This window comes from Apodemus sylvaticus, chromosome 15, assembly GCF_947179515.1.
Source record: "Apodemus sylvaticus chromosome 15, mApoSyl1.1, whole genome shotgun sequence".
NCBI classification, from domain to species: domain Eukaryota; kingdom Metazoa; phylum Chordata; class Mammalia; order Rodentia; family Muridae; genus Apodemus; species Apodemus sylvaticus.
In genome coordinates, this window is record NC_067486.1 from 6,788,067 (window position 1) to 6,859,823 (window position 71,757).

The 71,757-nt window shown below is 45.6% G+C and overlaps 1 protein-coding gene, 1 non-coding gene and 1 pseudogene across 4 annotated transcripts; 1 reads left to right on the plus strand and 2 right to left on the minus strand.

The window, feature by feature from the left end:
• Nucleotides 1–219: 219 nt before the first annotated feature.
• Ifnar2 (interferon alpha and beta receptor subunit 2) lies at nucleotides 220–30,623 on the minus strand. 3 transcript variants are annotated; one of them, XM_052158990.1, is made up of 9 exons: nucleotides 30,344–30,623; nucleotides 20,594–20,684; nucleotides 19,546–19,593; nucleotides 18,477–18,600; nucleotides 16,449–16,618; nucleotides 13,608–13,765; nucleotides 11,700–11,856; nucleotides 6,252–6,379; nucleotides 220–2,126 (listed from the first exon to the last, which is right to left on the minus strand). In XM_052158990.1, the coding sequence occupies exons 2-9, from the start codon at nucleotides 20,646–20,648 to the stop codon at nucleotides 1,422–1,424; spliced, it is 1,545 nt and encodes a 514-aa protein (XP_052014950.1). In that variant the 5' UTR covers nucleotides 20,649–20,684; nucleotides 30,344–30,623; the 3' UTR covers nucleotides 220–1,421. The 3 variants fall into 3 exon arrangements, with proteins under 3 accessions (XP_052014950.1, XP_052014951.1, XP_052014952.1); XM_052158992.1 differs by lacking the exon at nucleotides 6,252–6,379 and having other exon boundaries at nucleotides 1,928–2,126; nucleotides 30,344–30,618; XM_052158991.1 differs by lacking the exons at nucleotides 6,252–6,379; nucleotides 11,700–11,856.
• A 19,710-nt stretch (nucleotides 30,624–50,333) lies between these two features.
• On the minus strand, nucleotides 50,334–71,059 carry LOC127666291 (transcription factor Sp3-like; annotated as a pseudogene).
• On the plus strand, nucleotides 63,108–63,246 carry LOC127666431 (U4 spliceosomal RNA). The gene has a single exon (XR_007973627.1). It is a non-coding gene; the product is annotated as a U4 spliceosomal RNA (small nuclear RNA).
• Nucleotides 71,060–71,757: the final 698 nt, after the last annotated feature.

Consider the following 71,757-nt stretch of genomic DNA (forward strand, 5'->3'; position numbering starts at 1 on the left):
TTAATTTCCTCTTCTTAAAAGGACCAGGTGTTGAGATGGGAAACCCCTGACTATATGTGGAGACGTATCTAACTCAGAACAAGCATGTGAGTCGGAGGGGACCATCCCTGTAGGTCACTGCAGATTTAGAGAAAACTAATACAATCTTAAAATGGCAGCAGAACCACAAATATGCTGTAGAAAGCATTCCAGAGAGAAATGACGCAAAAAGACTAGAGGTTTGTATGAAAAGTACTTTTTTTGTATTACTCTGACAATTTCAAACATCGTATAAAATTAAAAAAACAAAAAACAAAAAAACAACCAAGTGCAAGCATTAAAAAGCCAACTCCAAACAATTGTGCAAAACTTAAAAGAAAGCGCTGCTAGGGGAGAAAAAAAAGTGCTAGCTGTATTCAGAGGGCGGAGGCAAGGTTGCTGTGTATAGGGACTCCGGCCCGCGGGATTCCGATTCAACAAGGGTTTCTTTTGAATTGCTTTACAGGATCGAAGCTTTGAGCCAGGATCCCTGCACTAGTTCCTCTTTGAATAGAAGAAACTGTGAGACACTGGTTTGGGGGTGAAAGAGTAAGCTGGGAGGATCCCACACCCTTCACCCCCCACCCCCACCCTGGGCGGCTCTCCCGAGGCTCAGCACCTCCCCTTGAGTCTTGATGATGGAGATTACCTGCTCAGTCCCTTTATTTCATAAATTAAGAACCTGAAGGTTAAAGAGGTGAAGCAGAAAGACCTTAAAATATGGCCATGAGATTCCTCTCTCTGAGTCACTTGTCGGATCCTAGAGTTATTCCCAAGGCTTCTCCCCCTCCTCACTTAAACTGTGAGGGTTTTATGGGAGCCCGTGAATGAACTTTTCAGAGTAGAGGAGACAGATCTGAACATCTGGGAAGGGCCCAGATGTGGGTGGGGGGATGAGGCAGTGGGTGGGAGGGGGGCAGTTGGGTGAGAGGGTGGGGGGATGGGAGGGGTCTCAAACCTTGCTGGCTTTCCTTGTGTGCACCCCTTCTTCCTGCCCACAGCCAGCTCAGCATACCCTCCCTCCGCCCCTTTTGCCCCCTTTCAGGGTCATTCCTGGAGTCCTGCTGAATACTCCCTCTCCCCCAATTTAGTTATTTCCTAGAAAGAACACAGAGATGGGAGGCCTTGGTTGCCTCTGAAAACCACACTGAACACTGTTCCCTGGGAAATGTAGCACAAACCACCTTAGTGCATTAGTGGAAAGGGGGTGGGCGGGTCACACTTGTGACCCGTGTAAACAATCCTGATGCCCAAATTGGCGATTGGCATAGAGAAGGCCATCCAGCCAGGACTAAGAGGGCTGGACAGTTCTCTAGTAGCTCCCTCACAGACACCTGGAGACCACGAGGCATCACGGTAGGCTGTGAAGAGAACCCAGCTCCAGTCAGCGAGCTGCTTTGGAGTCATCTCATGATGTAGCCATCCCCTGCATCAACATCAGAATCTGAGCTGTCTGTTTTTTCAGATGACCCATCTTCAGTCCACAGACCCTGGGAAGAGAGGCTGGGATGGAGCGGCTGTGGCTTGTCCCCACCCGCTATCCGAAGGTCTGACTCTGTCCTGTGGGGACCCTCGTCTAGGAAGAGCGTGTCTTCTGTGAGAGATAACGTCTCTGAGGAGTCGTCATCATGGAGAACTCTCAGAAACACGGAGTTTAAGTTCACATTGAAGATAACGTTGTCCCCAGCCCCATCCATGGAGCTATTGTCCTCCCTGGGGAAGGAGTCCATGAGCACACTCTTTCTCCTCTCATAGGGGCTACTTGGGTCTTCTGAAGGCCCTGCCTCGACCTCTGTGGGGAGTTGTGGTTCAGCTCCAGCCCCGGCCCCAGCTTCCTCAGATTCCTCAGCACCTGAATCTTCTTCATCCAGAGGGTCCTCAGGGTTGGCTGAGAGGTCAGAGGTTTGTGGCAGAGGCTTGCCCATCAGTCCGTGCATGGTGTAGCCAGTGACACTTGCTTTGGGGACTTCTTCATCACTGTCACTGCTGTCCCCATAGTCATAATTCCACACTTTCTTCCTCTTGTTTGTGGGAATGACTTCCAGCCGGTCGATGGTTTCTGAAGGTGGCCACTCGGGGAATATCCAGGTTAAAAAATGACGGAAGTTCTAGAGAAAGAAGAGAGGGAGAGGGGAACATAAGGGAGAGAAAAAAATCTTTCACTTGTATTAGCTCTTCAACAACAACGACCACTTAGTAGTCACTGTGAAGTGATGTGGATACAAGTGACATCCATGTCCATGTGTAATAACATCCATATGTGATAACGCCCATGTGTAATAACATCCACATGTGATAACACCCATGTGTAATAACATCCACATGTAATAACACCCATATGTAGTAACACCACGTGTGATAACACCCATGTGTAATAACATCCACATGTGATAACACCCATGTGTAATAACATCCACATGTGATAACACCCATGTGTAATAACATCCACATGTGATAACACCCATATGTAGTAACATCCACATGTGATAACACCCATATGTAGTAACATCCACATGTGATAACACCCATATGTAGTAACATCCACATGTGATAACACCCATATGTAGTAACATCCACATGTGATAACACCCATATGTAATAACACACGTGTGTAGTAACACCCCTGTGTACTAACACTCATGTGTGATAACACCCATGTGTAATAACATCCATGTATGATAACACTCATACACAGTAATAATATCCATGTATAATACCACCCATGTGTAGTAACACCCATGTATAGTAACACCCATGTGTAGTAACACCCATGTATAGTAATACCCATGTGTAGTAATACCCGTGTGTAATAACATCATCTGTAATAACAAAAGCTGATGGTTGTCTGGCACTTGCTAGATGCTGGGCACTGCTGCATTTCATACAACAACCTCCAAATGCAAGTATGCTAGGGTCCTCCCTTGCATGCCACATCTGTACACCCCTGTACAGCTTTCAGTCACCTTCAGATTGCTTACAGTATTTATTGCGATATAACACACCACATGGCTTAGGGAATACTGCCAAGAAAATGTCCATTTAGATACTCTGTCTGTGGTTGGATGGAGTCTGTGAAAGCAAGCCATTTCCTAAGTCCCTTTGCCTTCAGAAGTACTGCATGAAGCAGGCTTGTTTTACTCTCTGCCTCTGTCCTGTGTGTGTGCATGTGTGTGTGCGTGCATGTATGTGCATGCGTGTATGTGTCTATGTGTGCTGAGGACTAAACTTGACCTCTTGCATGCTAAGCACAGCCCACACCACTGGACTCCATACCTAGCCTCTAGACTTAGTATGCATTTAACTGTGTGGTATGAGGTAGAGCGGGTTTCTGGGCTGCTCCATGGATGGGGTTTTGTTACCCTTTTCACTAAGTTTATTACATCCATTCTTTAAATTAGGAAAATAATTTGCTGTTTCTGTAATTGTACGAATATCAGGACTGTTGAAAATGATATTCTATTCCTACAAATATAAAAACCAGGAAAATAACCCATGCAACTAGTAATCTGGACTAACCATGGTGAGTACTGGTTCTTTGGAAGGTGGCAAGAGAGGATTCTGGGAGAGCTGGCTGTATTTTCTTCCTTGGTCTAGGCATATGTTAAATGGTTGTTTGGGGTTGGGCAAAATTCAGTGAGCGTTCCATAGGTGGTTTGTTTACTTTATTCCCGAGGCTGGAAATAGCATTTCCCTGATTTTGTAATTAAACATGGCAATTTAAGCATGCATGATCTTGCCAACTCTTTTTTAAAAATCTGAGATGGACTCGTTGTATAGTCTTGGCTGGCCCGGCACTCACTCCGCAGAACAGATCGCTGAAACTAAAATTTAGCTCCAGAGTAATGTGAGCTTAGTGATATTATTTATAAATTATGATTGTCTGCCCAGATCTTCAAACAGAGCCCTGTGGCAGCCTTGTTCCACACACCAAGCCATTTGGTAGAGAGTCAACAGGTATTTGTCAGATGCGAAACAGTAACCACTTAAACGTTATTAGCAAGTTCAAGTTGCTTAGCTCAATTCCCCAAAGTGGTCGACAAATGCATCTACAAGCACACTAGGCATAGAGTCTCATATTTTCCTACTTCTGGAGGATTTTCTTAAACGGAGAGTGACAATTTTTAACAGAGAATTAGTAGACAGACCCCCAAGTGACACTACAACAAAGTGACTAAAATCTACGGCTGTGGAGGGGCAGTGATTACACAGCTGCTGTGAGAACAGAGTAGGGCAGGTGAGCTGCAACAGGAGAAAGCCAGGTATTTCTATTTGAAACGTTGTTACAAACGCAACGTGGGGGTGGGGCAGTGGGAGAGAAACAAAATGACAAGCGGTTGGGGAAGGCGGCTGAGTCAACACACGGGTGGCATAGAAAGCTGTAGGATCAATAGTCTGTAAGGGCTCCTCGCTCTAAGTAGAAGCCCAGAAGAAAGATGAGCAAATGTTTCCTCATGACTAAGGAGTCACAGGGGAGAACGACTGTGATCCGCCAACATGTACGGGGCAGGGAAGAAAACATGGTCAGCTCGGTCTGACATAAGACAAACCTACGGTGTGTAAAACGAATAGATGACCTGCATAAAAACGTACTAATGCATAAAAACATGTAGTGCTCCTAATTGGAATGAGAGAAAGAGAGAAGAGAATTGTTCCGAATGCCTATAACTAGGAAAAAATAGTGTCTGGATAATAATGTGATTGCTTGAGTGTTAAACATGATAGGCGGTGGGCTGAGAAGGCTCTGCCAGGAAGGTGCCTGCAGTACCAGTGTAACAACCTGCGTTCTGATTCCCATGGATCCAGTAGCCTAAATCTGCAATCCCAGCCTGGATGGGATGGGATAGAGAGATGCATGTGGAGCCCTGAATCTCATTGGTCAGCCAGCCTGGCTGAACTCATGGCTTCCAGGTTCAGTAAGAGACCTAGTCTAAAAAGATAAAGGGGGGCCAAACCCACCCTTAAGGCTCAGAGAACATTGTAGAAGAGAATAGAAAGACTGCAAGAGCCAGAGGTTCAGGGCGTCTGTGGTGGGATTGTGTCTCCTAGGAATGTCACATGTTCACATCTGTAAGGTCTCACCAACATCAGTGCCTAAACATGAACCAGGCATAGACAACAAGGGCTATACAAACGTGGACTGGGGTCTGGGAAAGCCGGGTGGCCTCAACCCTACACAGAGAGCCACAGGCAACTAAGGAATGCTGCGAGTCGCCTTGGGAAGATCAGCCTTCCCCAGGGAGGTGCACACGGGCTGGTTATCCAATACCAAATGGTCAGCCCCGACGGCAGGAATAAGAGTAAAGCAGTAAAGATGGAATAGGTTGTACTTATTCATTTAGGAATATATATGCATGCAATAATTACTGAGAAAAGGGCCACGTGTTTGAAAGGAAGTGAGGGGCATCTGTGGGAGGGAGGGAAGGGAAGGCGGAAATGATGTCATTACATTATAATCTTGAAAAGTAAAAAGTAAATTTTTTTAAAGCAACCATTAGCTTATTTTTGAGAAAGTGTATGCAGTTGAATAGTAAAGTATCAAATAATTTTAATAAAAATAAAACATGTTTTACTCATGGTTAAAAAAAAAAAACAAGCAAATGATAGAGCAGAAAGGGGCTAGCGAGATCGCTTAGTGGGTAAAAGTGATTGACCTAAGACTGCCCACCTGGGCCCACCCCAGACCCACGGCACAGCGAGCTTTCCTTAATGCTGCCCTGATGCCATGGGGTACTCCCTCCCCAATCACAAAGAAATACGAGCAGTTAAGTTTTGTTTTGTTTTAAGAAAGAGGAAGCACATGACGTGATGCAGGGTTGGTAGTGGGGGCGGGGCAGGGCAGGGAGGGGTATGGGAGGAATGTGGATCCAGGAAAGAACATGATAAAAGATACTGTATGAAACTGTCAAAGACTGAATTTAAAAAAAATAAATAAATAAAAATTAGCTGGAGAGTTACAGGGAAAGACACCATGAGGCTTCCACATAATGAACGCATGAACAAATACCTGAGAGAGAGAGAGAGAGACAGAGAGAGAGAGAGAGAGAGAGTAGGCAGACACACAGAAACTATAAAATGCCAAATACATTTGAGACTTGCAGGGACAACAGAGAATCTAGGATGACCAGATTGACTGATGCTGTTGGGAAAATGAGATTCTTTCCTGAAAACATATTATGTCTGTAACAAAAAAATATTAAGTTAAAATAAAAAATAAAGACAGAAAAACTACATACCAAAACATTGGGCAAAGTGTCTTTTAAGCATATATAACCAATCCGTTTCAGCATTATGATGGTGATCACGAAAACCATCACTATCAAGCACACAGTAACTATTCCTACGTTGGCAGATTCTGATAATCCTGTTAATGAAAAGATAAATGACTTTATTTAAGAGAAATGCACGGTCATGGGTGGGGTACACTCACATTGGTCTTGTGACAGAAGTCGATACAGGGGGAGCAACAGTTTAGAAGAAAAAAATCGCTAAATACTAAAGAATGGAAGCTAATCAAAGTGCATCTATTTTATATAAAGTATATTTAGATTTTCAAAGTTAAGAAAAACAGTTTATGTTCTATAGGTGCAATAGAGTAGTTGCTGTCTGTCTGTGGCTCTTTAAAATTTCAATGATCAAATCGAGACAGAAGCAGAAACACCCCACTAGTGACAGCACGAATGCCTGCGGATACTCGTCGCCCAGGCGGGAACCTCAGGAGCCAGAGAACCGGGCTGGAAAACCCACTGGGCCATTCTGAGGCCCGGCCTTCCCAAACGCAGCTCTTGCCTGTGAAGAACTTCCCTTAGCCTCTTGCCCAGTTTCCTTTCCAAAGAGTTCTACCTCCGCAGTGAAAGTAGCTGTTTCTCGTAGGGACAATTGGGCTGAGAAGAAATGAGTCGCCTCTGTGAGTATGAATCCCATATCCAGTGCTTCTGGGACAGTTGTTATTGTTGTGGTTGTTGTTTCTTTCTCTTTTTAAGAAGGAGAAAGAACATGGCACAGAATACAGAGGGCAGAAGGACTAAAATGGGCGGCGTGCTTGATGTCTTTTGAAAGGGGAAGGAATACATAATTAGCTCAGTGAGGACCCAAGGATGGGTGGCTGGCACTGGGTGGCTGGCACTGGTTTCGGAAGCCAGTCTCACACCCCTGAGGAACGCATGCCGGAGGCTCCTCCTGCCTGTGAGAGGTCTGGGAGCAGGCCTGGACTCGGGCACAGCTTTCAGACGCACTAAATCTTTACACACTTCCTAAGAAGAGAAAGGTAAACCCAAGTAAGCCTGGGTGAAGCATTGGTGCGACACGGGATCCTGACTCACGCATGACTCATGGGCCTGCCCGTCTTTCTAGAGTCTACCCAGAGCAGCTCGGGGAAACCGACAGACACGCTACAGAGCACATTATGCTAATTGCAGTCAGTTTGCTACAGTGGGGCTTCTCAGATGGCAATTCTGTCATCCGTCCCGGAGACTTTATGACTTGAAGAAGTCGTGAAACTTAACATACAATCTCTCTTGGGTTCACTGTAGATCGCCTTCCTAAAGAACTCTCCTAAAAGAGGGGTTAGATCATCTCGTATTGGGAAAGGCAGACCAGCTTTGTATCTTCCCTGCGGTCAGTCCGTCCGGATGAGAAGCACTTGGATGACGGAAGTGCCAGCAGGGGTCACCTGAACCCTTCACTTTGTGGAACACCCATGCTCCTCTTAGATCCTAAGTTAGATCTGCGCAAGTGCCCCCAGCGTCCCCACCCCTCCACCTGCCTTTTAAGGTCACCTATGTCATCGAGCATCTTCCAGCCTCTCTGACCTTAATTAGAACCAGTCCTTCTTTGCTCATTTCATTCATGAAAACCACTCCAGGTCAATGCTGCCCCAGGCCCTTGGTTAGTGCTGGCTGAGCCCAGCATAAGGAATCCTCTCCCTGCTTTGTGTGCAGCACTCATTGCTTTGCTCCTCTGATGGCCTTGCCTACAGAAGCAAGGTTGCAAACCCCAGCTCAACCCAGACTGGCTTACAGCTCCGAGGTTTAGATGTCCAAAATGAGCTTCGCTGGAATGCAGCCCAGGGTGACACCAGAGATCCATTTCTATGCCATTTCTGCTTTGGAGATCCCCCTCCATGATGCTTAGAGTCAGCTGCTTAGCAACTCTCCATTTCTTGGGGTCTGAGCACTGCTTCCAAGGTCACTTTCCTCTGTCGCCTTTCCTCCTATGGTTCTCTGTGCTCCCAGGAGGTTTACATGGGTGGGCCTGGATAATCTCTGGCCACAGGAGGTAGCATGCTGACATATCTAGGGTCCTTATTCTGTCCACCGCACCTCTCCTGGGAGGTGCCCCTCCTCCTGATCCTGCTGCAGGTGTCCCTCCACTACATCCCCTTTCCTGTCAGAGAGCTGTGGGTGCTTTGGTGAATATTCTAAGTGTGAGTTGCTTCTTCAGGACTTGACCTTGGCCAAGGCAAAGTTCCTCCCACCGGAAGAGCACATCACCCAGGCTATTAACGACGTCAGCTACTGAGAAGCCCTCAGATGAACAGACTCCCCACGGGGCTCACTAGGTTCACTAAGAGCCAATGGACGCATTTGGGGATTAACTAGGGGACGCTGTCTCGCATTCTCTCTGTGGCCATCCACCAAGCTGCATGCGCATGACCTTTGCTTTTACTGGTTAAGGGCAGTTCAGATGGCAGCTGAAGAGTAATAGGAAAAGTCCTAGTGAGATACCTTCATCTGTTTGACTTCCGAGTGCCTGACCAGAAAAAACACAACCATTTAGAAAGCTGGAGTTCCCTGCCCCTAACTGTCCCCGTTAATGACAGAAGAAGGGGGGACAACGACGTGTAAAGGGACCTGTTAACACTAGATAACGGTGGGACGAACTTATAGTATGCCATGGCAAAGACCACGCCTTAACCGGTGGGGCATGGGGGTGGGGGTAGGTCAGCCTCCATAGAATGGCCAGCACTTGGTCAGCTCCTCTGGGTCACAGTAAACCTTCCTCTGTGCTCTTATTAACTTGAATTTACTTTTCATTACATTTATTCTTGTGTGCTGTGCCGCAGTATGCACAGGGAGGTTACGAGACCGCAGTATGGATTCCAGTCTCCTCTCCCGCCATGTGCGCTCCGGGGACCAGGCTTAGCAGCAAGCATCTTTACGAGCCATCTCATCAGCCCTTGAATTATTATTGCTTGTGATGGTGTTATCTGTATATAAGATCAGGATGTTTACACACATATATGTAATGGTCCCCCTCCCTCCTATTCCAGGTTCTAGGCATAGGGCTTAAATTTCATGAAATTCCCTGAGTGACAGCACAGGGAATTTTTGCCGTTTATAACCAGCGCCATTCGGACTCTGCTATGGTTGGAATATGTCTCCTGCAGTTAGTGTCCTCTGAGACGGTTCTGGGAGGTGGGCTGTTTAGGCTGGAGGTGCTGCCCTCATGCATGGAGTAGTAACGCTGTCATTACTGGGAATGGGTGAGATACTTTGAATATGACATTGGCATAAAACAGCTTGTCACCTCCCCTCCATGACCTGTGGCATCTCCTACAATGGTACAGCCAGGAAGTCTTCCCATTTTGGTCCCAGCCTCCAATACTAGGAGAAATAAATATCTCTTTATACAGTCACTCACTTGGGGTATCCCCTATAGTAGCAGAAACGGGACTGAGACTGAGCTAGCCACTGTATCTGAGTTTCTGCCAATGAAGTGGGCCCTGGGGAATAGCAGGGCAGCCTTAAGCTGAGGGCTGATCTGTAGAGAACGGAGCTGCTATGATCAGGGAGGCAGTTCCTTCTAGTCCTGCCCTCCTGACCTTAAGAGATCAAGCCTCAGGCTGTGGCCAATGACTTGGTTCGTCCCAGTGGCCGTGGGGACTTATTGCACTTCCTGTCTAGTGAACACACTGAGGTTCTTGGGAGGATGATACAGGCTAACTCCATGGATGATGCTCAGGCCCTTCTGCCCCTTGTCCCATCTACTTCTTCACCTTATCGAAATAGTCTCCTAATTCTATGCTCTCTGGAGTTCTGTGAAGCACTTCACTAAATGACTGGACCTGGGAGAAATTTGGGGTAGGTTTTGATTTTGTAGCCAAGGTGGACAGGAGTCCACCTGGTCTGAAGATGGTGAACTTGTAGCTAGCATCTGAAATAGAGGATGTCTTTTGGAAACAGACCCTTATCCTGCCAAGTCTGCTCTGATTTTGAGTCAGAAATGACCTGAAGTATTCGCTACTTGGAGGTAAGAGCTCTGGTGTCAGACATGCCAACACTGATTTGATTGGGGCGTGTGTTAACAGTTTTGTAAGAGCTATACCCTACAGAAACTGAAACACAAGTTAAGCTAAGGCTGGCCTTTGGCCTTTACTATCTGTGTATCTTTGGGGTTTGAGGAACACTAGGCCGTGAGGACACACTGCTGTCGGGGTACCCTTAGTGCCAGGCCCTATGTAGTATAGCTTGCTGCCTCCCACAATAGCTAAGTCGTTTGCAAGGTGACCGTGGTAACACTGTGTCTGACTGCCCAGCAGAAGAAATGTACGGTGACAGGATTGGCTTTGGCTCACCATTTCAGAGAGTGTCCATCCTGGCAGGAGAGGAGGGATGGAGGAGCTCACTGAGATGGCTGGGGTGTCTGGAGCTGCCCAAGTGGTGGAGGAGGGAGCAGAGGGCACACCGGACAGCAGGAACCAGGGGTGGCTGTGACCTTCAAAGGCTAGCCCTGTTCCCGGTGACCTACTTCACTCCAGCGGTTCCAGAAAGACCCATACTGGTGCCATTAGGGACCATCAAGAGCTCAAATGAAGAGCCCATCTGCGGAGGATATTTATAATTTGAATCATCTCTTCATTTCCTTGCCAATCCAAACTTAATTTTACTGTGATGAATGATGATGCTTAGGGGCTGTCTTTGGGGCTGAGGACTTTCGAGCGCCATCTTAGAGGAGGGGTCTCCAAGCTTCTCTTTCAGTGAGACTGATGAAGAGCCAGTGACTGAGAAACGGGAGGGCGCCTCCGCTCAACTGATCTCTCTTTCTTTCTCCAGGCAGGGCCTCACCATGTAACCCACGCTGGGTTGAAACTCACTACACAGCCTCAGACTTATGATGCTCCTGCCTCTCCTCCCGAGGGGCAGAGCGCAGGCGTGCATCACCACACCCCAGGGTCCCTTGTCCTGGCCAAAGGGTTTCTCAGATAAAGAAAGGGTGGGGTCACAGCATTGCTGTCCTCGTGTCTCTGTAACAGGAAGGCTTTCTGATGTCACCAGTGGCCATTTCCTCTCTGTGGACAAGGTCCCCTTCTGATACATGCAGAACAAATGCTCTTAGGACTCACACCCATGCCGTTTCCATACTTTTCCCTCTCCAGCTTGTAATGCTTTTCAAGCAACTTCTGATCTTCTAGCACTTGGCACAGGCAACAGTCAAAGGGCGCACAGTGCTGATTTTCACCCAGATTCCCTTAAGTGGAAGTGCTACAGGGGTCTGATCTTCTAAGGCAGATATTTGATTATTCTTACGTCAGGGACAAGACATTATAGACGAACCCATAGGACAGCTCAGTTATGTGCATTTATTGGAAAAAGTACATTCAGTACACTAGAACTTGAGATTTTTTTTCCTTTCAGCAAGTTTTCATCAAAACAATAGTGCAAATTTTAAAAGCCTAACCATACCTGATTCCTGGCCAGGCTGAAGGACGGTGCATTTTAAGGGAGATTTTATTGTGGAGGCATCATCAAAATAAACAGATACACAATAGTTTGTCTTTGGAAGTAAGTCTTTAAGGACATATGTGAAGTTCCCAGTGACATTATTCATTTTGGACTTGTGCTGTAAAAAAACAAAAACAAAAACAAAAAAACCACACACACACACACACACACACACACATATAAACACACAGATCAGTTAAGGCTTTGGTGAGGACTTTAGCCCTAAAGGTTCTATTTTCAAACCTTAAGCAAGTTTAAACATATAACAGGCTTAGCAAGGTTTATATCACTAGAAGCAAGCAATTTATCGACAAATCTCATGTTCCTACATATATACACATACTTTATAACCATGACATCTGGCCAATCAGATCCATTTTATGACTGAGAAGCAAGAGTCCAAAAGGGGAGTGAAGGTTTCCATGGCATCATTACCACAATGTTATCATCTTTCCGTAGCTGATAAGATGATTGGGGTGAGTTTGGGTCATCAGAGTGTAGCCCATGAATGAACCCCGGTGGCTCACAGAGAAAAATACATCCGAGCACATGCGTGCATACTCCCTGTTCTCTTCATATCAGTCTTTTCTGCCTCAGGGCTTAGTCAGTGGGAGGGCCATCTGCTGATGCCATCTCTCAGCCTCAACTCCAGAAGCCAGAGTCAAAATAACCCTCCTTCTTGATAAAGTGTGTAGCCACAGGTATTTCCTTACAGTCATAGTAAACAGACTAAGACATTCTTCTTTCTGCATCTGTGCAACATCCTCCACCCTATCTCTGTTCCCAGGCAAGGGCATCTTTCTCTATGTGCTCAAAATCCCACCAAGTCTCTAGGACACTCACCCGCTCTTCCACTAACTCTTGCCTTCCCTGGGACATTCCACATGCATGTAGACATGCTTAACATTTCTCCCCTCTTAGAAAGTCCCTCCTTCAGGCCCATCTTCTAGAGCTGCTGCTGCAGCTATATAAGAAAGACACTGGAGAGTGAGCCCTTCAATGCTTTCCTTGAGTCCGTCCAACCAGGCTTTGCCCAGGACTCACCAAAGGCACTCTTATTAAGAGACTCCAGACATGGGAGCTGAGATGCCCGCCATTGTCTCCTTCCCAACGCCACACTAGTGTCTCGCATTTAACACATCCTAGCCAAATTCACTCAGAGTCCTCATTATCTCAGTTAATGGCAACTGTAAGGTGCTATGTCCATAAGGTTTCTCTATCACATGGGAGAGTCCACATATGAAACACATGCAGCACTGGAAGGTCACAGCTCCAACAACTGGTCCAGGCCACCCCAGCTTGCTGCCTGGGTCACACCAATGGCCTCTTTTAGTTTATGATTTGACTTAAAGATCAATTTTCATTAAAAAAAAAAGATGCCTCTGCCTACAGTTTTCATCCTACAGTGTTGTTGTTATCCTAATAAACACACTGTCAGTCTAAAATGCCGTGATTCATACTTTGAACATAAAGAAGCACAGATGAAATACAACAGCAGATGAGACAACTCCTCCCCCTTTCTTCCCCTCTGTGTCTGCCTGTCTCTTTTCCCTCACTCTTCTCTCTCTCTGTCTCTCTTTCTTCTCTCTTCCTCCTCTCTCTGTATCTCTCTTCTCTCTGTGTATCTCTGTATCTCTCTCTCCCCTCTCTTTCTTTGTCTCTGTATCTCTCTGTCTCCCTCCCTCCCTTCCCTCCCTCCCTCCCTCCCTCTTCTGCAATGTTGGGTGCTGAACATTGTAGCAAGCACTCTACCACTGAGCTATGCCCTCTATGTAGCCCTTCCCTGGCCTTACACAGTTCTTGAAGGAAGTGAAATGTATTCACTGCCAACTACATATTGTTTCCATCTGAGCATGAGGGACCACTTACAATTATCTTAATGCTGTCTTCTATCTGTTCTTTGATGACAAAGGGTGTAGACCTCAGCTTTTCCTGGATTATCTTGGAAGTGACAGGTGGAAATTTCATCGTCACGTTTATGTGGTCTGTAAAGCCAACGATCTCAAATTCTGGCGGCTCAAGAGGAACTGTGGAAAACAGACACTCTTCATAAGAAAGAGAACTGAGTAACAGTTGTTCCTTATTTCAGTATGTACATTATATCCTGTTGTCAGAGACAGTGTAATTTCTTTTAAAGAAAGGCTAATTTTGCCTGAAGGGGCTTCTAATTCTAACTGTATAACATTGTTTGGCTTACGGTTGGAAAATAGAGAATGATTGGCTTCATTAGCATTCCTGTGGCACATGGTACACTGACTAGAGATGGATGTCAACAGCCTTCCCAATTCTCACGCTGTATTATAGATACAAAATTTAACATTACTTACTTTCATAATTCAACATGAATATATAATAGTAAGAAACAACTATAGAAAATACAGGCAGGGCATTTTCTTTGAGTTTAATCAACTTTTCTATGCTAATGTATATAAATATATATGTATTCATACATATTAATTGGGGTATGTAAATATTATATATGCACATGCGTGTTCATGTCCTTCTAAATCACAATGTTTCTTATAATTTCATTTAACTACTTTAAAAAATGAAACAAAACAAAACAGGTTTTCCCTATACAGCCTAGGCTGGCCTTTAACTCACAGTCTTCTACCTCTATTTCTTTATTACTGGGATTAGAAGTATGTGCCACCATGGCTGACTCACTTAACTATATGACATAGACATGTTAATACACATTTATTTACCCTGAGGGTTAGAAAACCATGTCTCATGGGTTAGATTTTGGCACAACCTACAATCTCACTTTTCTTCTTTCTTCTTTTGGATGATTTTGCTTTTTTTTTTTTTTTAAAAAAAATAAAAAGATAAATCTCAAAGTAAAACACAAAGAACAACACAGGACAGAGACTGGACGTGGCCCTCAAAGTCTAAAGTGTTTCTTCTTTGGCCTTCATGGAGTTTTACTGACTCCCAATTCACTGCATAACTTTCTATGCTGAATTTAAACCCTGTGTTCTTGTGACCCAACTATTTTGAACAGATTATTTTTAATATTTCTGAACAGATTCTATGTGTCATTCAGTGTTTCTGGAACTCAATTTCTGTATTTGTTCTTAGTCACTTCTTTCTCCTTTAAAAAAAGTGTTTTAAGAAAATTTAAATTATGTGCATCTGTTCATATGTGTGTGGGGGGAATAGGCACAAGTAGGTGCAGTTTCCTGCAGCGGCCAGAAGAGGGCAGCAGGTCCCTGTGTCTGGTGTTACAGGTGGTTGTGAGCTGCCCATTTGGATGCTGGGACCCAAACTCAGACTCTCCGGGGAACACTGTGTATTCTTAACTGCAGAGCCGTCTCTCCAGTCCTCTTGGCCATTTCTTCATAACAAGTTATTAGAGAGGAATTTTGAGTCACATGCAAAAGGTTTTAAATTTTATTCTCTCTCTATTTGATAGAATACCTCTATTTAAGGTATACAGTTAAATTTTTTTTACATTACATTTAATTTGACTTTTACATTTTTAATTTATTTTGTTTTGTGTGTGAGTATGCATATGCGTGTGGGCCACTATGTCACAGCACATGTGTGAAGGTCAGGGGATAACTCGTGGGGAATCAGTTTTCTCTCTACCTTGTGGGTTCCAGGGACTGAATTCAGGTCACCAGGCTTGGTGGCAAGTGCCTTTACCCACTGAGCCATCTTGCTGGCTTATGTTATCTTAAAACAAAACAAACTGAAACAAAACATGTTGTTGGATCCGTTCAGAAGAACTGTGTCAAAGCAGGATGTCGGTAGGGTTTTCCCTAACCTTGGAGGGTTTGTTTGTTTGTTTGTTTGTTTGGAATAGCATCTTGCTACATAGTCTTGGACGGCTTCCTACTTTCTATGTCCTCAAACCTCCTGTGTCAGGCTCATGGGTGCTGAGATTATAAGTGTGCACCACCACATCTGGTGGTCTTAGGTTTTAATATCTTTTTCATATTTAGGATTTGCATCATGAAAAATACTTATTACTTTAATATATATATCGAAGCTATGCTTCGATTTTCTTTTTCTATGAGTGCAATGCACAGATGTGAATGTTGATTCAAAGCCTGCACACCCCTGGGACGACGACCTCACAAGACTGATTCATCATCTGGTGATGGCTCAGCCAACGGTTATCATGTTCCCAAGCATGTATGAATGCACACACCTGCTGTTCCGTGACAGTGTGCTGAAACCCCCAAAAAAATGCTACCGTGGAAACCAGTTTTAAGTTTAGACACTGAAGTCCCAGTGGAGATGGAGCCACTAGCATAAGTGCTCAGGAAATGGCCTTCAGACACGGGAGGAGAGAGGGTCACCCTGTCCCTAGGTTCCGCAAGCCCTGTGAGCTGAGTGCCCTCGGTGTTCACATTATAGCCTTCTTGGCTTACAGTCTCAGATGGTGGGCAGGAAGATACTGGCCTAAAGAGATGTGACAGTGTAGAAAGAACCATGCAAAGCCTCCTTCTGCTTCCTGCCAGGCTGTAAAGTGAACAGGAAGACAGAGATAATTATCGCAGAAAACCTGCCTTATACATACATGTACCTACAAAAACCTGAGAAGTCCAGGCTATGGACCCATTTTCTAGATCAGAAAGCTGAGGCTCGGAGCAACCAAACGGCCACACGAGGTAAGGCCAGGACAGCCCAGCTCTCCAGCCAAACACCTTCCTCTTTGACAGCAAACCATGGACGAGCTGAGAGACACAGGGCCCCACTCACCATTCGCAGGCACAATGTATTCTGAACAGACGCAAACTGTCGGGTCCTCTCTGTGCACCACGACCAGGGCGAAATAGTTCTCCAAGCCGTCCAACAGCTCATCTGTCACATCACACGATGACTCCATGATGTCTGAACAGTTCTTAACCTTCACCAGGTTTTCATTTTTGCTTTGGAGGAGAAAAGATTGAAGGAGGAAAGGTGAACGCGCGTGTCTCGAGGATCCGTTTCCTGGGCCCGTGCCTCATTTCTTTCATGATGGCTAAAAGAAATGGTTCGCAGGCTTTGCCCAGACAGCCCACAGTCATTTCGTTCTAAAACTTTGCATACCATCCCCTCCCCCACCATTTCTAATCACCTCTGGATTTTTTCCCCTTAATGGTTCATCCCCAACTTCAACATTATACTTTTATTGTTTAATGGATGGAATCTACTGCATGCATGTTTGCATGCATGCATGCATGAATGAATGAATGAACGAGTGAATAAATGAACAAACCCTGGGTTTGGGCTTTCCTGGCCTAGGCCTCAGACCTCCCTCTCTAGGATAATTAGCAGTGCTTTTTTTGAGATGTGTCTCTGGCTGAAGGTCCTACAGTCTGACATCTTAAGTCAGAACAGTGTTCATTTAGGGACAACAGGGACATCTGAGTCTTTAAGCTCAGGGAAGTAATGGAGTTTGCTGTTTAGTTCCAACTGTCAACAGGAGATGGAAGAGAATCTAGGGTGGAAGAATTCTCTAGATGGAGTTCGCCTGTGGGCATGTCTGCAGGTGACTATCTCCATGGTTAACTGAGGTTCCTGGAAGGCTCACCCTGAGGGTGGCTGGCAGCATTCCACAGGTTGGGCCTTGGACTGTATGAGAATGAAGCCAGTTGGGTGATTTGCAAGGAAGGAGCCAGGCGTGTATCCTGTCTCTGCTCGGGACTGAAGCAATACCTGAAATTCCGGCCTTGAATTCCCTCAACAATGAATTGTGACCTGGAACCATAATCCAAATAAACCACCCAAATTCCTTTTGGCCGGGGGTATTTTATCACAACAGAAAGGAAATCAGAACGGCTAAGTTAAGGGTGTGTGTGATCATCAAGCAGAGGAATAGAAAGATTTGGCAGGAGAGAGGGAAAGTCACAAGACACACTTGCTCTCTCCTGGCCGGTATAACAGTTGGAGGGACAATATACAATGGACAAGCCCCTTTCCGGCCAGGGCTACAGCGTGTGCTTTATAACCACGCTCTCTGCAAAGAGCTACTGAGCAAAGCAATGACTTAGGAAAGCAGTGTTGTTTGTGGGCAGGGGAGGGCCCAGGGGTCTCCGCCAACTCCATCCTTATCCCCGTAGCCATGTTTAGGCAAAGACAAAAACTCTGGGCTAAATATTAAGCTGGTCAGTGATCTAATGGCTTTGGACCCAAGTTTGCCAAGCAGGGCTTTCTGGAGTATAACGTTTCTCCACGAGTAAAGAAATAGGGACGTAAACCATCAATATGGTCAAGAGACCTTAATCCTGATGGAAACCGGGACTTTTAAACTCTAGAGTGACCGAGGAGGAGTCACAGAGTCACTGTGCAAACTGCAAAACTGCCAGGATTTGGCTTACAAACACAAGCTTTGCTCCTGCCCCAATAGCTTTGGGCTACAGAAGAATTTAAATTAAGAAAGGATAGATGTTTTGATTCTGTTTGGCCTTTTTATGAATTAGAAAAAACAAAAACAAAAACAAAAAACCAAGACAGGGAGCTGGAAAGATGGCCGGCCAGCTAACCTAGCAAAAGTCTCAAGCCCAGTGAGAGAGACTATGTCAAAAAATAAGGCAGAGAGTGGTTGAGGAACACTCAGTGTCAGCCTCTGGCCTTTGCGCATATGCACGTGCACACACACACACACACACACACACGTCCCCAAAACATATAAATTAACCTAAAAAGTTCTGGGATCAGAAATATGTCTATTGAGGGGAGAAATCATGTAATAGGAAGAAAAGTAACATAGTAAGAGAAAGAGAAAAAAAGGCCGTGCCAACTGACCTCATGATCGTGTACCAGAGTGTGTAGTTAGCTGGTGGGCTGGGCTTGTTTTCTAACTCCCAGGATAAAATCAGCCGAAAATGGTGTATTGACAGCTTTATAGTACAAGGTTCATCTGGGTACCCTAGAAAGAACAGGAAGCAAAAAGAAGAAATGATGAGATTCCTAACTCAGGACTGCTCTCCCCTCAGGAGCTCAGGCGCACACGTCTCACAGGCGCACACGTCTCACAGGCACACATGTCTGGCACCCAAGCCCCTGTGGAAGCATTCTGGCTTCCTGAAGGTGCAGGAAGTCCACTGGAAATGGGAAGTGAAGCAATTCAGTTGATTAGTGACAACTTATAGTCAGGGCAGGAAATTAGGCACCCTGTAAACACTGGACAAAGGGCTTCTCCAATTATCGCTGACTATTATAGTGCATGGAACCAAAATAATTAAGCTCGCTCTGGACCAGGGGTACACTTCCACACTCTTGTTCCTTCCTCTTCTCTCGACTGGCCAGTAAACTGCTGTGCTACCCACCCCCTCTCCCTCTGTGTCTCTGCCTCCCCCACGCTCTCCCCTTTTCTCTCTCCTCCCTCCCTCCCGAGGTCTCTCCCCACTCTCCTTCCCTCCCTGTCCCCCGCCCCTCTCCTTCCCACCCTCAGTCTCAAATCCCCACTGCATTTTTATTCCCCCTGGTCACACAAAAGAGAACAACTTTCAGTTAAAGAAATTTACTTTCCTTTACCTGAAACCAATATGTAGAAGATCAGAAATTAAAGAGAAATCAGTCTGGACTGTGTGCTTTTCTCAGTCTTTTCTTAGTGAGATTAAAAGCTTCAGTACGCCTTTAAGAGCTCCTCCTAATGATCACTAGTGGTTGTTTTGTTTTTGTTCCCCCCCCCCCCCCATGATAGTTTAGAGCACAAATAATGAAAAACACTCTTAGCTCATCTACCTAGAAAGGATTCCAATAAACTGGTAAGGATATCTGGGGTCAGAAACCAAACTTCCCCCTTTCCTGCCTGTAAGGCAGACACTTTAACCCTTATATTAAATTTAGTCAAGCTCAGAACATTTCTTACCATCAAAAGCAGACGGTGAGGCAGTCTCTGTCTCTGGGCGCACACACACTAGGAGGAAGCACAACAGATTACAACCAGGGCTGTTGTGGGCCCAGACTGTTAACATTACTCTAAATGGTAGTCTCTTTGGCATACATGTGCTACATAAGGTTGGGATTTTATCGTGCTAACAAAATTCTTGGGAGAGTGTGGATGCTCTTGGCTAACGAGGTACGGCCGACACGTGTGCCACCTGAAGGTGGCATCGGGGCGGATGTAAAGTGAGTCCTGTGGGACTTGATGCAGATGGCAGGGTTTAGAAGGGTTGAGGAAGTGTCTGAGAAGTGTCTGTCTACATGACACATTTCTCAGAATATAAATAAGCACGCTGTTAATGAATACATTTAAAGTAAAGATGTTTAACAAGAGTGGCAGATGAAGAGAGGGTATTTGTGATTGGAAGTAGTGAGTGCTGTCCCCTTAGAGTAGGTACGGGTATTTCCTGATCTTGCAATGACTTATAGGGTGTGGGGTTCCTGGTACTTTACAGACCCTTGGGTGGGACACATAATCCGTGGATATCTACACTGAGACATCTGTCATATTCCTGGGTTCCCCTAAGGACAATGTATGGGAAAGATGACATCCTGGAATTAAAACAGTTAAGAGGAAGGAAAAGAAAGGACATGAAGAAATACAACTGTAGAAAAGATGAGGGCTAAAAGGAAAGGAAGCCTACAATCACACTTAGGGATGGATTTTCAATTTAGTTTCTATGGAAAAGGTAAAGGGATGGCCACCTTCTAAACTCCACTATGGGTGAGACTCAGGGTACGCAGAACAGCCACCCTTTGAGTTATAAACAAGGCAGCTTCCTAAACTCGTAGCTTATATTATTCTGGCTTAGGTAAAATTAAGGGGCAAACACCCACAGGATGCCTGGTGCCAGTCACGCTGACCAGGGTCCTCCAGATATGGACACCAGTTTGCTGCTCCACACTGTGGCTCTCTGTCATGACAGGAACACAGGCTTTCTCCCCCAGTGGCTGTGCTGAAAAGCAGCGCTTACCCACAAGACACAAGCTAAGGAAACCAACGGCAGAGATGGTGCGCTGTGAAAGCATCCTGCTCCGGTGTAAGTCCTTTTTCTGCTCTCACACCTGAAAGAAATCAATATTGAGGAGATCAAAACTCAGGAGTACCCAATGATAGTGCAATATATATGATATGCATATATATACGCTAATGAGTAAGAATTAGTCAGATTTAGCTGCAGACACGGCCCTGCTCTAGCCCTGGATTGGGTCGGGTAAAACTTGCATGAGCTCAGTTAGTGTGAGCGTGCACCTCTGTCATCTAAGCAGAGAGGTGGGGAAGGATCAGACAGATGTTCAAGGTCATTCTCAGCTATATGGCGAGTTTGAAGCCAGCCTGGAGGAGCCACCCTGTCTTTTAAAAATAAATTAAAAAGTAGCCGAATTCCGGGTTTCAGTCCGTCCATGTTCCTTGGGCCTTGCTTAGCTTGCCTTCTCTCGGCTGTGTTATCGATCCCGAGGCAAGAAGACCCTTTTTTTTTAGCTTAAATTTTGAACAGGCAATAGGTATTTGCTAATTTCATTATTAAAGAATTAAGTCTAAGATAAAAAACAACTATGTGTCTCTGTGGAAACATGCGCATGTGTGTTGTTGCCTGTGGCGGTCTAAGCAGTGGAAGCGGTTATAGGCGATTATGGTCATCCTGAATTAGTGTGGAGCAGTGAATCCTCTGTGAGAATAGCAGAAGACCTCAGCTTTTGAGTCATCTCTCCATTATGGTTTGGTGACACAGGCTACACAGCCCAGGCTGGCTCGAACCTGAGAGAGCCGCCTTCCTCAGTTTCCCAAATGCTAGGACTACAGACAGACACTGTCGTTCTGGCCAAACGTATTCCCCTTTTCTTTCAGACAAGAGGTAGATTATATAACTCTGTCCTATTTAGTTTTTTTCTGCCTAATAAATTTGAGAAGCCTTCCAACCAAAGAAAATTGTCTTTCTTTTTGACATAGTTGCATGACTTGATGGACATGAGAGTAATTACATTACCGTAGCCACCCCTGACTCTGCCAGGATGGATTAGACCTGCTCAAACTGTGAGCCAGATAACACTGCCCTTTGAGTTGCTTCCTGCCGTTGCTTCCTTCCTGCTGGGTATTTGGTTACAATGGGGAAAAGGTAACAATACAGAAAGCTGGCAGCAAGCGCAGCCTTTGCTGTCACAAACTTCAAGGTGTGGCTCCTAAGTCTTGAGAATGGTTTTCAGGAGCAATGTGGAAGATTTTGGAGCTGCTGGTGTCAGAAGCTTTTTAAGTTCCTATAAAGTTTTAAAGACCAAAAAATGTTCTCAGACATACAGCAGTCGTCTGTCCTCTATAGCTTCTGAGAGGAACAAGAACTCTGTTGGGAAGTTGGCTAAAGGTCATTTGTGCTATTATCGGGCAAAGAATCTGCCTGTGTCCTGAGAATCTGGGCCGGCTGAGAGGGAAGTAACGGATTGATTTGTATGGAGAAGGACATCTTAATTAGATGGGGTGCCCGTGCAGGCCGTCATGGCTACTGCTCATACCTTATCCGAGTCTACCGTGAGAGAGAACAGTGAGGTAGAAATACAAGAACAACATGTGGTCTGACAAGGAAGGGAGAGGATTAAAAGCTGCTTGCAGGCAAGGGGGTGTGTGGTTGAAGTATTGAAAACTGCTACATAGTTGGCATACTAAAGAGAAACAAGGGACTTTGCACAAGGATCGAAGAAAGTCATTTTGCAGGTAAGATGCCACCCACTGAGAGTTCCAGAAAGCCACGGAAGGTGTGGTAGACATGGTACCTCTCCTATACTGGAAAACCTCTATGCAGAACAGCAGCTGCTGTCCAGGGAGGCCAGGGTCTCATCTCAAATTGACAGCAGAACCCTGGTGTTCTATGTGGTGCTGGCTTTGCAGGAATGCAAGACACAAGAGGGAGTAGATTAAGAGAGTCTTACACCACTGTTTCAGAAAGTCCCCGAGAAGGTGTAACATGTATGTCTCCTAAGAAGCTCCGGAACAGGATGTGTGTGAAGCCATGCAGGTAAGACCTACATTGCGACGGAGGCCCTAGGTTATCCGTGATGCCAAAATGTAGGCTGTTCACCAAGGAAAGCTGCAGGTAGCAAGTTGGGGCTGGTCCAAGAGGGAGGGCATCTGCATCACGGCAGACCTGGAGAAGCAGGGCTATTCAAGACTGTTAGAGCCCAAAAGATGCCACCCAGGGCCTTGGATGCCAGATATGCAACTGTGGGATTCCTTCTCTGTCAACTATCTATTCCCTCCCTATTGTTCTTTCTCCCTTTTTTGGGCAGAGACTTGTTTTTAAGTATGAGGGAACCTAGAGTTTCCTCACATACACAAACACATACATACACACATGCACACACACATACACACATACACACACGTACACATACACACACGTACAAATACACATACGCACACGCACGCACACACACACACACACATGCCCCACTCTTCTCCTCTGGGCCAAGAAATGAGCTTTTTTTTTCTTGGGAGCTGTCTGCCTGCCTTTTGATTGATTACTTGTACTGGTGTGTGTGTGTGTGTGTGTAAACCATTTGGAAGTTTCTGAGTTTTACTCTTTGATATGGAAAAGTACAATTGTCTCTCCTTATCTGGGGATTCTGCATTAGTGTATTAGACCAGCTTTGTATAGGATTTTGTATAGAAACAAAACTATGGTACCTGTATTGAATTGGTATGGGTGATTGTTTTCATTTTCATTAGTTCTTAAATGATATAATGTAACAGTTTACATATCATTTGTATTACAGTAGGTATTTGGACATGATTTAAATATACAACCAGACAGACAATAAATTAGGCAACAATTCCTGTTTTCTTCAGAACAGTGCCTGTATTCTATACTGGCCTTGAACTTGCTCTGTCACAGAGAATGACCTTGATTTTCTGGTCCTCTCCCTCTACTTTATAAGAAGTCTGCCATTGAATCTGGTTTGATGTGGCTCCAGGGACAGACAGGCATTCCACCACTCCAGACATAACGCCAGGCCCGATCTCAAGATCTCACCATGTAGATCAGGCTGGCTTTGAATTTGGAGTGATCTTCTTGCCTACCTACCTCACGAACGCTGGGATGATAGCTGTCCACCACCTCGCCCAGGGAGGATGGGTTATATGCAGACATGACAACATCACATACAGGGGGCTTGGACATCCTCAGAATTTGATATCCCACGAGACTCTAGACCCAACCCCCGAAGTTATTAAGGAATGACTTTGTTTTCTCAGCTTCTGGGGTTTGCTTTTTAGAAAGTATTCCCCATTCCAAGGTGAGATAGGGATTCATAAGTTTAAAGGAGCTTCAGTTGATCATATTTCTTCCCTCTCACTGAAGTTTTTGAGGTCAAAGAGAGATTCTTTGCCCCACACCCCACCCACAAACAAAACTGTTTGAGGCAGACATAAAAAGAACAAGGACCAGGAAATGGCTGACTCAGCTTAGCTACAAACAACTTTTCTTTAAAATTCCCCTTGACAGCATGGTGGCAGTTCCCATCCCTGGAATCTTCTAGAGACATTTAGGAGATTGCAGGTTAAAGCTCACATTCCTTCAGCAGAGATAGCCAATCACCGTCCCCACAACTTATCTCATAACCCAATCTTCCCAAAGAAGCATCTTCTGGGATAGCCTTGTCAGCTCCCACCACTGCACCATGGAGGAGAGGCTGCAGGGCTAGAAGCCTGCCTGGATACAGGGACACCTGCCTGGTCACGTGTGAGATTACTCACTCACATCCCAGCACCTGACCTGAGCCCTTGGGCCTCTGCTTTTCTTCTGATAGGAAGATATCTTTGTTTTCATAATGTATTTGTAGGAAGACTCACTTGCTTCAGTAGTGGGAACATGGACACACACAGATACACACATGTACACATACATACACACATACACACATGCACACACACACACACACACACACACACACACACACACACACACATGCCCCACTCTTCTCCTCTGGGCCAAGAATATTTCCTCCCCTTGCTTTGATCCAGGCAAAATGAGGCTCCATTGCACACAAGACATCTTCTAACTGAATTCTTGTTTGTTGAATCTTGTTTCTAGTTTTGGAGTCCTGCCTGAATTCTTAACAGAGACCCTTAAAAATCTCCCTAACCCCAAACAGCTCTGAGTTCCTAAGACAGAGCTCCTATTGTCTCTGGAGACAGCCTTTCAGTCTCAGGGCCTTTTGTATATTAAAGGACTTACTTTCACATTCTTCTGTCTCAAAATTCCCGAGTTATCTTTGACTCTGGTTTGTTAGCACCTTCTGATGGGATGGAGGCTCATCCTGGGCTCAAAGCCCCAGCTCATATTTGAGCTGTTTTCTCTTCCCCCCAGCAAGACAGGCTAACCGGGACTCATGAGAGCTGTGGCTCCAGAGTTGGGTACCAACGAGGTCACACCAGCAGGATCACATGGTGCCACTAAAGCCCTTCTGGTGCAAGTGCTGGGAGGTCAGGGTTGGGTGCTTCAGCCCTGCTTTGTACTGGGACTGAGGGTTCTTTTATAATTCGAAACTGGCTGGAGTTTGGGGCTGGTGGGAGTAAGTCTGTAAGTTCCCCCAACCCCAGGCGCTAGCAGATTGGAACAGAGGTTTACTGACATGTCCATGCATGCTGAGGGCTTTACACCTGCAAGGACTTGCCCTGCCCACCCCCAGGATCCTCTTGGCATCTTTAGACAAGGAAAATATCAAAAAGGCTACCAAAATGGTCGCAAAGAGGCCAAGCATTCTTCTCCAAACCTTGAAGATTTTTCCAACAGACGTTAAGTTGCTACCCAGATTCAGATATTATTCTATCAGTAACTTAATATTCCGGAACAGACCATTTTCAGGAATCTAACAATACCTCTTCTAAGGTTTGAGAAATACTGGAAGGACAGGTTTTCCTCTCTTTTATTTTTTCTTTTTCATTTTTGAGTTGTTGCATTTTTGTTTGTCGTTTTGGTTTGCCTGTTTGTGTGTTCAGGTTTGTGTGTGCAGGAATGCGGAGGCCGGAGGTCGATGTTAAGTGTCTTCATTCATCACCCTTCACCTTATTTGTTTATTTTTAGCAAAGCGACAAGAAATTTCATTTAAAGAGATAGACACATTTCAGAAGAGTGATGGGTTCCTTGAGCGTCAACACCCAAGGGTGGCCACATCTTATTTTTTTGAGGCAGGGTCTCTTACTGAATCTGGAACCCACGGACTGGACTGCACCAGCAGTCCAACAGAACCCAGGGATCCTCCTGTATCTTCATCCATTTCAGAGCTTGGATTACATGCGTGCTACCCTGCCCAGCTTCTGATATGAGCATCTAAGGGATCCATTGAACACGTGACCTCCTGCTGGCGTGGCAAGTTCTTTACCCACTGAGCCACCTCAGTGGTTTTGCTTTCTGCCCTGAACATTTTGACTGAGGACCTCCTCGGTTTGTGACCCCCGCCCCCCCATGCTTGGTTACAAAAGCTTCTGTGACCCTGGGCCCCATAGAGTCCTCTTCTGTCTTCTAAGCCCCTAAATTCCTGAGCCGGTGAATCTATTCTGCACCGAGGTAAAGTTGTCCCCTCTGCCACAACCCTCACCCCTGGCCTTTCAAATATGAGAAATCTGATCACCGGCTTTCAACTTGAATGGTGTGCCGGGCAGACAAGGCTCAGACAAGACTCTGGCAAAGTCTGAGGTCAGCTTGGTTTTCGTTGTTATTTTTGTTGGGTTGTGTTTGTTTTTCTCTTCCTTAAGTTTTTCTTCGACTCGTTCTTTTTCAATGAGCTGAAATCTTTTAAGATCTCTTGAGGCTGAGCACTTACGCTGTACGGCTGTGTTTATTTTTTTTAGGCTACCAGCGCTGTTCCCCCTCCCCCACTTTTCACCTCCGTGCTATTTCTTTAGTCCTGTTTTGGTGTGCGCATGTGCAAGAACAAAAGACTCCAACTATCCTAAGCACTTGATTGTAGTTTGTCTGCCTCCTAGGAGACTCTTCTAGTTAATTTAATCTGTCTCTTTCCTCTGCTTTCCTTTGGGCTTAAAGCAAGCCTTTCTGCTGTTAAAATATTTTTATTTGGGGTCGGAGAGACGGTTCAGTGGTGGAGAGGCCTTGTTGCTCTCGCAGGAACCCAGGTTCTATTCCCAACACCCGCATGGTGGCTCACAACCATCCTCAGCTCCAGTTCTAGGGGGCTCTGATGGCTTCTTCTGACCATGCCTGTCACTAACCATGCACACAATGCAACACATACATTCAGGCACAACACTCACACATATATAAAATAAATCTAAATTTTTGAAAATTTCAATATATTTATCTTCTCTCATTTTTTTAACACCAGGTACACAGGATCAAACATAGGACGCTTCATGTGCTCTGGGCAAGCACTCTCTGGAGAGAGACAGACTGGCTCTTTTTTTTTTTTTTTTTTTTTTTTTTTTTGGTTTTTCCAGACAGGGTTCCTCTGTGTAGCCCTGGCTGTCCTGGAACTCACTCTGTAGACCAGGCTGGCCTCGAAGAAATCCGCCTGCCTCTGCCTCCCAAATGCTGGGATTACAGGTGTGCACTACCATTACCCAGCTCAGACCAGCTCTTTTCCTTACAGACCCCCATGAGCCTCCCGTCCTCCCCGTCCGTCTCCTGCTCCACAGAGCGTCGATTGCTGGGGCTGTTACAGTAGGGCACCGAAGTCACGAACTTCTTTTCCTATAACCCAATGGATTCTGCTTTGTCAGGAGAGCGAGAGCAGCTTCTTGATGTGAAGGAGGAAATCATTCTACTGTCAGGGGACACACCAGAACATGAGCGCAGCCCGTGCCAAACCCCGGGCTTGCTTTCTCCAGAGTTTGGTGCCCGTAGAGAGGCAAGTGGAGTCAACCATTTGTTCTGGATCGCTCACACCCCAACTGCGGCAGATACTTGGAACACGGCCCCCTCTCGAGGGCCTCTGTCCACACAAAGGCCCACTGCTCCCCTGAGGAAAAGAAAAGGCCATGCTTGGCCATTTGCTTCTTTCCTGTTGACTAGAAAAAAAAATGTTCGAGGCTTCTGTGGAGCTGTGGAACAGCTTCTAATGCTTGGAGCACAGTTAAAATGTAAAGGCACTTTGAAAGAATCTCAGAATTAAAAATGCACGAACAAAACCTAAGACAAGGTTTAAGGCTATCCAGTCCATAGACAGGCTTCCAGGTTAACTAATGTGTACATCTTCCTGTTGGCTCCAGAAAAACCACTTTCCAGTGATTTCCACCCCTTCCTGTACCCCATCCCTACCCCAAGTCCTCATCCCTTGCTCTCCACACCCCTTTCCTCTGCCTCCCACTGTTCTCGCATCAGCCAGCCTCTCTCAGAAGGAAATACTTGACATTTGCTCTCCCCTGAACTGCATACACTAGCTTAATTCTTGTTTTGTTTGTTTCTTTGGAGATAGCCTCTAGCTATGAAGTCCTGGATGGCATGGGATAACCTGGGTGTACTGGCTGGTTTTGTCAACTTGACACAGACTGGAGTTATCACAGAGAAAGGAGCTTCAGTTGGGGAAATGCCTCCATGATATCAGCTGTGGGGCATTTTCTCAATTAGTGATCAAGAGAGGAGGGTCCCTTGTGGGCGGCACCATCCCTGGGCTGGTGCTCTTGGGTTCTATAAGAAAGCAAGGTGAGCAAGCCAGGGGAAGCAAGCCAGTAAGAAATATCCCTCCATGGCCTCTGCATCAGCTCCTGCTTCCTGACCTGCTTGAGTTCCAGTCCTGACTTCCTTTAGTGATGAATAGTAATGTAGAAGTGTAAGCAGAATAAACCCTTTCCTCCCCAGCTTGCTTCTTGGTCATGATGTTTGTGCAGGAATAGAAACCCTGACTAAGACACTGGGGTTATCAATAGATAACCCAGACTGGCCTTGCACTCACATAAATCCCTTTTACTCTGGTACCTCAGTGTAGGAACTGCATCTTGCCAGAGCTCGCCTGCACTGGGTGGGCAGACACAGAAAGGGAACTGCCTCAAGTACCCACAGACCACTGCGAGACTGGCATGGACCATGTGAGGTTGCCGAACCCCATCCCAGTGTGTGTGTGTGTGTGGGGGGGGCAGCTCTATCAGCCCCAGGCAGAAGGGGAAAGGGGTAGGGGGAGGTGTCCTGGGCTTACACCTGCCTCTCACACAAAATCCTTTTGCTTTAGTCTCTTGAGTTTCAAATGAGATTACAGGTTACACGGTAGATCTAGGTCTGTATGTTTTCCGTCTGCTCTGGGGCTGTAGCTCAGCAGCTGACTGTTATTATTTATCTGAGATGGTTGCACCGCCACTACCGCCGCTGCCGCCGCCGCCGCCACCACCACCACCGCCGCCACCGCCACCGCCACCGCCACCACCGCCACCACTAACAAAACATAGCATCACATCTAAAACAGCACCCCTTAGGCTATGGACTTTCTAGATTGGTTTTAGACACATTGTTGAATAACTCAAACCAAGCCTCAGAGAGGTCTTTAGCTTAATATTAACTAATTAATTAAAATTTGTAGCCTTGAGAATCCAAGCCAGGAAATCCAAGAATACAAGGAAAGAGCTCTACATCTTCAGCTCTTTTTTAATGTTTAAATAAATACAGGGGTTGGGGGGTCTTTAGAATAGTTACATCCGGGTTTTCTTCTTATGACTTAAATTTGAAAAACCACTTTTGAACAGCAGCCACTTCCTGGGCCACACTGATGAATCTCATTAGCGATGATCACTAGTGTGTTGGTGAATTCAATGAAGCCATATTTGGCATGAACTCTGTTACCCCAGTACCAGACCCCACCTCATTACTTTCCCAAGGTTGCACAGAAGGACTGACAGGCAAGGGACAGGGATAGTGGGGCAGACTCAGTCTCTGGTCCCAATCTCAGCACGTTTCTTAGATGATACTTGGGCTATTTCCTAAGATCTCTTGTCAAACAAAACAGGGACATTAAACAAACATTAAAACACAAAAGTTCATTGGTTGTCAAAGTTTTCCAATAAAGTCATGTTAACCAAATACATGGGTCAATGGGACCAACGTTTACCACATGCAGCTATTGGCTTGCTTGGAATAGAAATGCAAGCTACCAATAAACTCGGTGCCTTTCCAGTGTCCCATCCCTGTCCATTTCTGTGGGCCATGACCCCTTACCCCCCAACCTTCCCAGGGGTGCATCAATCAGGATGCAGGACACAGTGACCTCGTTGGTGCGTCAACAAATGACCCTGGGACTTATGTTTCGGGGCATGCATTTTGTGTGTGTGTGTGTGTGTGTGTGTGTGTATGCATATGCCTGCGCGCCTGTGGGTCGGGGGTCGGGGGTCAGGACGTAGAACAGAGGCTGGAGGTGATAACCAGCTTGGCAAGGTGGAGTCGATCCTGAGGAATGTTGACCCTCTAGGATCTGGCAGTGGCTCCTGCTGAGGTGTTCCATGCTCCCTCGGTGAGGCGACGCGGGTGAGGTGAAGGCAGATGGGGAGCCCACAAAAACCCAAAATTCACCAGAGGAGAGATGAAAGGAAGGCGCCGGTGCATGGGTCACGGGGGTCCCCCAGACGCAGCCAGTGGGTCGCGGGTCAAGGGAAGAAAGGCAGGAAGAGGCGGAGTCCCGAAGAGGAGAAATGAAAAGGGGATTCCCGGAACTGGCACGGGGAAGGCGGCCCTAACCTACTGTCCGCGAAGTCAGCCGCACCCACTCCCGTCCCCGCGGTCCCCCTAGTACAGTACCTGAACGGCCGGGTCTCACGGATCCCCCCTCTGTGATGTCCTGGGGCCACCTCCGAGCTGCTCTGGGCACCAGGCGCAGCTGCGCACGGCTGGCGAGCAGTGGAAGCAGGCGGGCGCCGGCCCAGGCCGAAAGCGAGAGGTGGCAGGTGTTCCGCGACCCCAAGAGTCTCCGCTCGCGGCCACGTTTCCCCTGGTTTAGGGCTAGACCACGCAGGCGCCCGGACGCCTCCTGGTGCCCCTCGGAGAACCGAGAACGAGGCGGGAGGCGGGGCCCGGGCGGAGCCGACCCGGGAGCAGGCTACGAATGGACTCTTTCGTGTCTATTAAAACCCCACCCACTTCAAGTACAGTCCAGGGAGCCAGAGATAACGGATTTGGGCCACAGAGGATCTCGAATTCAAAGCCTATCCGGAATACAGAGCAAAACCAAGGCCAGCCTGGGCGATATAGGGACATCCTGACTCAAAATACAAAGGAAGAGGCCAATCATGGGCTAGGCCCCTGGTCCTTTTACCTTTTCTCCCTCTCCTTCCCCTCCTCCCTCTCCTTCTCCCCTCCCCTCCGTTCCCCTCCCCCTCCCTCCTCTCTTTTTCCCCTCTCTCATCTTGTGCTTACTTATTTTTTTAAGCTCCTCTGATTATAATTTTCCTCTCAGAACACAAGCAAAAATTATAAATACTATAACTCATTGCCTGCCTCTTCTTGGGTCTTTGCTTATTATTCCCCAATGGTCTCCCTCAAGACCAAACTATTGTAGAGTAAGGAGACACAACCTTTCCTTGCCTACTTAGGAACTGACATCCTTTGTCTTCTTCCAAATGGAAATACGCGGGAGCGTTTAGTAGTGTATGCACCGTCTAAGTATGGACATTGCCAAGGTGGTAGTCTGTAAGGGGAGGTGTGGCAAGGCCTATTGTGAGCATGGAGTCTTACTTTCAGATCTCTGAGGGAAGAGAAGGGGAGGGTAGTTCACAGTTAGTGTAAAGGAATTTTCTTTCCATAAAAGGTGCCCCCCCTTTAAAGACAAGACCTTTTTGTGTATCCATCTGGCCTGAAACTTGAGATCTCCCTGTCCCACCCACCACACCAAATGCTGGAATCACCATTCCAGAGCCACCGCACGCAGTTTAAGAGAATATTTTCATCTACCAGGACTGGCAGTTGCCAAGCCCCTCTTCCTGAGCTGATCGTGAGGAGGTTTCTGCCTTATCTCACCCTGGCAGAATTCCTGCCAATCTCATAAATTTGAAAGGCTCTTATCTGGGATCCTGGTTCTCTACAAAAGATGTTCACTTTTGAAATATTTTCAGCCACAGTTTCAAAGAAGCTGTAGAAATAGCCCTAGCAAGTGGGGGTAAAGATGATACAAAAGTGTGTTCTGTGTGCCCCCTTTTATATAAACATGAACATTAAAAATAGAAATATTGCCGAAAATGTGTGGGATTGGAGATCATTATGCTCAGTAAAATAAACCAAACTCAGACCAATATCTTGGTCCGTTTCTGTCATATGTGGAATGTAGACTTAAATACATATGTAAATTTACATATAGGCAATGAAAGTAGACAGAAGGCATGAAAGTGGAGGAGAAGGCCCAAGAGGGGGGAGGGAGAACCAGAGAGGATAGTAGATACTCACGTCACGAAAGCAGAGTCCAGGGGTGCTGCTGTACTTGGGAGGAAGAAGGAAACAGCAAGAGGGGGGAAGGGGTGATCAGGGGGGGAATCAAGGCACAGGAATAAAGTATAATGGGGAACACACACACACACACACACACCAGAATTGTTGAAATTTTATTTATGCCCTGGTGGAAAAATTATCATTGTCCTAATCATTACAAACAAAACCCAATTGATCACGGGATCCCCAGTGGAGGAGTTAGAGAAAGGACTGAAGGAGATGGAGGGATTTGCAACCCCACAGGAGGAACAACAATATCAACCAACCAGACCCCTCCCCAGAGCTCCCAGGGACTAAACCACCAAGCAAGGAGTACACATGGAGAGGCCCATGGCTCCAGCCACATATGTAGCAGAGGATGGCCTTGTTGGACATCAATGGGAGAAGAGGCCCTTGGTTCTGTGAAGGCTCAATGCCCCAGTGTAGGGGAATGTCAGGGCAGGGAGGTGGGAATGGGTAGGTGGGTGGATGGGGGAACACCCTCATAGAAGCAGGGGGAGGGCAGATGGAATAAGAGGTTTCGGGGCAGGGAACTGAGAAAGGGGATGACATTTGAAATGAAAATAAAGAAATTATCCAATAAAAAAAACCCAAACTCAAAATGTTAATATGATTAATTTTATTTGAGCATTTAATCTCACTTTTAAGGCAAATGGATCAATTACACGGGAAACCTAGTAAAAGCACCATCCATGGCCTTTGACACAGTGGCAGACAGCTCTCTAGAAGGAAGACAGTCTTTCCACCAATAGCACGACTTCAGTCTGAATGCTGTATCCCAGAGTGGTTATGACTTTCACAGTGGTTCTGCTGGAAAGCCAAGGAGCCTTTGAAGATGCAGAGCCTGCTGGGAGACCCTGGCCACTGGGGTGTTCTTGAGGGGATTGTAGGAGTCTGATTTCTTCCTTTTCCTCTCTCATTTCTCTGATTTATTGCTTTGCTATGGATACTTAAAGAACAATGGAGATACTTAATCATGGGCCCAAACTCTAAAAACTGAGTAAATCTAAATAAACCTTTTTTCTTGTTGTATTGATTACCTTGGATATTTGTTACAGGAGCAGAAAGCTGTTTGATACAAACTCTATATGCAGAAAGGTGACGCTGGATACAGGTTTTACACTTCTTACAAAAACTAACTCAAAAGTAGGCCCTAGACCTCAACACACAGTGCAAATCTTGAAGAGTCCTACTAAGTAATATCAGTGAAAATCTCGATGACCTTGGGTTGGGTGGAGTCTTGTTAGATGCACCAAAACTATGATCCCTGAAAGGAAAAAAAAAGACTTTAATGTTTAAAACATCTGTTTAAATCGTTTTTAGATTTATTTGCTTTTTATAAGTGTGAGTATTTTGCCTGCATGTGTGTATGTGCACCACCTGTGTGCAATAACAACAGAAATCAGAAGAGAGCATCATATCCCCTAGAACTGTGCTTAGGGAGGGTTGTGAGCCACCCTGTGGGTTCTAGGAACTCAAGCCGGGTCCTCTGCAAGAGTAGTAAGTGCTCTCAACCACGTGCTCTTCAGCTCACTTGGGTGAACACTTGGGAGTATGCTTGAAAGATCACATGGTACCATATAGTCAGTTGTAGAGGAAACTACCAAGTTATCTCCTAAAGTGGCTTTAGTTACTTTGTATTCCCACCAGCAAAGAATGAAAGTCCCTCTTATTCTCCATCCTTGTATTACTTGTTAGCAGTGTTGGGTTTTAGCCACTGTTGTGTGACAGTTTCTTCCTAGACTGAAACATTGTATCCTTCAGGAAAACCCTTAAGACAGAAAGCAAACAACTCAACATAGTTTCAGGAAGTCCCTGAAGCTGACAATATTCACTAGACCCCTCTGTAGTAAACTGTAGAGGAGAATCCAGGAATGCAGAGAAAGGTTGAGAATTGCCCACAGGAAAGCCAAACTGCAGAGAAACTCCAAGACCAGCCTGGAAGAAGCAGAAACCAGTCAAGTTGCTTGGAAGAAGCTCAGCTGAGCCACCTGGAAGGGATCCCCTCCCACCTGCCTGCAGGCTGTGCAGTGTGCTCCAGGTGCCTAGCACTGTGAGCTGTCTTCATTCATGCTGGAGTGGGCTTTGGTGCTGTGTTTGAGTCACTTCTGCTCCTATAAGTAACGGCTTGCCCATATTCTAGTGGTATTTATCCTTTGATCTACCATGGGCTCCCTATGGGGTGGGTAGACATATGTGTTGCATCTCCCCAGGAAAACTCTATCACACAACAGCAACTCTAGAAGATGTGTCATTGTCTAAAGTGGAATTTTGAAGATGACATGTTGTTGGGAATGATCATAGTCTATTAAGAATGACCCCCAGAAAGACAGGCAAGACTGAAGTGATTGGGACAGGCAGAGGAGAGTCCAGGAATGCAGAGAAGGGTTGACTCTCTGAAGAAGCAGGGACTAGATTGGCAATCTTTGTAATGGAGGAAATGAAGGTGAACAGTATGTGTATTTGGAGGAAGAAGGCTGGAGAGTCCCTAGTGACAGCTTCTGCTTTTCACAGGAAGTGTGTGCCAGTGGCCTCTTGCAGAGAAGGAGGCCTGTGGCAAGATCCATGAAAGAGATTTGTGGAGAAAAAACATTCTAGATATGGAGTGCATGTGTGTGTCAGAGGCTTCATGGAAGGGAAGTCAGTGAAATTCTCTGAGCTGCAGCAGTGTGGGTCTGGTCTTCCTGTCCATAAAACCTCATACCCAGCAACTTCCTATTCTTCCAGGGAGGTGGAGAGACCCACAAATATCATGTCTGGAGAACTGGGTCTGGTCCTGAGTCTAGCTGTGAGCATACCTGTGGCAAAGTTACATTTCTGGACTGTAGCATTCTCTTGGCCCACATTCCAGATGCTTGAGGCTGTGGTGGGCCATGAGCTTCCCTCAAACCTGCACATTCGAGGTGGGCGAGGGCCTGTTCCTCAGTCTCTAGGCTGAGAATCCCGAGCCCCACTTGACCACCTGCAGCCTTAACCCGGCAGATGCAGGAAGTGGAGCAAGGGTTGCAAGCTATCTTCAGCTCACAGGGTGTTGAGGTTGTGGTAAGCACACTCTCTGCCCTGTCTGGCTGGAGGCAGCTGCCACTAGCACCCTGACCTCAACCTGAGTGCTTGGCTACAATGCACATGACCTTGCCCTACCTCAGTCTTCAAATGACTCATTTCCTTTTTGCGATGTTTTTCAGAGTCGGTCTCATTCTTTGCGGCTCTGGGTCCTCACCTGCCAGTCATATTTTCATGGACCCAGCACTCCTGGAGCACAGCACGTCAACCTAGGAGCTTATGGTGTTGCCCGGATGGTTAGAGACTGTATCTAAACACTATCTTTGCAGGAGAGCTGTGACTCAGTTTCCCCTAGGAGAGGCTCTTTCCTCTTGTCTGCTCTACCCTCGCCTTTCTACATACTACTCTAAATTCTTTTATAATTACCTATTTATCTGTGCCCCTTCATGTGTGTATGAATGCACACATGTATACATGTATGTGAATGTGTGAGTAGAGGCCAAAGGAGAACCCTGAGCGTCATCTGCCATCTTTTGGATACATCCTTTGTGACAGGGTCTCTCTTATTGGCCTAGAAGTCACCAACTAGGCTAGAAGGGCTGGCCTAGCCAGCCTCAGGGGTCCTCCTGTCTCTGCCTCCCTAGTGTTGGGATTATGAGTATGTGTCACTGCGTCTACATTTTTACATGGGTCCTAGGATCTAAATCAGGGGAGCTTGCAAGGCTCACCTATGGCAGGTGACAGAGCCCCCAGAGAATGGTACTTGACTGACATTGCCTTAGAATAGTATTCTAGATTCTAAAGAGAGATATTATGATGCTCAGGGAGATTTCCGTTCCTCACACCGAGGAAGACATGGCAGTGTCGGTGGCAGCCTGAGTGTATATCGAAAAGAAGCAGAGAGCTAGATTGGAAGCAGGGCTGGGCTATAACCGTCAAAGGCCCAGCCCTTGGGACCTGGGAGGGTGAATTCTGGTCCCAGTGCTTGACTGGAAAATGCTTTATCTACAGTATCATCTGCGCAGTTCCCTACCTGAATATCTCAATGGGTTGGTTGAGTCTGTGGATCAGAACCTGCAGAAGCAGGCTCTGAGGAGTCCCTATGTGGTGGTTTGAATAGTCTTGGTCCAGGGAGTGGCACTATTTGGAGGTCTGGCCTTGTTGGAGTGGGTGTAGCCTTGTTGGAAGAAGTGTGCTGCTGTCGGGGAGGGCAATAAGACCCTTCTCCTAACCACATGGGAGACAGCCTTTCCTATCTGCCTTCAGAACAAGAGGTAGACTCTCCGCTCCTCCCTCCCCACATCTGCCTAGATGCTGCCATGCTCCCACCTTGATGATAATGGACTGAACCTCGGAATCTGTAAGCCAGCCCCAGTTGAATGCTGTCCTTTATAAGACTTGCCTTTATAAGAAGCTCCTAAGACAAAACATACAGGAAATGCAGGACACAATGAGAAGACCGAACCTAAGGATATTAAGTATAGATGAGAGTAAAGATTTAAAACTTAAAGGGTCAGTAAATATTTTCAACAAAATTATAGATGAAAACTTCCCCAACCTAAAGAAAGAGATGCCCATAAACATACAAGAAGCATACAGAACTCCAAATACACTAGACCAGAAAGGAAATTCCTCCTGTCACATAATACTCAAAACACCAAATGCACTGAACAAAAAAAATGAATACTAAAAGCAGTAAGGGAAAAAGGTCAAGTAACATATATATGCAGGCCTATCAGAGTTACACTAGACTTCTCATCAGAGACTATGAAAGCTAGAAGATCCGGGGCAGATGTCATACAGACCCAAAGAGAACCCACACTACTATACCCAGCAAAACTCTCAATTACCATACATGGAGAAAACATAAAACCAAATTTACACAATATCTTTTCACAAATCCAGTCCTATAAAAGATAATAGATGGAAAACACCAACACAAGGAGGGAAACTACACCCTAGAAAAAGCAAGAAAGTAATCTTTCAACAAACCCACATAAACATAATTCCACCTTTGACAACAAAAATAACAGGAAGTAAGAATCACTTTTTCTTAATATCTCTTAATATGAAAATTAATATTACCAACATATCCTAATCAATTGAAATTTAAAAATATGAATTAGAAATAGGAATTAGAAATTTAAAAATAGGAATTAGAAATTTGTTGGCTGTCACCTAGTGGTCTCTTTAATTTGGTAATTGGTGAGATACGTCCAATATTGTACAATCTATATACACTTTCTGTTTGTTTGTGTGTGACAGTGTCTTGCTGTAAACCACATAATGACATCATGCTATTTCAGCCTCTCTCTAAGTAGGATTGTTTATTTGATGTTTGTACACTATACTATGGTTTTCTTTTTTTTTAATTTTATTTTTTAAAGGAATGTAAAAACACTTTATTATAAAATTAAAGACTTACATGGAAAAAATTTCAGATAAACACGTTAAAATTGACAATTTTCATGGAAAATTAAGGAGTAAAGTGGTAGACATGTAAAACATTGCTAAATTAATTGAAATATGGGATAGAAACATTTTATAATAGAATTGAAGATTTACATGGAAAATATTTCTGATAAAATTGTAGAAAAATATAGAAAAACATGTTAGAATTGAAGATTATCATGGAAATTCTTTATATGGATATAATAATGGTAGGCATAAAAGTATTCCTAAGTTGATTAAAAGTGGAATCATAAACATTTTCTGATAAACTTGAATATTTACATGGAAAATATTTCTGATAAAATTGTAGAAATATATAGAAAAACATGTTAAAAGTAAAGATCATGGAAATTATATAGATAAAATGATAGGCATAAAGATAATTCTAAGTTGATTGAAGGTGAAATTATAAACATTTTCAGATAACACTGAAGATTTACATGGAAAATATTTCTGGTAAAATTCAAAAAATAAATAGATAAACACATTAAAATTGACTATTTCATGGAAAATTTTACATAAAAAATGGTTGATGTAAGAACTCTTTCTAAATTAATTGAAGGAGAAATTAGAAACATTTGTTATAAAATCAAAGATTTACATTGAAAACATTTCTGATAAAATAGAGGAAGTATATAGAAAGACATTAAAATTGAAGATTATCATGAAAAATAATGCAGATAAAATGGTAGACATAAAAGAAATGACTAAATTAATTAAAAGGGGATTACAAACATTTTCTGATAAAATTGAAGATTTACATGAGAAATATTTCATTAATCTATGTCTTTTTATTGGGAAGTTGAGTCCATTATTATTAAGAGATATTAGGGAATAGTGATTGTTGCTTCCTGTTATTTTTGATGTTATTTTTATGTTTGTGTGGGTATCTTCTTTTTGGTTTGTTGGAAGATTACTTTCTTGCTTTTTCTACGGTGTAGTTTCCCTTCTTATGTTGGCATTTTCCATCAATTATCCTTTGTAGGGCTGGATTTGTGGACAGATATTGTGTAAATTTGGTTTTATCATGGAATATCTTGGTTTCTCCATCTATGCTAATTGAGAGTTTGGCTGGGTATAGTAGCCTGGGCTGGCATTTGTGTTCTCTTAGGGTCTACATGAGGTCTGCCCAGGATCTTCTAGCTTTCATCATCTCTGGTGAGAAGTCTGGTGTGATTCTGATAGGTCTGCCTTTATAAGTTACTTGGCCTTTTCCCCCTTACTGCTTTTAATATTCTTTCTTTGTTTAGTGAATTTGATGTTTTGATTATTATGTGCCGGGAGGATTTTCTGTTCTGGTCTAGTCTGTTTGGAGTTCTGAAAGCTTCTTGTATGTTCATGGGCATATCTTTCTCTAGGTTAGGGAAGTTTTCATCTACAATTTTGTTGAAGATATTTATTGGGCCTTTAAGATGTAAATCCTCGCTCTCATCTATACCTATAATCCTTAGGTTTGGTCTTCTCATTGTGTCCTGTAGTTCCTGGATGTTTTGAGTTACCAGCTTTATGCATTTTGCATTTTCTTTGACTGTTGAGTCAATGTTTTCTATGGTGTCTTCAGCACCTGAGGTTCTTTCTTCTATCTCTTGTATTCTGTTGTTGATGCTTGCATCTATGACTCCTGATTCTTTTCAAGGTTTTCTATCTCCAGAGATGTCTCACTTTGTGATTTCTTTATTGTTTCTACTTCCACTTTTAGATCCTGGATGGTTTTGTTCAGTTCCTTCACTTGATTGTTTGTGTTTTCCTGTAATTCTTTAAGGGATTTGTGTGTTTCTTCTTTAAGGGCTTCTGCCTGTTGACCCATGATCTCCTGTATTTCTTTAAGGGATTTTTGTGTTTCCTCTTTAAGGGCTTTTACCTGTTGACCCATGTTCTCCTGTATTTCTTTAAGGGAGTTATTTAAGTCTTTCTTGAAACCCTCTATCAGCATCATGGGATACGATTTTAAATCCAACTCTTGCTTTTCCAGTGTGTTGGAGAATCCGGGACTTGCTGTGGTGGGAGAACTGGGTTCTGATGTTGCCATGTGGCCTTGGTTTCTGTTGGTAGGGTTCTTGTGCTTGCCTTTTGCCATCTGGTGCTAGTCGGTATTGTTGTCTCTGGCTGGAGTTTGTTCCTCCTGTGGGCCTGTAAGCCTGTGTCCTTACTCCTCTGAGCTCAAAAGTGAAAGCACTGCTGGGAGATCTCTCTCTCCTGGCGGGCTATGCACAGAAGACTGTGGAATTTCCCTGGCTCCCCAATGTAAATGGGGAAGATACAGTGGGAAGACTGTAGGTCTGCCTTTATAAGTTACTTGCCCTTTCCCCCTTACTGCTTTTATAAGCTACTCCACTGATCTTGGGCCCTGTGTGCTCCTAGCTGGATCCCCTCCAGAGAGAAGGTGGAGATTTCACCTCTGTGCTCAAAAGTGAAAGCCTGCAGGGAGATCACTCCCTCCTGGAGCTATGGTTTTTCAGAACAGCTTACATATTTAAAAATTATTTATACAGTCAAAAGAAACGTAGACAATTAATTTGGGAGGTGGCTTGTAAGAGAACAACAAAGAGTGAGACTGAATGTTTTGCTTGATATTTATAATATTGTATCAATATTAAAGATGATCTTATTATAAGTTACTCTTTTTCTGAGATGAATGCTTTTCAAAATCATCACAGCCAATCAGCCAGAATCTTACCCTCAACTAATGTCTGAACCACCTTCAAAGCAGAATCATTGTTCACTGAAACAGTTGATGAATGACTTCATGGATAGACCATCTTAATACACACACCATTTCTTAAATGAATATAACCTGTTCCCTGTGGACTGAGAATGATGACAATCACTCAAGTCAAATAGCTTTGACCATAGCAGGAAATCTGTATCCAAATAATTGTGCCTACAATTTTTTTCTTGGCACAGCAGAACTGTCAACTGTTAGCTTAGCTACTTATGGAGGTAAAATCCTTTGGTGATGTGAGGAACATTGAAGTATAGCCTTATTACAATGAACTCCAATGTCTAAAAATTGTTCTTATTTTGGGTTTGTACCACAGTAAGAGCCAAGATTTTAAGCTCTACTGAAAACAAAACAAACAAAAGACTTTATCTTTTTTGTTTATTTAATAACATGTCCATTATTTTTATGATCGGTATAAAATATATGTTGTGTTGAATATAATAAAAAATTTAAATTTAAATTTAAAAAAAGAAAATGCAAAAAAGAAAGGAAGAAAAAGAAAAAGAAAGGACACAGGGAGAAGTTAGTTATTTGCAAGCTAGGAAGGGTTCTCTGCCAGTATCTTCAGCTTAGGCTCTTAGCCTGTTGAACTGTGAGAAATAAATACCTTTCTGTTGGTTAAGAAAAAAAAAGACTTGCCTTGGTCATGGTGTCTCTTCTCAGCAGTAAAACCCTAACTGAGATACCCTACAAAACAGCAAGGCTATTAGCATTAGCTCTGGGGACTCACGGGAGCTATAGTGCCAGCAAAAATAGAAACTAGACTTGGGGTCCCAATACTTTCTCTGAGTAGGCAGCCAGCATGCAGGACAATCTCCAGGACAATTTTGTCTCTGTCTAGATCCTTTCTATTTCCTGAGGTAGAAAAATCCTCACTTGGTCAGGAAAAGTAAGGATTGCATTTGTCTGCAAACAATAGTTTTGGACTCAAAGTCTTGAGTAATTGATTGATCAGAGAGTACGAAGGACTTCCCACTGGGAGTAGGAACTAGGAAGGGAGAAAGGTGAGATGGGAGTCATTAAGGAGTCTGGCTTTGTGGGGAGGGGTTGGGATGAATGGCTGGGGTAGATCTGCTGTGGCAACAACGCTGGGGGAGGGGAGTCTTGGCCAAAGCAATGAGATAGGTGATTAGAGGCGGGGCAGTCTGCTATCAGACAGTTATTGGAGTTAGGGATGGAAGGAAGCCCAGTGGTGGGATGTAAACTTCAGAGCAGAGGTCTTCTTAGGGAAAATTACATTCACTGTTGAGAAAGAGACATATGAATCTGGATATATATATACATTGTATACATTGGTCTATAACAATGTAGTTGAGTACCAAAAATTGTGTAGTTAGAAATTAAGCAAAGCTTCTGTAAGGCAAAGGATACATTGTCAATAGGACAAAACAGCAACCAACAGATTGGGAAAAGATCCTTACCAATCCTAAATCTGATAGAGGGCTAATATCCAATATATACAAAGAACTCAAGAAGTTAGACTTCAGAGAACCAAATAACCCTACTAAAAATTGGAGAACAGAGTTAAACAGAGGATTCTCAACTGAGGAAACTCGAATGGCTGAGAAGCACCTAAAGAAATGTTCAACATCTTCAGTCATCAGGGAAATGCAAATCAAAGCAATGCTGAGATTCTACCTCACACCAGTCAGAATGGCTAAGATAAAAAAAAAAAAAAAACTCAAGGGACAGCTGATGCTGGTGAGGATGTGGAGAAAGGGGAACACTCCTCCACTGCTGGTACAATCAGAGATCAGTTTGGTGGTTCCTCAGAAAATTAGACATAGTACTACCTGAGGACCCAGCTATATCACTCCTGGGATATAACCAGAAGATGCTCCAACACATAATAAGGACACCTGCTCCACTATATTCATAGAAGCCATATTCATAATACCCAGAAGCTGGAAACAACCCAGATGTCCTCAACAGGGGAATGGATACAGAAAATGTGGTACATTTACAATGGAATATTACTCAGCTATTAAAAACAACAACTTCATGAAATTCATAGGCAAATGGATGGAACTTGAAAATATCCTGAGTGAGGTAAATCAACCACAAAAGAACACACACAGTATGTACTCACTGATAAGTGGATATTAGCCTAAAAGCTTGGAATACCCAAGATTCAATTCACAGACCATATGAAGCCGAAGAAGAAGGAAGACCAAAATGTGGATGCTTCAGCACTTCTTAGAAGGGTGAACAAATTACTCACAGGAGGAAATTTAGAGACAAAGTGTGGAGCAGAGACTGATAGAAAGGCCATCCAGAGACTGTTTACCTAGGGATCCATCCCATAGACAGTCACCAAACCCAGACAATATGGTGGATGCCGGGAAGAGCTTGCTGCTGGAAGCCTGATGTGGCTGTCTCCAGGGAGGCTCTGCCAGAGCCTGACATATACAGAGGTGGATTCTTGCAGTCAACCGCTGGAGTGAGCACAGGGGTCCCCGATGGAGGAGTTGGAGAAGGGACTGAAGGAGCTGAGGGGGTTTGCAGCCCTATGGAGGGAGCAGCAGTGTCAACAGGCCAGACCCCCTGGAGCTCCCGGGGACTGGACCACCAACCAAAGAATACACGTCGAGGGACCCATGGCACTGTCTGAATATGTGGCAGAGGATGGCCTTGTCGGATGGACATCAGCGGGAGGAGAGGCCCTTGGGCCTGAGGATGTTCGATGCCCCAATGTAGATGCCAGGGTGGGAAGACAGGAGTGGGTGGGTGGGGGAGCACCCTCATAGAAGCAGGGGAGGGGAGATGGATGGAATAGAGTGCTTCCGAAGGGGAGACCTGGAAAGGGGAAAACATTTGGAACATAAATAAAGAAAATATTCAATAAAAGAAAAGAAAAGAAAGAGTCAAACAGAAATAGGTTTGAAACTTAAGTACAAACAGGGATTTCACCTTCAAAGATCTATCCATGGACGCATCATGGAAGACAATAGTTAGATGATGGAGTGATCCAGCCTCCTTGCCTCTGATCATCAAATGCTAGTAACACTCGGCCCATCATCATGTGACCAGTGACCTGCCCCCCACCCCCACCTCTTGTTCCACTCCGCAGCTTTTAACAATGTCCCCTGGTAGTGACTGCTACCAGGTAGAACCTCTCCCTATCTCTGGGCCAGGGCCAGAGGAGTGCAGATGGGTAAGAAATGGGTAGGAAGATAATGACTAGAACTTGGTGCTATGTTGTCCATCCAGGGGGGGATATGTTATTTAATCCCCAGCATCCTGGGTTAGGTATCTGTGAATAAAAGATAAGATTTAAGTTAGAAGGCCGTACTGTTTCCTAAGGTGGTGTGCCAGCTAGTTGAATCACCTGGGAAGGGAATGTTAATGAGGAATTTTCTAGTTCAGGTTGGTCTATAGACATGTCTGGAGGGGGGTGGAGTCATCTAGCTTGTTAATTGATATAGGAGGATCCAGAGCACTGTGGGTAGCACTATTCTCTAGTCTGGGCCCCGAACTATGTAAGAGTGAAGAAAACTAGCAGGCAAAATAGATAGATAGATAGATAGATAGATAGATAGATAGATAGATAGATAGATAGATGATAGATAGATACATGCACACATACATATATACACAGATACACAGATACATAGATACATAGATCTATAGATAGATACAGAGTTTCTCTTCTCTCTGCTCTTGACTTCAGTATGACATGCCTAGCTGCTTGTGGACCTATCTTGACTAAAATGATGGACTGCAGGCTGGCTTTGTAAGTCAAACAAACCCTCTCCTCCCTAAGTTGCTTCTTGTGTGAATTTTCTGACAGCCGTAGGAACGAAACTAAGACAGGTAGCATGTGTGATGGTTAATGTCACCTATCAGCTTGGCTAGGACATGCTTGGGCAAACATCAGTCTATGTGTTGCTGTGCCAGCCATGTTAGGCTGAGATTAACATATAGGACAGCAATGCTTGAGGAAAGCAGATTGTGTTGTGTTAGAGGTGTGGGAATTCTGCCTCCCGCTGCCTCCTGCTGCCTTCAGACTCCAGCTGCAACTGATGGCTTCCCTGGCTCTCCAGTCAGTGAACTCCTGACTTCCTATTCTCACAGGAGCATGAACTAAACCTCTAAGGGAAAATCAGGCATGAGGCCTCAGCTCTACGGAAAGGCATGGAACTGTTTGCAACAGTAAGACCGGTTGCCTGGCTGGATACAAGCCCAGAAAAGCAACAATATTAAATTCCTTGGCCCAGCAGGGTGTGCCGTTGACTGTGGGCTGTTGACTTTCTTTGTTCTTTCTCAATTGGTAACTTCCGGGGATTGTTCCATTTAGTGTCTGAATCATGAACATGACCTATTCTCAGCGCTGCATTTCCAGCTTCATCTACTTAGTAGTTGGCTTCACAGCTGAAGAAAAATTACAATCCAATCTATCCCCACCTCTTTCATATCAGTAAGTATCCTTCCTGTGTGAGCTGTTATACTCAGTTCTCTTCTGCCCACCAGGTGCCCGTCTCATTTCATTTCTCCTTCTTCTAAAGTTGTCTGAAATTCACTACAATAACCTCTCAGAATCTGTGGTGAACCCACCCAGATCCACAGATGCCCGAGTTCTTGATAAGAAGTGACAGATTATTCATACAGAATGCACACCCCTCTTCTGCATATTTAAGCCAGCTTGAGATCACTCCCAATGGTCAATGCTGTGTAGCTGCTACGTCAGTACATGCTCTGCTGTGTTCCGCAGGAAGCAGAGGCAAGGAGCGTATGTTCATGTTTAGAACACACCCAGTGTTGTTCTTGATCATCTCCTGTCTAGGATTGTTTAACTCGAGGGATTTGAAGTCTGTAGATGCAGAGAGCAGACTAGATAGGGTTCACAACTCAGCTGAAGTTTGAAAAATGATCTGGAAAACACCCAAGGTATTGTGAAATGATGAGATGACGGGAATTGGGACAGGCTTTCTCAGATAGAAGGCTGGGAATACTCAAGGGCCCCTCCTGTGACCTCACTGGCAGGCTGCCCGACTCAGCCTCCCTCATTCTTGGCAACTGCTACAGCCGGCCTCAGGCCAGGGCTCCGCCAGGAGCATTCGCTCTGCTTAGCGGTCAAGGGCAGGGCGCAGACCGAAGATCCACTTCACAGAGGCTTGTGGGTTTCCACTGTCTCCCTCGAAGTCCATGTTTTCCACACTTCTGCTCCAGACCATGGAATCAATTTAGTGAACCTCAGGGCAGGGGAAACAGAATCATGTGAGACGCTTAGGGGCTTGCTTTGCATCTGTGTGACATGTAAGATCTGAGTGCATGTGTCTGTTTTGTGGTGTGTGTGTAGTATGTATGTTTGTGCTGGGGAGAATGTGTCTATGGAGTATTTGTGGTGTGTGTGTGTGTGTGTGTGTGTGTGTGTATAAGACAGAATAGAAAGGGAAAATTGAGGGGACCCAGGAAGGAAAAGAAGCCCCTCCCTTTTGTATCTGGTCTGCATTTCTTGCTGCCTGAGTCTGGAGGGCATCAGTGCAGCCAACAGCCAGGAAAGTGTGACTATTGCCTGCGGAAGAACAGCCGCACAGCCTTTCCAGGAAGGTGCAAAAGGCAAGCGGAAACCAGCTGGCTTGGAGCTGAGGGAGGGCTCCTGGGTCTGTGACCGTCTGTGACTGTTGACCTGTCAGTCTTCCCTCTCAGCCCCATACTTGAGCAACGGCTTTGTAAATCACCTGGCAATTTCATTTACAAAATGAAATTAAGACAACTTACATTTATTACTTAACTTAAAAATTTGGCTTAACTTTTTTTCTTTTTTCTTCTTTTACCTTTTTTTAAAGTTGGATATTTTCTTTATTTACATTTCAAATGTTATTCCCTTTCCCAGTTCCCCCCTCCCCCTGCAAGCCCCCATCCTATCCTCTCTCCCCCTGCTTTTATGAGGGTGTTCCTCCATCTACCCCACTCCCACCTCCCTGTCCTCAATTCCCCTACTCTGGGGCATCTATCAAGCCTTCATAGAACCAAGGTCCTCTTCTCCCATTGATGCCTGACAAGGCCATCCTCTGCTACATATGCAGCTGGAGCCACGTGTACCCCTTGGTTAATGGCTTAGTCCCTGGGAGCTCTGGGGGTCTGGTTGGTTGATATTGCTGTTCTTCCTATGGGGTTGCAAACCCCTTCAGCTCCTTCAATCCGTTCTCTAACTCCTCCGTTGGGGACTTCACGCGCAGTCCAATGGTTGGCTGCGGGAATCTGCCTCTGTATTTGCAAGGCTCAGGCAGGGCCTCTCAGGAGACAGCCACATTTGCTTAACCTTTGAACCTGGTTGTCCATGATACCTTTTGGGGCAGTGTAGTTTCAAAAGCTACAAAATATCCCTAAGACGCTTAGATATCCCCTCTACATTGAAATCTAAAGCATTTATTATCTATTTCACCTTTACTTGATAGCCTGACTTTGTTTCAACTGTTGCATGCTCAAAGTATTATTATTATTTTGTGGAATGAAATACCAGCCATCCTCAGTTCTCTAAGAGGGATACAGCTTAGACTTCAGTCAATAGCTCTGTCTCCTGGGGCTGTTGACAGCTGTGTGTGTGGTTTATGTCTAGATTTGTGGCGGTGATGGTGGTGGTGGTGTGTGTGTGTCAGTGTATGGGTGTATGTATGGGTGCATATGTGGTCTGTGAGTTAGTGTGTGTGTGGTATGTGTAAGTGTATGTGAGTGTGTTTGTGTGAGTATGTGAGTGTATGTATGTGAGTGAGTGTGGACGGTGCATGTGGTGGTTTGTGTGAGTGTGTGTGTGTGTGTGTGTGAGAGAGAGAGAGAGATAGATAGATAGATAGATAGATAGTATGAGGAGGTAGGTAATTTCTACGACCAATGTTGTGATAAGAAGCAGCTTACTCTGAGGCTAGCAGAACATGGGCTCCAGGACCCCTAGTTCTTTGCAAAGCTCTGTACCTAGCTTGGTTTATTTCTTAAAGATTTGTTTTACTTTTATTAATGTGTCTCTGTGTGTACACACACATATGCATAGGTACCCTCAGAGGCCAGAACGCAGTGTTGGATTTCCTGGAGTTATCGTTGTGCTGCCATGTGGGTGCTGGGAACTGGACCCGGGTCCCCTCAAGAACAGCCAGTGCTCTTAACGGTGGAGCCTCCTGATTTGGCTTTTTACTGTGGTGCACTGTGTCCTTTTCCTTAGAGAATGGATGTGGTGTTCGTGCTCCGTCTCTATGGGTGAATGCCAGTGACAAGCAGCCTGTAAGGAGAACAGGTTTATTCAGGTTCAGGATTCTGGAGCTCCGTGGCTTTGGAGCTCTGGTGAGGACAGCATGCTATCGCAAATGTCTGTGGAAGAGGAAAGTGTGCACCAGGCAAGAGGGAGGAGACTGGGGTCCCACCAGCTCCTCCGAGGTCCTCAGTGACCTAAGGACCTGTCACAGGGCACACCCACCCACCTTACCACCTCTAACAGCTCCACCCCGAGGACCAGCCAGGGGTAGCCTTCATATAAGCCATGGCAATGGGTGGGTTTCAGCCCACTTAGCCTGTGGGCCGGTGTTTGTCTGTGCTTGGTCCCCGCGGGTCACGCCGAGCATGCAGAGGCCTTAGAGCTCTATGTTTTCCACCCACTTTCCATGTAGCAGGCAGACCAGCGTCCCAGTGCAGATGCTCTGACTCCGAAGAACACACGGATGCCCACCGAGACCCGCAGGGCTACTGCTCTCGCACAAGCTGGCTGCTTTGCATTTTCTATTTACGGTCACTCCACAACATCTCTGCCTTTAGTCTTTGCCCTTAGGAATATTTGCTCTGCACACTAATCCCGTGCTCCCTGTCTCTTTCCTGGCTCCTCCTCTCCCTCCCGGAATCAGCGTCGCTGTCCAGTAGTCATCTTTTGTGCAGATGCAGGCCAGCCACCTTCAAGGACTGCCCCAGGCTGTGGTGTGTGTGTGTGTGTGAGAGAGAGAGAGAGAGAGAGAAAGAGAGAGAGAGAGAGAGAGAGAGAGAGAGAGAGAGAGAGAGAGAGAGAGAGAGAGATTGGGAAGGGATTCTGGAAGGCTGCTATTGAAGCCTGTTAATAGCACTTACTGTTTTGGCCTTAACACCTTCAACACCTCCATTTGGTGTCTCAAGAACCTTTGGGCCTCTGCAGAGGGTTGCAGCCTCCTGTTTCTGTGCGGCCTTACTGCCTTCCTTCTGTAGCTTAGGTCATCTCACAAACTCTCACAAGGCAGGGGGGGTTGTGGGGAGTCGGGGCGCCCAAATCTCACTTCCCATCCCTCCAAACACACGGGATGGAACTCTGATACTGATACTGATACTGATAGTTTGAAAAAGTCAGTACACCTTGAATTATTGCAAGACACAAAACCACGCAGGCACTATAATTCTAGAAAAATGTGTCTGGGTGATACCTTAGCCTGCCAAGTGCTGTCTTTGCAGAGGTGACTCTGGTGCTGTGAGGGCACAGATGAGCGGATCTCATGGGCTTGCTGCCCAACCAGCCTTGGCTAATTAGAGAACCAGAGGCCAGTGAGAGATTCTACCAACAAACCAAGAAATCAGCTGCCCAAAAAACCCCAAAAACTAACAAGCAAGGTTGACCTGTGGCTGCTATACATACCAGTACACACACCCACACCCCCACACCCCCCCACACCCATACAAAAAGGAACCAAACTACAAAAATGCTTAGACACGCAGTTGCTTTTTTGCTAAGCTCATCATGTGTTGAAAACACAGGAAGCAGAAAGGAAGTGTGTGGACTGTGGCTAATCCTATTGGACACCCAGCCTTGCAGTTGGCGGCTTCCCCCTTGACCACCATGCTCACTGGGAGCTGTGGTCGATAACGCTGTCCAGGATCATGGAGAGACTTAGACTACACACTGACAGTCTAGGAAGAGTCAAAAACAAGACCCGCAGTACAGTCTCTCAGGTTTGGTTTCTTGCAGTGCCAGACTGCCTTGAAATCAAACCATTACGACTTAGGGATGCCTGTCTGTGACTTTTTTTGTTTTTGTTTTTGTTTTGTTTTTTCGAGACAGGGTTTCTCTGTATAGCCATGGCTGTCCTGGAACTTACATTGTAGACTAGGCTGGCCTCAAACTTGGTAATCCACCTGCCTCTGCCTCCCAAGTGCTGGGATTGAAGGCATGCCCCACCACCGCCCAGTGCTGTCTGTGACTTTTAAGAGGTTCTCAGCCACACTGAGAACAGAGAAGCTTCTATGTGTTGATTCCCATTCATCTGCTAATGTTGCAATCTGCCATATTCTCAGAATACAACTTATTTGGATATATAATCTTGAAAGGGGCTATATAATCTTAAATGAGGTTATTTGTGTGGGCTCTAGTATGACTTTTAAATAAAATTGTTTATTTTGATGGTACGTGCGTGTGTGTTTTGCCTGTAGATGTGTACCATGACCATGCTTGATGTCCACGGAGGCTCAAGGAGGGCGTTGGGTCCCCTAGAACCAGGACTATAGAATGTTTAACCCCTGAGTAGGTGCAGGGAATTGAACCAAGACTGGTAACCACTGAATGTCGCTCCGGGTCAGAACACAGAAGGACCATGTGAAGTTGCGGGAAGACTCCAGCTTCTAGCCAGTAAGAGGCCTTAGGTTGAGAAATCAGTTCTGTGCATGCATTAATTCTAGAGTTTCAGCCCCAGATTGTGAACAAAAGAATTTTTGTTGTGGGACCCATCCAGCCTGGGGCTCTTTGTTAAGGCAGCCCTAGGAAAATCACCATGATCATCTACTGGGGCCCACGGTGCCTTTTCTATTAGGGAACAGTGCTCTCTGCTGGCCATTCCTGGTACTGACTCAAAACTAATGAAATGTAAGAACTGGAGAAGGAGGGTGGGGCTGTATTTAGATGTTCCTTACAGAACTCTTTATGGGACATGCATAAACAATATGAATTTTTTATGGAATTATTTTTACGTTTCCTTTTCTTCTATTTTTGGAGACAGGCTTGTATTTGTAGCCTGGAGCTTACTATGTAGACCAGGCTGGCCTCAAACTCACATCCTCCTGAAGGTATATGTACCACCAGGCCCAGTAATTCATTCATCTTCAATCAGGTGTTAAAATACAAGTGCTCCTCTTCCTCTGGGTTCTGCATTGACAAATTTAACAAATCACAGACAGGACGTATTTGAAAAGAAATTACGCCTGGGCTGGGGAGATGGGCGGCGTGAAGCGGTTTCTGCAGGAGCGTGAGGTGTTCAGAGCCCCAGCATCCCTGGGAAAGCTTGGCTGGTGGTCCACATCTGTGGCCCCAGTGCTGGGATGCAGGAGACGCAGGTCCCTGGAGCTCACAGGCTGGGCAGTCTAACCAAATGACTGCGTTCTAGAGTCACCACTGTCTCAAAGGTATGAAGAGGAGTGGCTGAGGGAAGTCACCTGACATTGACCTCCACACAGCCTCCCAAAAACAAACAAACAAAAGACCACTCTCCTAATACCTTCTTGTAAAACTACAGACTTTAACCTTGTCTGTTGCTCCAAGGGTTAGTCCGTAAGCTCTGGGTTTCCAAGCAGAAATGCTGTCTGCCTGGGGTTTATTCCAGGTAACCTTCCTGGGTTCCTGAAGGTCAGGGCCGGGCATGAAGGCCACAGACAAAGCTGGGAGCCAAACTCTAGTGCACTTCACATAGAAGGTTAAGCTGTCCTCGATCCAACCTCTTACTGTTTGTGTGAGCAGTGGGCAGTCAAGCCATTTGTTTTCCAAAGCCTTATGGTGAAAACGAAAACATAGTCTCTTGGCGAGTGCTAGGCAAGCCTCTCTGGGTTTCATTTTTTTTAATCTTTTTTTTTTTTTTTTTTTTTTTTTTTAGTAAACACTGATGAGAGGGAACCGCTCACAGCTGGATTCTAGATGTGCGAGTGATCCAGCTGTCCCAACGACCTTCACAGAAGGCCTCTTTCTGTCTCTCAGTTTGTGTTAGGCGTGGCACATTTTTGTAAAGAGAGCAAAGAATGCCCTTTCCTGGATGCAGAAGACAAATCTGACTGAAGCAATGAAGAGTTAGTCTGTCCAGCCTCGGCCCCAGGACTGTCTGTCCAGGTACTGTCTCTGCACACCCCGGCTTTTGATCAGCATATCTCATTAACTCCACAGCTGTCATAGTGAACACGAATTTGAGAAGGCCATCATGCCACATGCAGGGATATGACAGTGGGCTGGAGCTCACAGACCCTTCTCAACTGCACTTTTCCTTGTATACCTACTATGTGCTACGTCTGAACAGAGTGATGACCCTAGGTATTCGAGGTCTGAATGGACTGAAAGGATGCAGATCCTTTTAAATCCTTTGGATCCAGTTTAACACCTCATCTATTTTCAAGGACTTGTGTAGTTGGGTGAATCTATGGTCTCAAATGCCGGAGCCCCTTCCTTCTGAGAACACCTCATCAAGAGTAGGAGAAAGCAGTTTCAGAGAGCAGTGCGTGGTAGATTTTCTGACACCAGAGCCACTCGGTATGCAGTGGCGGCTTCTTAACTTTTACTTCACATACCGTAATATAACTACTACTGATGCTCTGCTGTCCTAGGCTCCTACAGGTCAGACACTGCAAAATGGACGCGTGGCTAGTTGAAGGTAGAGAAGGAAGAGAGGAAGAAGGAAAGAAGGAAGAGAAATGGCCAGTGGTATAGAGACACACGGGTGGCTTCACAACGGGCCACGCGAACTGAACACCACCATTACTGGGTTTGAGAAGGAACTTCCGGTCGCAGTCAGGGCCAGCTTAGCCGCCTCTGCGTAGGGCTTGCGGCTCGTTCATTCCGTGCGCCCTGAGGATGGTTCCGCTTTCTATTCCGCTTCACCCATGGTGGTTGCTGTGGTGTGACCTGGGCATCTCTCCTCCCTTCCTTCTTCTCATTGCATCTCTGCTTCTGAGACAGCACAGAGCTGGCACACACGTTCTGATTATGTGCAGAACTGGCTACCACCACCAAGAGTTTCTTCCCGAGATCTGGATGAGCTGCCCTTTAGCAATCGTCCAGCCTTGAGTAATGTTTCCCCGTGAGCATAAAATGCACGCAATCCAGACATTTATCACTCCATGTGATATATTGTCACTGTCGTCAGAATTGTCATTGTCATTTAGAGACAGGGTCCCATGGAGCCTGGGTGACCTGTAAGACCAAAATGGCCTTGAACTTTGGATCCTTCTGCCTCTGCCTACCGAGCGCTGGGATTGCAGTGGTATGTTGCCAGCCCGCCACATCTGGTTTGTGTGGAGCTGGGAATTGAATACAAGGTTCACACTTAACCGACGGAGCCTCATCGCCAGCCTTACGCAATATGTTATTATTTTTGTCCTCTAGCAGCTGCCTTGTGGTTCACATGCAATATCTTAACTTCTCCTTCCCCAAAGAGTCAGGTCATCCTGGTGTCTTGTTCAATCTGGTCTTTTTCCTGTCTCTACAAAGGTCTCCAGCACTTCCACATTGTGAGCAGTCTCTTTGAGAGGGCTTTGACCCAGGTTAATTTAGCTATCATCTCTGATGTGTCTATAATCTAAATTTATGAAGTTTCTGTTTTATGTATGTAGAATGAATATATATATGCACACACATACATATATATATATATAGACACACTCACACACACATATAAAGACACACACACACACACACACACACACACACACGTCCCAGGGCTTCTATTGCTGTAATAAAACCGTGAAGAGTAGCAGCCTGGGGAGGAGGCAGGGTTTATTTTAGCTTTCAGTTCTACGTTACAGTCCATCCCTAAGGAAAGTCAGGGCAGGATCTCCAACAAGGTGCGGAGGCCACGGTGGGTGCTGCTTGCTGGCTTGCTCTCGTAGCTTGCTCGGTCTGCTTTCTTATATGTCCTAGGATGATGGTCTGTGGTGGGCTGCCCGGGATCTCTCACTTCTACCATCAGCCAAGAAGATTCACCACAAGCTTCCTCCAGGTCAGCCTGGTGGGGTCATTTTCTCAGTTGAGGTTTCCTCCTACCAAATTACTCTCAGATTGACATAAAATTAGCCAACACACACACACACACACACACACACACACACACACACACACGTTTATATAAAGCATACATATAATATATATATGTACTTTATGAAAATGAAAGCACATATACAGCTATATAATGAAATATGATCGTATCTATTCCCATTTCTTCTGTTTCCAACTCTTTTCATAATCCCCCAACTATTCCCACTTCCAATTTTAGGTTTTTTTTAACCCCTCAGGTCCAGTTAGCACTGTACATACGTGCATGGGTGTGGAACCATCTATTAGGGCATGGGACAACAACCACAACACACCACACCACAACAGACAATGATTGTCCCACCTCCAGCCTGTCACCTGTCAGTAGCTCCTCAGTAAAGACTGGGACCTGGAGACCATCTACCCCACTGTCCTGGCCAGCTTTACGGCAAGTTAAAGTTATCTAGGAGGAGCAATTGAACAAATGTCCTCCTAAGTCAGGCTGCAGGCAAGGCAAGCCTGTGGGAAATCTTCTTAGTGATTGATGTGGAAGGCCCAGACCATTTGGGCGGGACCGTCCCTGGGCTGTGGTCCTGGGTTCTATAAGAAAGCAGGCTGAGCAAGCCATGAGGAGCAAGCCAGTGAGCAGCATCCTTCATGGTCTCTGCATCAGCTCCTGCTCCAGGCTCCTGCCCTGGGTGAGTCAGGGTCTTAGTCAGGATTTCTTTCTTTCTTTCTTTCTTTCTTTCTTTCTTTCTTTCTTTCTTTCTTTCTTTCTTTCTTTCTTTCTTTCTTTCTTTCTTTCTTTCTTTCTTTCTTTCTTTCTTCTCTCTCTCTCTCTCTCTCTCTCTCTCTCTCTTCTTTCTTTCTTTCTTTCTTTCAAAAGAAAGCAGTGTTTTATTAACTACCATACTGTTAAAATACACTGTTTAAACAAGCAGGCAGTCTTAAAGGTAACGAATGAACAGAATCCAACTTTTTGAAATAGATGAACTGCTGTAGTTGTAGGTACATGTAGGAACATTGTAGAGCTCTTACAAGACCAGCAATGTAATTTTATTCTGTACATTTTTAACTGAAAATATAAACAATAATTAAAAAATAAAAAGAAAACACAGCATAATAAAAACATACATTTCTCAATTAACTGTATTGGATACACATAAATGTTTAAAATTTTAAGGTAAGAAGCACAAAAACAAAGGAAAATGGTTGCTATTTAAGTGCAGACTGCCTAGATTAAAAAAAAAAAGCTTAAATAAATACCATAAAGCTTCTAGTTCCTATGACTAATATTCATATGGTTGGAGTATCGTCACTGTGGAAGTGATTTTGTTGTGTTTGCATATGTTATACTTTATTGGCAATTTACAATGATGGCTTTTTAAGACCCTGGCAGACATTTTTTGGAAACAATATTGGATTTAAAAAAATCTCTGCTAAGATGCAATACATGTTATTATTAATTTTTGTTCCTCCAAACTTCAGGAAAAGGGGTAATTCACTAGAACATTTTACCACCCAAATGCTTCAACCTACACATTTTAAGCATTTTAAAAACATTGGTTATATTGCCCAAATTTATTATTGAAAGAATATTAACAAGACAGTATTTTGGCAAATTAAATCTTAAACATGGCTTTTCAACAGGATTTAAAAGGTGACTACTCCTAAAGGTCCATGCTAAAATATAGGTTTTGGAATCTTACAAGAGTAATGTTTAAAATATTGTGCAGTTAACCTAATTAAAACAATTAGCTTCAAAATGACAAATTGATAAGCTAAGTAAAGTCTACACTGTGTAACATTTGCTTGGAAACTTGATTTGTCAGTTATGCATGATAAAAATTCCAGTCATCAAGGAAATTACAAAAATTTATAACATGATTTCTTTCACCCACCAACCTTCTTTTCTTACAATAGATAAATACCAACAGTTTCTCAGTTTTACACTAAACCACACAGGATTGATGCATTTGGTTAGACTACCATTGTTAAATACAATTTTCTCTTTATATAATTTGGTAAAATTTCATTTCTTCTAGATTTTAAAAGTACCTACAAAACCCATGCAAATTTTACCATTTTTAATATACTACAGAATACCACACAAAGGAAGACATTTCAGTGTCATATATAACCAAGTTACTGTCAATCCAAAAGTTTTTTTTTTTTTGATTTTTTTTTTTTTCGAGACAGGGTTTCTCTGTGTAGTCCTGGCTGTCCTGGAACTCACTCTGTAGACCAGGCTGGCCTTGAACTCAGAAATCTGCCTGCCTCTGCCTCCCAAGTGCTGGGATTAAAGGCATGAGCCACCACCGCCCGAATCCAAAAGTTTTTGCACATCAATAAAAAGACATCTAAGAACTTCGGAACAATACTCTTATCACTTCTGTATAAAAATAACCACAGTGAATAAGTATTTGTGTAATATTTACTCCATTCCACATTTCCAGAAACTGGGACAAGATATAAAGGTATTTCAGTGTTGGTAAGGATGTCTTGATTGCTGGTGACAGAAGTATTGACAGTTCCTATCCCCGACACAGACCCCTGTTGAATATTTGCGAGGATAAGTGTTGTAATTAAGGTATCATCTCTTTCTGCTTCCACAGATGCTAGCACTGTACTGCTAGAGCGGGTGACTTTTTTATTTTGATGTGTTTTAATATGTTTGGCAAGAGGACAAAAAAACTTCTTCTCGCCTGATTGTGTTCTTCCGTGCCTCTGTAAGTCATCACTCCGCGTAAATCTTTTACCACAGAACATCCAGTTACATTTAAATAAAAGGGTGCTTGCTGCCCAGAACGCCAAGACAGATGTGCTCTCAGATGTGAGGTTTTCCCGTAGCCGTTACCACATCCTGGTATAGGACAAATGTGTTGCTTTTTTCCCCCCAAGATTTGTACCTCCCCCACCGCCTCCTTTACAGCTGGGACAGATGCACGCTACCCTCCCAAGTCTTTCTCCTTGATGTTGTTGATGTTGTGCACGCTCTTCTTCATCTACCGTGTGCACTCGTAGGCGTGCTAGGTCATTGCTCGTCAGTGTAGAGTCACTACTGAGATGCCTCTCTTCACGATCAGGTTCTTCTTCCTTGATCCCAACATCTGCAGGACTGTCAGCATTCTCTCCTGGATGTGATGCAAGGTATTTCCTGTCCATTCACATTGAGGCAGTGAGAAGCCGGTGATTGGAGGGGAGAGAGGAGGAGGAGGAGCTAAGGGAAGTAAGGGGGGGGGGGAGAGAGAGAGAGAGAGAGAGAGAGAGAGAGAGAGAGAGAGCTGGAGAGCTGCAGGAGGAAGCAGAGGAGACTCAGATCCAGGTGGCATCAGATGTGTTTCTGGGGTGGTGAGAGGTTAGAAATATTGGAATAAAAATATATCACTGTAATTTGGCATTAGGTAATTGGGAGTTTCATATACATAAATATATTTGGTTGACTACTCAAGTTTAAGAGTCATGCTTTGCCAGATACTTGGAAGGAGTGGGTGCTGGGCAGGAGAGAGAGACCCGAGGGACTTGGAGCAGAGGCCTGGCTGGACCATACTATATTCTAATTTTTTCCCACTACATGGATGTAGCTGTATGCCAGTAGAATCTATAGAATTTACTTTGTAGATTTGGCAACTGACCAGTGCTTAGACAAACTGCAGCGGAAGTCAAGACTCCGCCTGCTGCGATTTGACCAAGCATGAGTGTCTGAACAGGTATCAAAGTAATTTGCTGGGCAGTGGTATTCTGTATTTACAAATTCTGCAAGTTCTAGACCCCTAGTACTTGAAATGTTCTCCGGGTTATCTGTCCAGAAGGGGTCACTGTGCCTGGATTAGAAAGGTTCCAGGATTCAGCTGCAACTGAAGGTTTTGCTTGAATGGTTGCCTTGAAAATCTTGAGGTTGTAGATAAGGTGCAACAGGCTGGTCTGTAGAAACTGGAATATTCTGAGCCTGTGTCTCTTTGGAAACAGGCGACTGGATATAATTTCCCTGAAGATCTGAAGAATGGGCTTGCCGGCTAGTAGTAGCCAAGCTATGTGCTCTGTTGTACCACACCTGTACTATCTATTGTAACAGGCAACTGTGGTGATGAGGATGTTGCCACAAATAAATCTGTATCAGTGTTAGTTTCATTAACATCAGGAGAGACCCGCTCACCGGTCCTTTCTGAATTTTCTGAACTATCCACAGCTTGTCCTGTGTTTATCAAATGCCCATCGGCATTAATGCCTGCAGTCATCGTCTGAGAACTTCCCAAGAGACCTAAAGGATCTAGATCGACACTATTGATTGGTACAAGGTAATATTTCCTGGCAACCAAGAGGCACATTAGCAACTACTTGAGTTTGGCCAGGAAATGAAGAGCCACCCACTGTAACTCCCTGAACCTGGACCTGACCAGCCTGAGGTATGACATTCTGGATATCAGCAGGAGGTGTTCCAGAGGTGAGTAAGGTTTGATTAGAGCTAGGGATGATCTGAATGTGGCTGCTTTCTTGATGTATCCCCCCATTATCTGAGGCGCCTGTGAGGCTTAGTCAGGGTCTTTATTCCTGCACAAACATCATGACCAAGAAGCAAATTGGGGAGGAAAGGGTTTATTCTGCTTACACTTCCACATTGCTGTTCATCACCAAAGGAAGTCAGGACTGGAACTCAAGCAGGGCAGGAAGCAGGAGCTGATGCAGAGGCCATGGAGGGATGTTTCTTACTGGCTTGCTTCCCCTGACTTGCTCAGCTTGCTTTCTTAAAGAATCCAAGACTACCAGCCCAGGGATGGCACCACCCACCATGGAACCTCCCACCCTTGATCACTAATTGAGAAAATGCCCCACAGCTGGATCTCATGGAGGCATTTCCTCAAGGGAGGCTCCTTTCTCTGTGATAACTCCAGCCTGTGTCAAGTTGCCACAAAACCAGCCAGGATACTACCTTAGCTTCTCTAAAGGCTGTGGCTCAGGATAGTTCAGTCAGATAAACCTTTCCACCTCACGTGTACTGGGTCACAGTGTTTCATTGCTGCAATGGAAACTGTGTCCTAGACACCGCGTGCTGGGAGCGTGCTGGGATTTGGCTGGCTCGATCTTACACAGGTCAGGTAACAGGCAACTGCAGCTGTTGCAAGTTGACGAGTCTGGCAGCCATGTCTAGATGACAGCACTTTACGGTTCTCCTCCCCAACCCCAGGCTCTTGCAATCTTCCTGTCTTCTCTTTTGAGATGTTCCCTGAGCCTTGGTGTGAGGAGGGGGTGGTGGATCTGAGGACCTCGTTTAAGGATCTCGTTAAATACCCATCGATTATTCTCAGCACTGGGAGCCCTTATTGCCTCTCTCCACTGACTGCTGCAAAACGAAGTTTCTCTGACCAATGTTGAGAGCATTATTTTGAGTATGGATATGAGCATAAATATTCAGAAGGCGATTTGCTAATACGAACATTTAGTAAAATAACAATAATAGGCTCCCCCCATGACCTCTCTAGCCGTGGACCTTTGACCAGGGTTACAGTAGCAGATGTTGAATTTCATTCTGTGAAACAGGCCTTAAATACACCCAGAGTAGCTGGTTACCCCGTGACAGGTGTGCTACTGCTATTGCACCCGTGAGCACTTCTTGCTTGCCAGGTTGGTACAGCAGTATGCCGGGGTCCAGCACCATGTGTTCTTCATGTGTGTGTGTGTCTGTGTGTGTTATTTCACACTTGTGTGCCAGAATTATGTAAAATGAAATAGAGGAAACAAAGACCAGAAGCCCCCTTCACAGATTATCTAAGTATGTGTGGTCACAAATGTGGAACCGACGTCCTGAGACCCTCAGACCCTCCAGCATGGACAAGAGAAGCTTGCTGCCTTCTGTCTTTGCTGATGAGCAGGAAATGATGTCATTTTCATATTGGACACTTCCCCATGGATTCCACGAGTTCCCTTCCCTAAGCAAGTAAGTCTATGAGTTTGGGGCATCATCGAAGGGGGAGTTGTGTGTGTTCTCTGTGCAGGAGGTGTCAGCCCTCAGTTTCAGCAGCACCTAGTTACAAATGCCCACGTCACACAGCATTAGCCAGTGACTTGGCATGGCTGCCGCACGCGGCTGGCAAAGACAAGGCTGTTTTCTGTGTGTCCATCTTACTTCAGAGAGGCCGTGGAGCTCACCGCCCAGCTCTGCCTCCCGAGTGCTGATGGCAACACTGTGGAGAGCGAAGCCCTGGGCTCTTCGGCTGCTCCTGCCCCGTCTGCGGAGGAGGGGCATCTCTAGGTGGCCTGTGCAAGCTTGCCTCAGCTCTGCTGCGGCCAGGCCTGTGCGCCAGGTCCCTGTTGTTGAAAAGTGTTGGAAATTCGCTCCCAAGGAAATGAGGCAATATTTCAATAAAACATTGTTGTGTAACTTTGGACTCATCCTGTTGCCATAGTTAACAGGACCACCAAAAGTATCTTGGTGAGGGAATGTTTATTTAGCTTATCGGATACACTCCGTCATCAGGGGTTCCAAAGGCAGGCACTCAAGGCAGGGATGGAGTCAGGATCTGAAGGCCATGGTGGCCTTCCTGGCTTGCTCCCCATGGCTTGCTCGGCTTGCTTTCTTATACAACCCAGGTCTACCTGCCCAGGGGTGGTTAGTTATCACTCACTTGACCCTCTCCTCAGTTGAGGTTCTGTCTTCCCAATGGCTGTCTTGTGTCATGTAGACAGCTCTAGGACATTAGTCAGATTTTTCCATGAGCAGATGTTATGACCACTATAGCCAGAAGGTGGCGCTGTTTCTCAAGGAAAAGGGAGGAAGTTGCGGTGTTATGTGTGGGCAACAGGTGGTGGAGTTATCAAGGCGGGACCGGGACCCAGAGATTAAAAAGCACAAAAGAAACATGCTTGCTTGCGCAAGGTCACACAACAGGTTCCCAACAGAGGCAAAGCTAGACATAGGCGTCCTGCTGCATACATTCTCTGCACACACAAATATTCCCTACAGTAAGGGTTTATTCTGTTTATTCTGATTCTCTCTCTCTCTCTCTCTCTCTCTCTCTCTCACACACACACACACACACACACACCAACTTGACACATTGGTGATATTTCAAAGTAGTTAAGTTGTTGAATTCCTTGCCTATATTAAAATGCCTATTATTCTCAATTACAAGCCAGGTTCAAGCTACAATTTATTAGAAGTAGAATGTTGATATATTTGTGCTTTAATGGATAATCTACATATTTTCACACATTTGAATGAAGAAAAATAATCACTATGGATGGTATGAGACACGGTATCATCATCCTTAAAATGTAGGTAAAGTCAAATACTTAAAAACTCTGTGTAAGCACTCACATATAAGGTGACATGCGAGCTTTAGGAGGGGCCCACGGGTAGCAGGCCTAAGGCCCTAAGCCCTCTGCGCTTCACACAGTGAGGCCCACTGGGAATGGGCAGCACAACTGCACGGATAAGTGCCGAATCAGAACTCACCGTCTTTTATGGGGCTTTTACTCCGATGTACTTGTTAGTTTGGGTCAACTTGACACAAGCTGGAGTCGACTGGGGGGAGGACGCCTCAGACACTGCCTCTGCCACATTGGCCTGTGGACAAGTTCGTAGGGTATTTTCTTAATTAGCGACCGATGTGAGAGGGCCCAGCTCACTGTAGGCACTGTGGCCCTTGGCTGGTGGTCTTGGATTCTGTAGGGAAGCAGGCTAAGAAAGCCAGGGGAAGCAAGCCGGTAAGCAGCACTGTCCACAGCCTCTGCATCAGCTCCTGCCCCAGTTCTGCCTCCAGTTCCGGCTCTGGCCTCCCTCAGTGACAGAGTGTGATGGTGGCGCATAAGCTAAACACATTCTTTTCCTCTCTGAGCTGCCTTTGGTCATGGTGTTTTCTCATATCTATAGAGCGCAAACTAGGACTTCCAGAATAAGTGGATTTTATTTGGCGTGCACTGGGGAGTTAGGAACAGCTCTGCTTTCTCTTGGTGGAGGGGTCAGAATGCAGCCGGTGGGGCTGCCTTAGAGAATCCCAGGTCACACTTGCACCTGTGTTGTACTGAGAACCTTTCTGGAGATGCTGGCCACACCCCATCGCCTCAGCCCCGTGCTCGTCCCACTGAGGTGTTTTTTTACAGTTCTTATATTGTTTTCCTTCAGTGCTAAGGGAGATTTGTCAGATTTGGTGCTTTCTGAAATATGTTTTGTGAGTACGTCCAATGCAGCACTGGGCAAGTAATTTATACTAAGAAAGTCACTGTTTATCTGGAATTAAATAGGCATGCTTATTTTATCTGGTGAACTCCTGTGTGATCAGGGCTCCTGCACTAGGCCACTACAATGGGTATGGCTTCGAAGGAAAACCCATTTCTTCCCCCTTCTTGGTGGCTACAGGAGGGAGTGGCTCGGAGCCAGTGGTTACCCGTGGTGTTGGTACCTTTCTCCATGGGAGATGTCTAGATTCTGCTCCTGTGTGCCCACTTTCTATACTTGATAACCATATCCTAAGTAAATAACCCTAACAAGCCCTTTCTGGTTAACAAACACAGCAGGGAGGACCTCCAGCGCTCGGTGAGGATCCCCATGTTGCACCCTGGGAAGCCGTGTGTCTAGGGTGTCTTTTCTGGTTGTAGTGCCCAGGCTTGAAAGAATGCTCTAGAACACAAGGGCTTTGTGTTTTCTGATTAGAGAAATGATGGCTTTTAACTGGGGTGTCACTAAGATCTCCCTGTAGGTAAGTCGGCCATTTTCCCTTCTGCTCTCAAAGCCCTGGAGTGGTGCATTACAAACACCAGTGACACCCAAAGCAAGAGGTGACCACAAACAAGATGCCCCAGTGGGAGGCTGTTTCAGCTGGCTTTAGGGATCCCCTGTCCTCTTTGATGTCTGGGGACCTCCTTCTGTGGCACTGGTGGTAGCGGAGGTCACTAGCTTGTTGTGACAGCTGTAGTCCCAGCAGCAAAAGTGTGCCCCCCCCTTTTTTTTAGGGTAAGAAAATAATTTCTGCAGGAAAAAAAAAACCCCACACAAGTCAACACTGAATTCACAGCTTCAGACAGTTCTCTGGCCTGGGGTGTGGCTCACACCTGTAATCCCAGGACTCCAGAGGCCAGGCAGTGTAGGAGGGTCACCCTGGCCTCCTTGCTAACCTAGGCTATGCAGTGAGTCCAGAGCAGCCTGGTCTATGGAGTGAGATCTTGCCTAAAACACAAAACTAAACAATAACGCACCAAACAAAAATAACAGCAAAAACCCCCACCACACCCCTAAACAAACAATAACAACACACACACACCACCCCCATTTGAGTTTTAGAACAGTTTATTTTTCATTATTTTTTTTAAAAACCTCTTCCTCTTTATCAAAGAATAATTGACAAAAATTACATATCCTTCAGGTATAGAAATGTGGAATATGCTGATTCACATGCACATTTCTAATCGATCCAATTAACAAACATATCACCTCATGAGTTACCATTTTTTCTTTTATGTGAAATTTTTTTGGGAGGCTGGGGCTTTCCTAAGTTACACTTTCTCAGCAAACTTCAAGGTAGAACACACTGTTGTTAACCGGAGTCACCATGCTGTTCTCAAATCTCAAGACGAAACATTCCCACCTCGGTCCTACACTATCCAGGCCTCTGACTTTGCTCCCAGGCATGCCATGCCCTTTATTTCTTAGGACTTATTTTCTGCAAAAACGCAAGTCAGACTTTTGGAAGACACACTAAGTTGTTATATAAATTCACTTGTGACTCAAGCAGAGACTTCGGACTGCCTTTCTTCTCTGCTCTGGTCTGACAGAAGCACATCTGCTCAAATAGTGGGGCCAAAAATTTAAAGACTATTTTGAAATTTTGGGTAATAAAACAAATTATAGGTACATTGTACTTGCAGTTGTTAATCCTACATATGCTCTCGTTCGTTACTTATGATTCATATTTATATCACGGACGCGCTGCCTTAGGAACCTCAGACAATGATACAGAGAAATGCTTAGTTTTGCGCAGTGGCAGTATTGTAGCCAACGAGGTGTATCTGAGGTGCAATTAATGCTAATTGAAAACTTTTCCCAATAAAGTAAAATGCTCAGCGATACTATTAAGGAATCATATTAATAATTCCTCTTTTCAAAGTACAAACTAGCAAGAAACCAAAGCAGCTGTATTTGAATAACTCCCTAGGAGGTTTCAGGAGGTGTTCCTGAAAGAACTGGGCAGGAAAGTGAATTCTTTAAGCATAAAATATAAAGGTGAATGTAAATGACGACATTATGTTTTGTTTGCTTATTGAGTTTCCACTTTAAGATACAAGGGGAATTGTGTGTGTAATTTACATGTGAGAGATATAAGCCTGGCATTTATTTTTAGCAGCTGTATTAAAACAAAACAAAACACCCCCCCCCAAAATAACAAAATAAACCCCTCCAAAAACCTGGTTGCAATTCTTGTTAGCAATTCTAATTGTACACTCCACTGCAGATTTTCAGCATGGAGATAAGCCAGAGGAAATAAAAATTAGAGGCGGCAAAATATGGGGCTGGTTACTGTTTACCTTACTGCTCTTTTCTTCTTATACATCTTTAAAAGCATATCACTTTTGCAGGGGAGGATGGTTTGGTTTTTAAAATTATTGCGAGGGAGGGGGAACCAGGGCAGACAGGAAGGAAAGAGAGCTTTTGAAAGAAAGGACCTGGCCGTGACACCAACGCCCCTCACAAAGAAACTTTGGGGCGCACAGGAAACAGAATTGAAATTGCCTTTTTTGATCAGGCCAGGGAATCTGCCCAGGATTCCGGAAGTTCCTTCAGCAGAAAGGCACATTTGGGTGTGTGCCTTAAAAGCACCCGTCCTAAAGACCGAGCCTGGGCGGGGTTAGCATCTCTCTTTCAGCTGTGACTGCTCTCAGCGCGTGCACGTTTGGAATTTTTATCTCTGGCATGGGTGAACTTTGCAGCCCACGTTAGCACACTTCCCTCTCTGGTTTGAGTCCAAAATGAAAGCTGTTAAGCTTGAAACCTCCTCAGACGGCGGCAGAACGGCTGACAGCCGAAATCAGTTCACACCCAAGGCAGAGGCTGCGCATTGGGACCCTTTAGGTCCCAAACCAGCTTGAAAACCAAGGTCCACAAAAGGAGGAGAGACTGCCCCCCTCTCTCCCCATCGCTTTCGCACCACCTCCGAAAGCCATGGGAACGGAAGACGCCAGGTAACAAATATGCTCAGGCTTCGTTTTCAGTTTCCAGGGCGGAGACTGGGGCCAGCCCGAAAACAATAAGAACAAAAATAGCCGTGCGCTGCGGCAGGGCGGGCGAGCATATTGTACTCAACGGGAGGTTATTAATTTCACAGTTTTCACAGATAAGTTTAAACATAGGAACATGTCACAAATAAGCCCCAATCTCAGGGAGGCTACCCCAGCTGGGATTTCACAGTCTGCAGTTTTTAAATTCAGCAGAGTCCCCAAGGGCCAATCAATATTGGTGACAATTATTCTTAGCACAGGGCTCAAATGCAGTGGGTGTGTTTTTGTCCCTGGTATCAAGGTGGGATTGTGTGATAGAGAAATAAGCAAACTCCCCAGGGGCTGGCGGTGGCTCCCGACAGCTGCGGCGAGTCCGCTGTGGGTCTCTCTGGCCTGTTTCTCCAGAATAGGCCCATAATGACCCCATTATTTTTACCCTTAAACATGAGCAACGTTTGATAGCTAGCTAGCAAAAGCCTAGTGTCAAACAAAGAGAGTAAGGGAAAATACGTAAACAAACCAGACCATCTCGAAGCAGCTGCGGGGAGCATTGCACACACACACACACACACACATACACATACACACACACACACACACACACACACACACACGGGGTTTATTTACTCCTCCGGTTTCCAAGCCACAGACGCTCTGGGCCCAGTCCTGGGGACACAGGGATGTCCTCATGAGGCAGAGTCCCTTTACATTCTAGGGCAGGGAACATAAATAATTTTTTCTCTCCAGTTACTATTTTTTTCCTTTGGATGAAAGATACTCGTTTATGCAAATGCTATGTTTCCCCCCCTTTGAGAAGTTTTGTTTAAACATTTGTTTTGTCTTATTTTTGAGGGAGTTGAGGAGAAATAGAGAAAGCAGGGGATAAGGAATAGAAAATCAGAGGTGAATTGGAGCTCAAAATAACAAGTGAAGATCGTTTACTTGTGAGGCTGAGATTTAAGTGAGTTGACCCTGACCTTGAGGCCACATTGACGAAGCTGGAGCTAGCCGGGGAGAGAAGGGTTAAATAGCACACTCTGAGTTTCCTGGTCCTCGATGGAGAGTATCTTTCTGTCTTTCTCTGAAACCTAATTCTGCTTTCCAGAATCTACTTTCACATCCAGCCAATTAGTCCTTTAAAATGTCAGATTGCCAGAGAGCTAAAACCGTCTAACGCCAGTTTACAGGAATGAGTAACAGTACACGGCCGGGCGGTGCTGTGCGTGCTCTGTTCTCTCCCTGTTCTCCTGCTGCCCAGTTTTCTGAAACAAATGCCACAGAAATGGAAGGTTCTAGAACCAGAGGTCCAAGCAGAAAAGTCTCCCGTAAGAACACGAGGCGCTTGGATTTGTTACCCAACCATTTGGCAGCCATCTTGGGATTAGGGTATGTGTGTGTGTGTGTATGAGAGAGAGAGACAGAGAGAGAGAGAGAGAGAGAGAGAGAGAGAGAGAGAGAGAGAGAGAGAGAGAGAGACAGCCTTTATTTTTTTTCTACTTTGAAAGGAAAGCTGGAATGACTCTAGGGATATGGCAGAAGATGTTTCAGGTGATAAAAACCCCATTAGCTTCGTTGCGAAGTTTCAGGTTCCTGTGGATCCTGTCCAAGAAGAGAATGAACAGAACCTACCTAAGATGATATTTAATCATGTCTTGCTTCCCACCCAGCCTGGAGCCTGATGTGGGGGGCACAGACCCCTAGTCCCAGTTCTCTGGGAGGCTGAAGCAGGGGGATCAAGAGTTTGAAGTCAGCCTGAGATACATAGTGAGTCCAAGAGCAGACTGAGCTACATGGCAGCGCCCTCTCTTCAGAATGGGGGAGGGGAGCGGACAGGAAGGGAGGCGGCCCTTCAGGTAGCCATGGTGGCTGTGTAAACCTCACTGTCTGAGTTGATCCCTGGATCTGAAGTAAAAACCCAGAAGCATTGGCTCATCTGTAACCCCAGCTCTCCCCTGAGATATGAGGCAGAAACAGAACTGGACAGAAGCTCGAAGGCCATCGAGCCGGGGCCTGGGGCCCAGAGCAAGAGAGACACTGCCCTAAAAAGGAGACCATGGACTACTGAGGGACCACTGGTCTCTGAGCTGTGGCATGTAGGAATACACAAACGTGAATGCACAATAAATGCGTAACTGAAGAAATGAATGAATGAATCAAACAATGGGGTGTTGAGGAAACGGAGACAGCTCAGTTGGTAAAGTTTGTGCCTCGCAAGCTCAAGCAACTGGAGTTTGGTCCCCAGAACCCACAGCACAAAAGCAAAAGCTGGAAAAGGCACTCGGAGAGGATCCTGGGGACCTCTGCCCATCCAGGCCAGAGAGAGACCTTGTTCTAAAGAGCAAAGTGGCAGGCTCCTCGGGACACTCAGGGTCATCCTTAACCTCCACATTCACACATATGTACAGGTACAACCACACACACACACACACACACACACACACACACTCACGCAAACGCACAGGAGAAGGAGGCGTGCATGGAGGGTCACTCCGTTACAGTTCTGCATTGCCTCGAGTTCCCAATGCTTTACACCCCCTTGATCCTGTGGATCAAAGTTGCCTGGTATTGGTGGTTGACTGTTGGTCAGTATTTAAAAGTTTAAAAACACTTAGACCTCTGTCTTGAGAGTGAGAGAACACAGCTATGCTCTTGATAGCCATGGTGACTCGTAGTTAATATCATTAGACTTCTGGTTTGGATTATGGCTGCTAATTAGTTTCTGTCCTTAACTTTTTTCCAATTAAAGCACCATGAGCTTGGTGCTAAACACCTGGGCAGATTACCTAATTAGATGACAGAAACATACACAGTCATTCACAGGTAATTATTTTAACTTGTGCGGCTTGCCTCTGGCAAAGCACGAAAGGAAATTGTAGTTTTCTGCCTCAGTGGTTCTAGCTCCTGTGTGAGGTAGCTGGTGCCAGCCTTCTACCTGGTGCCCAGACCTTTCCATATGTTGACATGTGCAGAAGGTACTGACTGCCTTTTCTCCCCTCTGGAGAGAAGAGAAAGCATACCGGCCACCAGGTCCTGCTCTGTCCCAATGCTCCTCCCAGGGGCCTGTAGAGCTCACTGCTGCCTGGGGAGATGCTCTGGAGCATTCTTGGAGACCTGCTGTTTGTCTCGCTTCCCTGTGACACCAGAGGTGGGCTGGGGAGCACCGTGTCCCTGAGAGTGGCATCTCTCCTCCACAACTCAGAACTGCAAACCCAATCTCTCTATTCTAGATTCTTTGGAATGATCAAAGTCACTGGGGATCCTTTAGACAGCAGGTGACACCATGGACCAGCCCAGCTCACAGAGAAAGCACATGGGGTCAGTGCTGGTGACCAGTAAGCTGCCTGTGCTGGGTTAGAATCTGTCCGGATATTGGGGACAAAGCACACTTGGGGCGACAGCATTAGTGGTTCAGTCAGTCGGGCTCATCTCAGCCACCTCTGGTTTCTGAAGACCAACCCAGAGGCTTCCTGGCCACATCTAAGCACACACCAGCCTTGACTCAAATTATGCTTTCAGCCACACCCTCCATTGCATCTGCATCCTTTTCCCTTAAGAGCCCTGCTCCCCTTGAGCCCCATCACTAAACCCTTTCCTTTAGGGAAGCGCTGTGGCTCTGTACGGGAGCCTCTGTGAGCCTCGCTGCCCACCATACTCTCTCGGCTCTGAGACTGTGACCAAACTCTTCATCTAGTGTCAGATACTGACAATGAGCCAGTGCCCTTCCTCTGCCCAGCTTCCAGTCCAGCCAGAAGGATGGAGGACGGCCTGTCAGGAGTTCACATGTACGTGTGCAAAAGCCATGGTGTGATGTCAGCTGGGAAAGAGAGCACATCCCAAGTCAGGTAGGTGACGAGGGAACAAATACAGGAAGTAACAAATCCTCTGTGCCTGACACTTCTAGTCACGTGCCTGAGCTCCCGGTCACGAGCGCAGCATCCCAGTGAGTGGTACCCACTGTAGAGGAGAGGAGTTGAAGCTCAGACTGGTCAACAGCTGGGCCACTCTCAGTCTTAGAGGCCATGTCCACCCATGTGGCCCTGCCACCTCCGTTCCTTCTCTTTAGGGCCATCACAGTGGCTTGTGAGGCACAGAACAGATAAAGAGCAGAGGTACAGGCTGCCGGCATGGCTGGCTGACATGGGAGTCTAGATCTGAGTGCCTGGAGTCTACTGAACCCTTGGTGGCTCCCAAGCCCATGTTTACAGAATCTACACACAAAGCTCACTGAAGACAGCCCAGCGCTGGGGATGGTAGCACCCTGCTTTGGATTCAGTTCATGGTTCTTCAGGGATGTAAACCTGGGTCAGTCAATGAGAAATGGACCTTGGGACATTTGATGAAGCTGTGAAACCGATCCCTCAGACAGATTTGGGCTCAACAGATAAATTATCCTAAGATTGCTGTGGAAGTTGAGAAATATATTTTAGCAACACTTATCTTTGAACCTGAACATGACACATATAAATAAAAATAAAAATAAAGTAGTAGTAGTAGTAGTAGTAGTAGCAGCAGCAATAATAGTGTTTGAGACAGGGTCTTGCTGTATAGCCTTGGCTGGCTTGGAACTTGCTGGCCTCAAACAGGAAGTTTGCCTTTCTCCATTGGCCTTTCACCCGGGGCAGAGGGTGAAACTGTGAGCCATTACACCTGCCATTATGTGATGTGATGTCACTCTTTATCCATACCACTGAGCTACTTAACTGCATCCATTTTGCCAAACAGAAACCATGTTTCTATCCTGTGCTAACTTGAATGTTGGTGTCCCATCTGAAGTTTTGGTGGAAATGTCATCTCAGTGTAACAGTAGTGGAGACTCTGGCTACATCAGTAAATACAAGCAGAGAGAGCTTCCTGGAGAGGGCTGGGTCCCCATGCTGAATGCTTGAAGCGGTGTGTGTGTGTGTGTGTGTCCCCCTTGACCTCTGTCTTGTGCCACTCGAGGACATGTTATTCCTTCCTCCGTAGGAAACAGCACTCGGTATGTTGATCTTGGAATCCCAGAGCCCAAGCCCTAGTGTGGGGATGCCTTGATCACAGACGGCTCAGCCTCCAGAACTGTGGGAAATAAATGGATGTTGTTTATTAACTGCTCAGCCTCAGGTATTTTGCTATAGCAGCACAATTTCTTCCACAGTAGTTCTTTCCATTCACTTTACAAAGATTCCCCATGCTCTAGACACTGGGGGGGGGGGAGGGGGGATAGTGACTCCAGTCTCTGTTTCCTTGGTAACACCAAAAAATAACCATACAGTCTGTGATCCAAGAGACACTGTAAACCCAAGATGTATTCGGATACCAGTGTATAGCAGCATACACCGGTAGCAGCATACATTGTTTTATAGAGAACTCTTAATATTTTTATCTTCCCTCACAGAAAGGGATAATGTTGCTTTCCTACCCAGAAGCCACAGAAGATCACACAAATAGGCCAGGATCCTCCCCTCCAGTTACTAGATGAGTGGGAGAAGTCACCTCAGAGATTCTGAAAGTGCCCCAGGCTATTGCTGCTACCCTTGGTTGCTAGAACTTGAAGGTAAGACTCTATTGCTATGGTCACCACACACCTCAGTCACAGAACTCAGACAGATCAAGCTGTGCTGACTCGGGTGTCTCCTCTCTGATGACTGGCTTTCAGAGTATTATAAGGGGTTGGGAGAACATCTGGGGAAGGAAGATCACTTATAGGCCTGCCCAGCTGTAAATGCTGCTGATTCAACCATGCCCCGCTGAGCAACAGTGCCGCCAATCTCTCGCGTGCAACCAACAGAATATCAGTGCCTAACAGGCGAACCTAAGGCCTGCTCAGTGGGAGGTGACTCATTTCTGGTATTGCAATTTCTGGTACTACCTCAACACCCCTGGCTGGAGAGGGCATACATCGAGTAGTGAGGAGGTGAACACACTACTACCATTTTGCTAAACTGATACAACACCCGACTGCCTCCTTTCCCTTCATCCTTATGCACAGAGTCTCATCCTGCATCAATGATGTAAACAGGCTGATGGAGAGAGCCACGGCTCTTCATATCCACAGACTACCTGAGTGTGCAGTGCCTTTCCCCAAAGGGGGCATCTATAACACAACCTCTCTACCTGAGGCTCAGGAGCACACTGGGAAGAGTGCAGGAGCCAGAGGGTCAGAAGGAGTGCTGCAACGCATCATTCCAACAATGGTGCGGGCACAGCACCCATGTTCTCCTAACAGCTGCCGTTACCTGCACAAGACCTGAAGAAAGCCATGCCGGTCAATACACCAACCTGGGTCAGAGAAGGCCTCACAGGACCTCAGATGATCTGAGGAGCCTCCTTGGTGGCTAGGTGGGGCCTTGGACGAGTTTAGGTGAGGCTACGATGGCATAGGAGAGGATTTAGTGAGCTTTACTGCTGGTGCTTGGGAGGAGACTAAAACCTTGGGGTTCCCCAAAGCTTTGTTATTCTTGAACTGCTTACCTACCTCAGATTTTATTTTAAGGGGTGAAATGACCTGGGATAGGAGGCGCTCATCCAATAGGCCAGCTCTGGGATCAAAGGACCGGGGCTTTGTGGCATTCTGTCCTATAGGAAGAGCTGAGCACACTTGGGAGCCCAGTCACATGGCCAATGATTCAATCCGCATCACTGCAAGGAACGGTGGGCCCCAGGACTTACGGTGTTTCCAGCCAGTGGTCATATTGGTGTATCCGAAGGCGACATGCTTGGAGTCCATGACAACAGAGCACCAATGCTCTGCCTTTTGCACATGTGACTTTGTGATGGTCGATGTTGCTACTGCCCGTGGAGACCTTGAATGTACCGTCAGTCAGTGAAAGGGGTGGATGTTTGCTGTGTGTAGTAAGAGCTGTAAGTGGGGGACCGAGCCTCTCACGTGCTCACATTGGTGGCCAAGTGTTGCAGGACATCATTGGTATCAGGACAGTTGTAATAATAATAATAATAATAATAAGCACCAAAGTTGCATGGATCCAAATTCCTAGGAACTCAGAACTTCAGGAAACCGAGGCAGAATAAAACATTTCTCCTTGTGCTTAGGACAGGGAGTATCCTTGACCAAAGTCTACTTTCACTGTTGACCTATGACTTCCATGCAGTGTGCTAGGGCTCTGACTGTGACTTCCTTGCAGTGTGCTAGGGCTCTGACTGTGACTTCCTTGCAGTGTGCTAGGGCTCTGACTGTGACTTCCTTGTAGTGTGCTAGGGCTCTGACTGTGACTTCCATGCAGTGTGCTAGGGCTCTGACTGTGACTTCCATGCAGTGTGCTAGGGCTCTGACTGTGACTTCCATGCAGTGTGCTAGGGCTCTGACTGTGACTTCCTTGCAGTGTGCTAGGGCTCTGACTGTGACTTCCTTGCAGTGTGCTAGGGCTCTGACTGTGACTTCCTTGCAGTGTGCTAGGGCTCTGACTG

What these genes read in the sequence shown, in the direction of transcription:
- Ifnar2 (XM_052158990.1), bottom strand. Translation starts at nt 20,648, where the DNA reads ATGCTTTCACAGCGCACCATCTCTGCCGTTGGTTTCCTTAGCTTGTGT. An exon ending in CCTTAGCTTGTGTCTTGTGG is followed by an intron (nt 19,594 to 20,593) that starts GTAAGCGCTGCT and finishes GCTTCCTCCTAG; the next exon opens with TGTGTGTGCGCCCAGAGACA. An exon ending in CTCTGGTACACGATCATGAG is followed by an intron (nt 16,619 to 18,476) that starts GTCAGTTGGCAC and finishes TCTCCTCCAAAG; the next exon opens with CAAAAATGAAAACCTGGTGA.